Source organism: Indicator indicator, chromosome 20 (genome assembly GCF_027791375.1).
Source record: "Indicator indicator isolate 239-I01 chromosome 20, UM_Iind_1.1, whole genome shotgun sequence".
Lineage (NCBI taxonomy): Eukaryota > Metazoa > Chordata > Aves > Piciformes > Indicatoridae > Indicator > Indicator indicator.
Window position 1 is genome coordinate 193,421 of NC_072029.1, and position 64,483 is coordinate 257,903.

General features: G+C 41.7%; 1 protein-coding gene across 8 annotated transcripts; it reads left to right on the forward strand.

The window, feature by feature from the left end:
• Window positions 1-3,866: 3,866 nt before the first annotated feature.
• Window positions 3,867-60,298, forward strand: ZMYND11 (zinc finger MYND-type containing 11). 8 transcript variants are annotated; one of them, XM_054390214.1, is made up of 15 exons: window positions 3,867-3,982; window positions 21,993-22,152; window positions 34,279-34,323; window positions 37,054-37,215; window positions 45,932-46,009; window positions 46,401-46,493; window positions 47,966-48,053; window positions 48,748-48,803; window positions 49,512-49,589; window positions 50,147-50,265; window positions 51,096-51,303; window positions 52,750-52,818; window positions 54,200-54,472; window positions 55,403-55,588; window positions 59,940-60,298. In XM_054390214.1, the coding sequence occupies exons 1-15, from the start codon at window positions 3,867-3,869 to the stop codon at window positions 60,060-60,062; spliced, it is 1,854 nt and encodes a 617-aa protein (XP_054246189.1). In that variant the 3' UTR covers window positions 60,063-60,298. The 8 variants fall into 8 exon arrangements, with proteins under 8 accessions (XP_054246189.1, XP_054246190.1, XP_054246191.1 ...); XM_054390215.1 differs by lacking the exon at window positions 34,279-34,323; XM_054390216.1 differs by lacking the exons at window positions 34,279-34,323; window positions 52,750-52,818.
• The last annotated feature ends 4,185 nt before the right edge of the window (window positions 60,299-64,483 follow it).

Genomic DNA, 64,483 nt, shown 5'->3' on the forward strand with positions numbered 1-64,483 from the left:
CTAAAGTTAAACTTTCTTGGTTTTCCCCCCGAGCAAGACTTTTGCTGCTGCTCAGTCAAAACATTTGAACATGTGCCTTCCATATGTAAAATCAGGGTAGTTAACACTTACTTTCAATTGTTGTAGGAAGGGAAGACTAAAAACCAGTTTACCCTCCCACTAAACTGGTAATGAAAGATACTTTTTAACAGCAATTTAAATTGTAAACTATAAACTTGCAGAATTTTGGAGTACATCAAAGACTCTGAAGTCCAGGGACCTGAACTCTACATCAACGCACAGTATCACAGTGTATCAGAGGTTGGAAGGGACATCAAGAGATCATCAGGTCCAACCCCCCTGCCAGAGCAGGATCACTTAGGGTAGTCCGCACAGGAACGCATCCAGGTGGGTTTTGAAAGTTTCCTGAGAAGGAGACTCCACAACCCCTCTGGGGAGCCTGTTCCAATGCTCCATCACCCTCACTGTGAAGAAGTTTCTCCTCATGTTGAGGTGAAATCTTCTATGTTCTAGTTTGAACCCATTGTCCCATTGTTTTATCACTGTGAACCACCCAAAAGAGCCTCGCCCCCCCCCCACTTGACACCCACCCCGCGGATATTTATAGACATTGATCAGATCCCCTCTCAGTCTTCTCTTCTCAAGACTAAATAGCCCCAAGGATCTCAGTCTCTCTTCATAGGGGAGATGCTCAAGTCCCCTAATCATCCTCGTGGCTCTCTGTTGGATTCTCTCCAGCAAGTGTCTGTCTCTCTCAAACTGGGGAGCCCCACACTGGACACAGTACTCACAAATTTATAATCTGGATTTTGACAGGAAACTCCTCTTTAATACAAGAACAAAGCACTAAACATTTAGAAGCACTTGTACTGCTGAAACACACAGTTTTATGCTTACTATAAACAGTTACACATTAAGAAGTTGGAGAGCCCATAGTATAGTGTGCATATAAATATTAGCTAAGTCTGGGTCCCAGTTTCCAAACTGCCCAAACTCAGCCAGTCTAACAGCATGAAAGCCACAAAAACTAGGCCTGAGCCTAGCTTTGTCCTCCTCTTGAGCCTGAAGTTTTTTCACCATGTAGTGTGGAAGAGATGATAGCAAGCCCCAGGGATATGGGGCTGATAGACAGAATCTAGCAGCTGAGCGATGGCAAGGATCAGCTTCTTAAGCTGACTTTCCACTGCAGTTAGCTGCATACCAGTTCTCAGCCAAATGGGGTTAATAGCAGGGATGAGGTTTAACCTGTTTGACTTTGCTCCAAAACTGATGAGCGCCACAAGTAGCCTGGCTTGCAGTGAAGTACAAACAGAAGATTTCACAAGCTACTACTTGTCAGCTCTTAATTAGCAGCTCCCATCAGAGCTGCTGAACCCAACTGCAGCACTGTCTGCTTCAGTGCAAAGTCCAATTTATTAGTTAAATTTTCAGTAGCATCACATTTTGCTGGGACAATGGTGTTTAACAGCTAAAGTGTAGCAAAATTTTACTACCTTTCAGTTTATTCTGTAGGAAGAATTTCTGACTAGACTTAGTACCTGATAGCATCAGCTAAACTGAATGAAGCAGCAGGTCAGGAGGTTCCTGATCCCTAAATGTGCTGCAAGGTGATTTTTGTTTATTTTGACTTGCAATGGAAATTTCCATATCCACTGCTGTTGCCACAGACAGCTGTACAGCATTTGATCTGGCCAAGTGTGTGTCTAATAATTAGTAGCCTTGCTGTTTTGCCACTGCTGTACCATTGCCACCACAGGGCAATGCAGGATTTGCTGGGGTGCTTTGCCAGGGTAAGCCATTCTGCCTGCTCTCACAAGGTAAAGCCCACTTTGCTGAGCCTGTCTGTAAGAAACATGGTCACACTGAGCTGTTGAGGAAAGTTGTGTACAACGAAGTGTTGTACTTTTCAGAAAGTTGTACATGGGATATTGCAGAGGGATTTAAAATATAAAATAAAGCCTTACTCAGGTTGCTCTGAGGAACAGTTAGGGAGTTGGAAATTGGGAAGGTAAATGACGTGGGTTAGGCCCTGTGTGGGTGAGTGTGTGATGGACGTGCGTGAGCTGGGGTGTCAACCCCACAAAACTTCCTTCGTTAGCAAAACCCTTATGTTCTGTGTGTCCCATGGATGTCTACAAAACCTAAGGCACATCTTGCTGATACAGATGCTTAGATTTTTAGCCATCTTTGAGTTTTGTTTGCCAGCCTTTCTCCAAGGAGGTGCATCCTATGATAAATTTGCTAGTAGAACAGGACAGAAATTACATGAAACAAATAATTTGGTATGGACAGCGGATGCTGTAGCTAAACAAGCTGATGCTTTGTAATTCACAAGCAGGAAATGAATGTTTACCTCAGCTTTTAGTGTTTCTCTCCAGGATACTGAAACGAATGCTATAGTGAAAGAGGGGGATGAGAAGCATTTTAAAGTATTTACATGTAAATGTACATTTGTGGTTTCAAAGAGAGTCTCTGGAGTTCTAACTTCTTTAAAACACTGCAGGGTTGGATCAGCCTATTTTGGTATTTAGTCTCTAAGACACAGTTTGTTACACGTACTCACACACTGGACGTTTGTGCTGGTTCTCCCGAATCTGAAAGTTGACAAGCACCTGCAGGTCTTGACTTGACTTAACTTCATGGACTTGAAAATTACATTGCTGCAATTTGAGGGAGTACTCGAATCTGCTTAATTTTTCTGAATTTGGGGGGGACGGGACACTTTTAATGCTTAAATTCCTATAACATTGCACAGATAGTGTGTGAGGTGTCCCTGACCATGGCAGGGGGATTGGAACTAGATGATCCTTGTGTGATCCCTTCCAACCCTGACTGATTCTATGATTCTGTGGTGTAATGTTTTTACATTTTTTACATTATTTTGGGTTATTGAAGTTAATGTTCTGCTAGCTACAAATATCTGCACGCGTAACTCTCAGTTCATTTTGAGGATAGACCTCTAAAATAAACCATAGACCTTGGTAGCAATCATAAGTCATTTTATTTCACCGAAGAAGTGGTGGCACTGGAAGAAAGTTATTTAGTGATCAAAATGCATTGTTAAGCTTTTAAAAAGGGATTCTCTGCCTGTAGTAGGGCTGTAGGCAATTTATGGCTTGTCTGTACTCATTGCTGTGAGTTTTTGGAAAATTTGTAAATAAAGCCAGATGCTCATTATGTTCCCATTCAGGGTTGATTAGATGAGTAAATGCCATCAGAAGTACTTTGGTCCTGTTGGGTTTTAGTGTGTTACAGCAAATGGAATGGCACAAAAATTTTTTTAAAATATTTGTCACCCATGAATATACAACTTCTAATTTCAGCTCATAGAATGGACTGGTTTTTAAAATAACCCTAAATGATAACAATGTGAAAGTAATATTCTAAGAACTATGCTTTATATGAAACTGGGGGTCCAAATGGTTCTCAGTGTCAGAGTTCACTCTTACACTGTGTGATGTAGTCAAGCACCTCTCACAGTTGTAAGTATTTTGGGCAGTGCAGAAGCTTCAGGCTAGGAAAGATTCTGCTTTCTACCAAATTTTGGGGAACTGAGATGTGAGCTATGTGACTCTTTGTAACCTTTTTGATAAGCTCAGTCATTTCCTATTGATTTGATAGTTTTTACTGCTCATCTTTTGTCCTCTACAGATTATGTGATGTGAAAGGGGTTCTTCTAAACCGCATTGGTTTTCATGTTTGCATTACTGCTCTTCGTGCGTACAGAGACATGCTGTGGTATACTGTTTAGGTTGCTATACGTTAACCATAGTTATTGCAATGTGATCCTCATGGAATCCCTTTCAACATTAACATGCTGGTGTCTGTTTCCATTTCTGGGCTGCAGCTGACCACGTGCGCAGGTCATGGCACGCTTAACAAAGAGGCGGCAGGCAGACACGAAGGCTATCCAGCATCTTTGGGCAGCGATTGAAATCATCCGGAACCAGAAGCAAATTGCGAATATTGACCGTATTACAAAGTAAGTGATCCCTTCCAAACACAGGCTTGTCGAAGGGGGAAGGCTGGTGCTGTTAAAAGCCCTGGGATAAGGCATTACTGTCTCTGTTGAACAGTAAACATTGTGAGAGACCGTGAAATGCTTACAGGCATTTCTGTGTCGCTAATTATGTACTGATAAAAACCCCAGACTTGCAGAACTAAGCACCTGAGGATCCTAAAGTGAAGTTTAATCTATGCAATTGAGATTTTACTCACCTTGTATTTGTTTTGTATAATAATTTTTTAGGAAATGGACATTATTTATAGTACTTAGTTGAGTTTAGAATGTCAGAGTTGTACGCATCGGGTAGTTTGCTCAACTTACAAGAAATAGATGTAGCAGTTAAGGAGAAATGGGAAATAACAGCCCTAAATAATCTTAATTCTTAGGAAAATGTGATAGGCTGTTGGAGAAGTCTTTCCCAGAAGGCAAAGATAAAGTGTTAGGTTGCCCAAACAAATAATAAGCCATGTTTGCTGAGATGGCCCTAGGATGCTACTAAAAAAGACGTGTTATTATTGTTAATATTAAAATGTTCTTCAAAATGTATTAGGTAGTGTAAACGAATATATATTCTTTGTTCTATGGAGCTTGCAAGGTGTAAAACAGTCTACAATATTAAAATACCTTCTCAGATAACTTAGATTAGCCATAGTAACAAAAACTGAGGGAGGCTTTGTGTCCCTCTCTGATTTGTCTGCATTTCCAGCATGTACATCACTCCTGTCAAAGTAATCAATATGAATAATTTAAAAGAGCAAAACTAACCACTTGGCAGCTCTTCAGTTGCATAACCAATGTGAAATCATAATAAGGCCAGAGACCACTAAAAGAGAGAGTTACAAACGAAGTGAAAGTCAGTATAAAATAACTTTCACCCACAGAGCTTGGAAGGTCTCAGTGGAGACTGCAGGCAAAACTAGTTTCAGAAGTGGAAGTAACAGTTCAGGTTCACAAATCACAGTGAACCATAAACAGGATAAAGAAAAAGGATGATATCCTAAATGAATTAGTGTGTATCTGATTTTTATGGTGAAGAAAAATGCACCATTAAACCTCAAAGCACCTTCCCAGAGACAGAGGGTTCCCAGGCAGGCCTGAGGAGGAGATTATATTTTAGGGAATTTTGGTTTTGAGGTTGCACTCGGATTTCAGCCTGCTTTGAAGCATGTATGTTTGCATCCTGTCTCTAAGGAGACAAGTGGGTAAACTAATGCTATACACTTTTCATTTTACTTGCTCCAGGCGATATATTAGCTGAGTTTGTTAGCTGTTCATGCTGGTTTTATATGTGATGAAAGGAGACACACATGCCTAGCTGGCGATCCATCCCTGTTATGAGAGAGGCCTTTTTTAAGACAGTGTTGATAACATTTAGGTGGGTAAAGTTAGGTAAGACAGATCCTATTGTTACAAACAAGGTTGAGAAAATAAGTAATAAGATTTTAGAAAACGAGGTACTTGGTACTTTTTAAAAAACAGTCTAGATTGTATGACTCATCTCTAATCAGAAGAAAAATAAGTGACTAAACAGAGATGCAAGCAGCCTTAGTACTATGAGAAAAATGTGCAAGGTGTTAGCAGTGAGGAGTAGTCCAAAAAGTGCTAGGATCTTGTAAATGCTCCACATGCACATCAGTGACAAGAACAATGACCGGTTATGTAGTTTCTATTATGTAATATTTGCAAGGGTATAACTTTTCACAAGGAAAAGCTAAAAACCTTTGAGTTGCTTTACAGTACTAGTCACTGATGAAGAATCACAAATGACTAAATGAATATGCGTATTACGTAATATTAAAAGTAAAGTTCTGAATTTAGCAGGGCATCAGAATATCTCTTCCAATGAAAACTAAGCAGCTTATATTCTTCGAGGCTTGAAGATCATTTCGTCAAGTACAACTGGAGTTCAATCAGTGTCTGGGCACATAGGCAAAAGTATGAATAATAAGAAAGCTCAAAACCAAAGAGTGGTCAAAATTGAACATTATGAGCACATATACATAAGCTAAAAGGAAGATTCTCATACTTGAATTATTAACATTAATAGCTCTTGGGATTGACTAAAAGAGTGGCTTTACAAGTATTTGCAAGTAATAATGAAATTTATGGTACCATGTCTTATTTATGAATAAGGAAATAGAAAGCCAGCAAGATTATCTTTGTATAAATGCCCGTTTAAGATAAGTGACAGTCAACCTACCATGTCATATAAGGGGTGACAAACGTGTACTTTCAGACAACTGCAGAAGTTGGAAAGATGATTCACGATTCAGTTTGAGGGTTAATTTGCTGCCTGAGACAAATTGTCCTGTGTATTCTGTGGTCTGTTAGTCCAAACATATTCACAGCAGAACCTCTGTTGCTGTTTTTTTTCATCATTTGAAATATATTGTATGTAACCTGTGCACTTTGTCTGCAACTGTTAAAAAGTACCTGGAGTAAAGAAAGACTGCAGAAGATACCAGCAGTAGAAGGTATGCAAAAAGAATCTACGGACCTAGCCATGTGCTTTCTGTAGAGAGTTTAAGAGTAGGAGGATAGCGTAGGAGGAGCCAAGAGCACTAGAGGGTGCTTCTAGTATTGTCAGGGAAAGCCTGTAAGGAAGGAGGCCCTTTCATTAAAAGAAAACTAGATCAAGTATGCTTTACTTTTTAAAGTGTTGAGGGGGAAAAGAGAGAACAGGAAAATGCATGATTATGAAGTGATTGAAACCTGTCCTATACTGTGGAAGAAGGCGTTGAATATGCAAGTTGGAGCCTTTCAGACATTAATGAGCTTACTGAACTTTTGGCGATTGTTTTAGAATAATCACTGAATGCAGAAAGGTATTAAGAAACATCAAGAAATGTGTCTGCTTTTGAAGGAATTTAAAAAGTGCCTGTAAAAATGGCAAGAATGTGACACTTATTTGGAGTATTACAGATAGACTTAAATAAAAGCGTTGGTAAGCTAGAGACAATACTGCACAGACTTGGTGCCTCACATGAAAAAGTAAATCAACAAATTGTTACAGGAAAGGGATTCTGCAATTTGAGTAATTGTATCTGGGAGTACATTACACTTGGAAAGGTACTTTCCATTGGATGGAGATAAGCATTCTTCAGTAGCTGGAAAACTAAACGGAGGACTGGAAACCAGTACTAGAAAGAAGTAAGAATGTAGTGAATGTAAAGAAATAAGCACTGAATGTGCAAGCTGCCTTCCGAAGAAAGCTTTCAAATATGAGACCCTCCTTGTACAGAGGCCTCAGTGTGTTCAGAGTGTCTTTGTTGAACCGTAAAGCTCATTGAAGGCAGTGGTGTAATTTCTGTAAAAACTTTAGATTTCCTATTGTGTCTCAAGTCAGGAATTATAATAATTGAAAATCGAACTGCTAGAACAGGCTAGCATTTCTAAACTGCCAAATTCCTTAATAACAAAATTATATTTCTAGTAAATGTTTTTTCCAAGAAATATGAGTTATTTTTCTGTCCAGACTTGATGTTGGGATAATCTGACCTGAATATGTCAATTATTTAGATTGATATTGTTGATATTAGTTCTCTGCAAACACTACCAGAGAAATTTCTTCCCCTGTCTTGTGACTTCGCTGTCAAGAGCACAGCTTGACAAATGGTTCATTCCTAAAAGTGTGTTTAAAAGTTATAATTATGCTTTGACTTTCTGTTTTTTCCTCATTATCTTCCATCTGTTTTGGATTTGGGATAACCTCAAAAAGTGATTCTATGGAATAAAATGTCTTAAAACATACTGGAAAAAAGGCATGCATATTTAAATGAGTACAATAAATTATTGACATTCAGCTGCATGGCAGATTTGGAATCATATTTTTACAGATATATTTTTAAAGTTTTCTTTCTTTGGCTACTCCAGTCTTCCAGTTTCTCTTAGATTTTTCTTCATAATTCCCTTACAGGTAATTGGACTCCTAAGATTTAATTAACTATTAATAAATTTGGTTAAAGTTTAAAATGCATATTAGTAATTACTCTTTTCCCCATCAATCTCTTGTTGACACAGATAGTTTCTATAGTTTGTGTAACAATTCTGTTTAATCACTGTAATTAAACTGGTTAAAAGAACTACATAAAATGTCCAGATAATTTAAGCAGTGTTGTTTGTGGTTTGTTAGGGATAATTGTTCCTTCAACTTGGTATAGAGCCACTGTGCCACTACGTGGTATAGAACATTGCTGCCTGAATTGCTGGGTGTGCTTCTCAGTGCTAGCTGCCATAAGAGTACTGCAGTGCACTGTGGGACTGACAAAAGACTCCTCCAACCTTACCACCTTGTTTTAACTGCTTTATACTGACTGTATGGAAGGAAAAGCATGCTGTAGGTGCAGCTGTTATGTCTGCAGGACTTCAGTATAGAAGGCTGTTTTGTTGAGGACTAGAGCTTAAGGCGAGGCTAAACGTTTTGTGTACTTATGCACATCCAGCTCCTGGAGTCTGTTCTGGGGAAAAAAAAAAAGGTAGGTGTTCAGGTGTTGTAACGGATTTTGCTTCATCAGTTATCCTTATGAAATAATTCTTCTCTAAGACTGCTTTCATGTGGTATTGTTAATAAGGCAGCTTTCAGCTTTCTCTTTTTATCTCAGTATTCTCTCTTGGTTCAGTAGGGAAAGTCATCTCTGGGCTGAGCATGAGTATGATTCACTCAAACAGCACAAACACATGGTTATTAACAACAGCCATACACTGTGTTTGATGTTTGCTGATGAGTAAGCCCCCCACAGCCGCTCACTCCCTCCCTCCTGGTTGGGTGGGGGAGAGAATAAGAAGAATAAAAGTGAGAAAACCCATGGGCTGAGATAAAGACAGTTTAATGGGTGAAGCAAAAGCAAAACAAGGAATTTGTTCACTGCTTCCCATCAGCAGGCAGGTGGTCAGCCACCTTGGGGAAGCAGGGCTCTGCCATGTGTGGTGGTAACTTGGGAAGGTAAATGCCAGCACTCCTAACACCCACTCCTCCTTTGCCTTCCCCCAGCTTGATGTGACAAGCATGACCTCATATGAGATGAGATCCCTTTGGTCAGCTGGGGTCAGCTGGTCCTGCCTGAGTCTCTTACATGCTGGTGGGGCAGCGTGAGGAGCAGAAAAGGCCTTGACTCTTTGTAAGCATTGCTCAGCAGTAACTGAAACTCCTCTATGTTACCAGCACTGCTTCCAGCACAAATCCACAGCCCCACACTAGCTACTGTAAAGAACATGAGCTCTATCCCAGCTCAACCCAGCAAGCTCTCCTTACTGTTACTCTAAAAACTGACAAGTTCAATATTGAATTTTATTTTCTTAGATAATAGATTGAGAAAGAATCCCAGTATAAATATTGAGAAGGAAAGTTTTGGAGGTGTAACTGACTTGAAAATCACTATCTCAGTTTTTAATGTTAATGTACTTCATACTTCTGTTAATATTTGTGCTGAAGCTGTGTAAGTTTGCACAGAAAAATGCATAACGGGCTATCTGTATTGGTAATTACTAAAAGCAAACTGATTTACTTTCTGTGTCATGATCAATATTGATTTTTGCTTGAATCATAACATTTTTATATTATTTGTAAATGAAATGTCTAGATTATATTTGGTTTATTTGTGTAAATAAATGTAAAAGATATAAAAATAAGTGTGATATGGCCATTTAATAGGTTGCTATCTGGCCTGAAGTGCTCATCAAGGCTTTCTCTCTAATTCAGTGGAGAGAGGATGATCTCCAGAGCACTACTCATAGCACCCATTTTAGGCTGTGGTTTCATATTCCCATTCATACAAACAATATCATCACCAAAAGCAGCAGCCATGCCCTGACGGCTTTTCCAGTCCTTGTGCTGTTCCCTAGCTGGTTATTAGGTGAACATCTGTGTGACAGTGTGATGATTTTGAAAGTTAGCCAGGATAAACAAATGTGACCCCAAATAAAAAAACAAACCAAAACGAAAACCAACCAGTTTTTGTTACCTTTAACTCAGATAAAAACAAAAATCATGTTGGATAGAAAAATCTAAAAAAAAAAAATGCATCATGAAAACACTTGAAAGGATATTTTTCTAAAGCATGGTTTGAATTGAGATACACAGCACCAAGCAAGAATTGCGAGCTGTGTGACAGCTGTAGGGGAAAAGTTCCCCATCTGATCCCCTGCAAGTGCCAGCCACTCTTGTATCTGTTTTGCTCCCATGGTGATCACAGCTTTAGAATCTGCTTCCTCCACTCCCCTCAGATCAAAACAAACTTGCTTGAGTTTGAAGGTATGTTATGAAGCACATATATTAGACGTAGGCTTCAAATAGAAAGAAATGCTGAACACTGGCCAGATGTATTTGTTTGTTTGATTGTTTGTTGTTGTTTGTTGGGTTTGTTTAGGTGTTAATTGCTCAGATCCTGTCAGACTTTGGTGCTTCTGTAATGTCTCCTGTATATTGGGCAGACAAGCAACTTAGCGGTGCGTTAAGGCACTCCTGTGGTCCAGTTGTGTTTAGCAAAGGGAATGGCAAAATCGAGTTTCACTTAGTAGTGATTTACAGGAGCTTCTACAGTTTGTTTCTGTGAAGGAGAGATACTCTGGAGGGGAGGTGCCAGGTTTCCCTGAGCATCATTCCTTCATCATCGAAGTGGGGCTCAGCAGGGGTGTGCAGCAGGTGGCTGTGTGGCTCCTGGATGCTGAGGCCTGTGAGAACTGCTCAAATCCTCGTCTCTGATAAACTTTTGGGCTGTCCCTGTGGTGTCTAAGTGGTGGTCAAAGTTTTAGGATGGGAAATAAATTATATAAGCAAGAATAGGGTGGGATTTTATTGCCACTGGATTTGAAAAGACCTGACTGCTGTTCACCTGCAGACCCAGATAGGTCTGAAGTTATTGTTTCCTATTTTTCTGTTTGATATTTTGTGTACTAAATGCAGATGCACATGCATGCACATGAGCAATCTGCACATCTAATAATGATGATCATCTGTTGTTCTCCTGTGATGCTCTCCTTTTGCTCTTGGACACGTGTGCAGATCTCTTTGCTGTGTGCACGTGTGTGTGTACTGGATTCTCTTGGTAAATCAGTCCTGTTTCAGAAGGTCAGCACATTTACACCTACATTGATGGTGTGGTGATGCCGAGGTTTGTGTAAGGGTGATAATGAGCAACCGGCATGCTTCTCTTTCCAAGGGGTGCTGCAATAATTGAAAGTAGGCTCTCAGAAACTTATTACAAAACCTGATTTGCTAGATTTACTAGATTCTTCGATGATAATGTCAAGGAAGTTTACGCTGTCAGTTCAAAAATGGAGAAAATACTGAATCATAAATACTGCAATATTCAGCAGCAGCTCAGTTGGTTCTGTATCCTGCAGACAAGCAGTCTCATTTGGTGATATTTGGAATTTTACATGCAGATTATCAGGCCAACACACCTCATCCCCCCCTCCCCCCATCAGACAGACCTCATTTTGCATACTAGGCATTATGGCATAGTTATTGTATTTTGAAATGGTCGTTTCAGTCTGCTATCTTATTTGGGGTGGTTTGGTAATTTAGGGGATTTTACTTTGTCTCCGTGTCTTATTCTCACACATCTGAAAGTATATTTGCTTTATTTTTTGGGGCTGGCCTCATAATAGCAGCGATAGGGATTGTATTACACTTCCCAATCTGTTGATACAGAGAACTGGGTAAGAGCATAAAAGCCCAGTATTGCTCCAGCTCCCAATCTCCAAAGTAAGGCTAATCAGCTTTTGTTGAAAACAGCAGTCAGGGATTGCTTTGTGTCTCTTACTTGTTTTTTAACTTCTTGCTGCCAGCTCCTTCAGTGCCAGGAAAAGACTCATACTCCCTGGATTAGTGGTGTCACATCTGCACAAAGACATTGCAACACTGGTTTTTCCAATCCAATAGTGAGTCTGATGTAGTAGTTAGGACTCCAGGCAGAATACTTTCTGTCTCTAGGCTAGAGTTAAACTTATTTTTGGTTGCCAGCATCTTTTCACCTGCTGTGAGAGTTTTTCACATTTTGCTGTTAAAGAACGTTAACTATATTATCTGGTTCAAATCCTGTGCCTTAATGTCTTCTTAGTTTAACTGCCATCCTTCTGGCTGAAAAAGAAACATGCAGGATTTCATCCATACCCTGCCAGTGCTATTCTATAGTCTCCATGAATATCTAGCCACATACACTTCACAGGTTTCAATATAAGTAAAAATTTGGGGGAGGGACACATTTCTAACAGCAGTTCTACATTCTTTTGCTGTGTGTGGTTTCCTGTGAAAGCTGATAGCATTTTCTTTTAAAAGTGGAGAAGACAATCCTTGTGCATCTCCAAACTGCACAGTCTGAACAATTGTATTGGGTTTGGCCAAGCTGGAGTTAATTCTCCAGTGCTGTGTTTTGCAGCAGCAGTTGATAACATAGCAATGTTTTGGCTACTGTTGAATAAGTACCCAGGCTATGTCTTTTCAATGTTTCCCTGCCCCAAGAGTACATTGAGGGATGGGCAGGATCTTGGGAGGGGACATGGCTGAGCTGGCATACCTGGACTGGCCAAAGAAGTATTCCATGCCATATGACGTCAGCTCAGATATAAGAATGAAGTAAAAGAAGGAAGTGGCGGGGATTGGTCCATGGCGTCTATCCTCCCAAGCAACTACCAAGCTTAGAGAGCCCTGCTTCCCGAGACCGACCATCGTCCTGCTAATGGGAAGTAGAGACTAACATCTCTCTCTTGCTTCCGCGCGGTCTATTGCTTTTGACTATTATTGTTATTAAATTCGCTTCTATCTTATTATTAGCTTTGGTCAATTTTTTTTTTCTTCCTCCCCTCTCCCCCTGTCCATTTAAGAGGGGGAGTGATAGAGCGGCTTTGGTGGGCATCTGGCCTCCAGGCCAGGGCCAAACCACCACAGTCTATTTTGGTGCCGAAACCCGGGAAGAAGAAAAAGAAAATACATATATATATAATATAGCTGTAAACTCTGCAGTTTTTCTATAAGCCTGCTGAAGATACAAGCTTCTGTGCTGGTCACGTGGCTTCTTGATAATATTTGCTTTGTTTTGGAAACGTTTCGGTTGTTTGGGAACATGCCGAGGCAGATAATGGCTATGTGTTTGTTTCTTCTACTTGTAGGGCTACTGTTCTGTGGGAGCTATGCTGGAGAGGTTATCATTTCTTTCTCCCCGCCTGAAATGAATATAGAGAATTTTATTATGCAGGCCCCCAAGATTTTGATCCATCCTTACGTGAGCTCTCTAGTACTGCTAATCAACGTCACTGGCATGTTACGGGTTTTGTGGAGTTTGGTTCCATCATGGTATGACAGGAAACAGCCCTTGGGTGGGGATATATTGAAACGTGCCCTGAGGTGGTCGGTCCCTGGGTGGCAGGGAGTGTGGAAGGATTTGGGCAGATTCCTAGGACGGTTATCACCTCCCATAGCCTGGGACTTTACCCCAGAAGATCTGAGCAATCCCACTAAGCTGACTCGCCATCTGATACAAGGGTGCCTTGCCTATCCCAATGAGAACCAACAACTTCTTGCACTCTACTGGGGCCTGGCCTGTGCTTACCGAGCCACAGTTCAGTGCTCTAAGAAAACTGTGGCTGAGGCAAGTACTCAAACATTACCTGAGGATATCATGGTTGAGATGGGGACCCAAATGACAGCCAAAGAAGTTGCCCCAGTAGTGAAAAAGAAACAGTGGACAAGGAGATCAACAGGTCCCTCTCATCGATTGATAAGGGATGAGGAAGATTATGATGAAGAGGCTGGTCCATCAACTGGGAGATCAGAGGCAGTGAGCGAGATCAAACAAGAAGCAGAAACTACTCGGTCCTTAACCTCGGCAGAGCTGAGAGACTTGCGCAAGGATTACAGCCGCCAAACAAGGGGAGCGGATTGCTGCTTGGCTGCTCCGGTGCTGGGACAATGGGGCTGATAGTCAACTGCTAGAAGGGAAAGAGGCCCAACAACTGGGTCCCATTGCCAGAAACAGAGGTATTGAAAAAGGGATTGCAAAGGAGACAGGCATATGTAGCCTCTGGAGACGACTCTTGTTAAGTGTGAGGGCAAGGTACCCATGCAAGGAGGACCTTATGAGCTCTCCAGGGAAATGGAACACTGCAGATGAAGGCATCCAGTACCTAAGAGAATTAGCGGTGCTGGAAGTTATCCATGGTGACTTAGATGATCAAAGTGTCTCCACAGACCCAGAGGATGTCCCATGCACGCGGGCCATGTGGAGGAAAGTGATCCAAGGTGCTCCAGCATTGTACTCAAGCAGCCTAGCGTTGATGTACTATCTAGATGAGGACACATGGCCTGTGGAGGTAGTGTCAGCCTGGCTCCAGAATTTTGAAGATAACCTCTGCACCAACTCATTCCCACGAACCAGTGCCTCACCTATTAGGTGTACCCCAAGAAACCAGTCCCCTTCTGCCCCAGTTGGAGGGAAGGGGAGACCCAGGCGCACGCCACGTGGAGTACTCTGGTTCTTCCTGCGTGACCAGGGAGAGGACATGAGGAAGTGGGATGGTGAACCCACTTATAAACTGGAAACTCGTGTTCGTGAACTAAGAGGGAAGACGGCGGTTAAAAAGGGATCATCTAAGAAGGCAGCAAAGGTATCTGCTGTAGAAAGCCAGGAGAGCAATCAAACGATCTTCCAGGAGGAAAAGAACTGAGGTTACACCCCTTGATCCTGATGAGGGGACCTCTGGCCACGTACCACCTGGATCAGACATTGAATATTCTGATGAAGACCAAGAGTAGAGGGTCCCTGCCTTTGGCCAGGAGAAGGAAAGGGATGACAGAGTATATTGGACTGTGTGGATTCGATGGCCTGGCACATCAAAGCCACAGAAATATAAGGCATTGGTAGACACGGGGGCACAATGCACGCTGATGCCATCTAGGCACAAAGGTGCTGAATCCATTTGGATTTCTGGAGTGACGGGAGGCTGCCAGGAGCTGTCTGTATTAGAAGATGATGTGAGTCTAACAGGGAGCAAGTGGGAGAAACATCCCATTGTGACTGGCCCAGAGGCCCCTTGCATTCTTGGTATAGATTACCTCAAGAGGGGGTACTTCAAGGACCCAAAGGGTTATCGATGGGCTTTTGGTGTGGCCACAGTGAACACAGAGAAAATCAGACAGCTCTCTACCCTGCCTGGCCTTTCAGAGAAATCTTTTGGTTGTGGGATTGCTTCGGATTGAAGAACAACAGGTGCCAATTGCTACCAGAACAGTGCACCGGAGGCAGTATCGCACAAACCGAGATTCCCTGGCTCCCATTCATGAACTGATCCACCAGCTGGAGATCCAGGGAGTGATCAGTAAAACACATTCACCTTTCAACAGTCCCATTTGGCCAGTGCGGAAGTCTGATGGAGGGTGGAGATTAACGGTTGACTATCGTGGCCTGAATGAAGTGACGCCACCACTGAGTGCTGCTGTACCAGATATGCTAGAGCTCCAGTATGAGCTGGAGTCGAAGGCAGCCAAATGGTACGCTACCATCGATATCGCCAATGCCTTCTTCTCAATTCCATTGGCAGCAGAGTGCAGGCCCCAATTTGCCTTCACCTGGAGAGGTGTACAATACACCTGGAATCGATTGCCCCAGGGGTGGAAACATAGCTCCACCATTTGTCATGGACTGATCCACAGTGAACTGGAAAAAGGTGATGCCCCTGAACATCTACAATATATTGATGACATCATTGTATGGGGTGACGAGGCAAAAGAAGTGTTTGAAAAGGGAGAAAAAATTATTCAGATACTTCTGAAGGCTGGATTTGCTATAAAGAAGAGCAAGGTCAAAGGACCTGCACAAGAAATTCAGTTCCTGGGAATAAAATGGCAGGATGGACGCCGTCATGTACCTATGGACGTGGTCAACAAGATAGCAACCATGTCTCCACCATCCAACAAGAAAGAGACACAGTCTTTCCTAGGCCTTGTGGGGTTCTGGAAAATGCATGTCCCAGGATATAGTCAGCTTGTGAGCCCTCTCTATCGAGTAACTCGGAAGAAAAATCAATTTGAATGGGGCAGTGAGCAACAACAAGCCTTTGAACAGATCAAGCAAGAGATAGCTCGTGCAGTGGCACTTGGGCCCATCCGCACAGGACCATCGGTGCAAAATATCCTTTACACCGCGGCCGGGGAACATGGTCTTACTTGGAGCCTCTGGCAGAAGACAGCAGGTGAAACCCGAGGTCGGCCATTGGGATTTTGGAGTAGAGGATATCGAGGATCAGAAGCCCACTATACACCAACTGAGAAGGAGATTCTAGCAGCCTATGAAGGAGTTCGAGCTGCTTCAGAAGTAGTGGGTACAGAAGCACCTCTCCTCTTAGCACCCAGGTTACCTGTGCTGCACTGGATGTTCAGAGGGAACGTCCCTTCTACGCATCATGCGACTAGTGCTACATGGAGTAAGTGGGTAGCACTGATTACGCAGCGAGCTCGACTAGGGAAACCCAACCACCCAGGAATTCTGGAAGAGATTATGGACTGGCCAGAAGGCAGAGACTTCGGAGCATCACCTGAGAAGGTGGCTCGTGCCCAGGAGGCACCACCATACAACGAGTTACCTGAAGATGAAAGGCCTTACGCTCTGTTTACTGATGGATCCTGTCGTGTGGTAGGAAACCATCGAAAGTGGAAGGCTGCTGTATGGAGTCCTACACGACAAGTTGTTGAAGCTGCTGAAGGAGAAGGTGAATCGAGTCAGTATGCAGAAGTGAAAGCCATCCAACTGGCTCTAGAGATTGCCGAGAGAGAGAAATGGCCAATACTTTACACAGATTCTTGGATGGTGGCTAATGCCTTGTGGGGATGGTTACAACAGTGGAAGAAGACCAACTGGCAACGCAGGGGCAAGCCTATTTGGGCTGCTCCATTGTGGCAGGATATTGCCAATCGAATAGAGAACATGACTCTGAAGGTACGCCATGTTGATGCTCATGTACCTAGGAGCCGTGCTAATGAAGAACATCAAAACAATGAGCATGTAGACAAGGCTGCCAGAATCGATGTAGCCCAAGTGGATCTGGACTGGGAACGTAAAGGTGAACTGTTTGTAGCTCAATGGGCCCATGAAACGTCGGGACATCTAGGAAGAGATGCTACGTACAGATGGGCTCGAGACCGAGGGGTGGACTTGACCATGGAAGCCATCACGCAGGTCACACATGACTGTGAAACCTGTGCTGCCATCAAGAGAGCCACCAGAGTTAAGTCTCCCTGGAACAGAGGGCGGTGGCTGGGTTTTCGCTACGGTGAGGCCTGGCAGATTGACTATATCGGACCACTGCCACGAACACGCCAGGGCAAGCGTTACATCCTCACCATGGTAGAAGTAACTACAGGCTGGCTGGAAACATATCCTGTAAACCATGCCACTGCCCGGAACACCATCTTAGGCCTTGAAAGGCAAATCCTGTGGCGACATGGTACACCTGAGCGAATCGAATCTGACAATGGGACTCATTTCAGGAACAATGCCATCAGTTCCTGGGCCAGAAAACATGGCATTGAATGGGTGTATCACATTCCCTACCACCCACAAGCCTCTGGGAAGATTGAAAGATATAACGGACTGTTAAAGACTATGTTGAAGGCATTGGGTAATGGGGCATGGAGGCACTGGGAGGCAAATTTAGCAGAAGCTACTTGGCTGGTTAATTCCCGAGGATCTGTTAACCGTCCTGGCTCTGCCCAAACAGAACACTTGCACACTGTGGGGGGAGATAAAGTCCCTGTAGTGCACATGGGAAAGTGGCTGGGAAAGGCAGTGTGGGTTGCTCCTCCTATGGGGAAAGGCAAACTCATTTGTGGGATTGTCTTTGCTCAGGGGCCTGGATGTACTTGGTGGGTAATGAGAAAGGATGGGGAAACCCAGTGTGTGCCTCAAGGAGATATGACATTGGGGGAAAGGTAATTTGAGATGTGAGTAATGTGAGTTGTATGTTGCAGAAAGTCAGAAAGTGAGAAGGATTCAAACTGATGAAGGCCTGCAAAGAACAAGAGCGACCCAATGGCTGAGACCAAGCTGGTGTTGGTGTCCAAGAGTGGAATATCCTGCTTCTCCTATCCTGAACACTCCTAAGTAACATCTGGAGGAGCAGAAGAACTTTTTTTTATATATTTTTATATGGGTCTCTGTGTGAAATATTGAGATGGTTTAAGTATGTAGATTGAATCACGAGTACGAGTAAGAAAGGATTTAAGCATGAGAATCAAATGAGATGATGAAAGGTACTGAATTGTGTAGAACCTGAGCGTGACGCAAATGGTATGGAATAAGGGGTGGAGATTGTATTGGGTTTGGCCAAGCTGGAGTTAATTCTCCAGTGCTGTGTTTTGCAGCAGCAGTTGATAACATAGCAATGTTTTGGCTACTGTTGAATAAGTACCCAGGCTATGTCTTTTCAATGTTTCCCTGCCCCAAGAGTACATTGAGGGATGGGCAGGATCTTGGGAGGGGACATGGCTGAGCTGGCATACCTGGACTGGCCAAAGAAGTATTCCATGCCATATGACGTCAGCTCAGATATAAGAATGAAGTAAAAGAAGGAAGTGGCGGGGATTGGTCCATGGCGTCTATCCTCCCAAGCAACTACCAAGCTTAGAGAGCCCTGCTTCCCGAGACCGACCATCGTCCTGCTAATGGGAAGTAGAGACTAACATCTCTCTCTTGCTTCCGCGCGGTCTATTGCTTTTGACTATTATTGTTATTAAATTCGCTTCTATCTTATTATTAGCTTTGGTCAATTTTTTTTTTCTTCCTCCCCTCTCCCCCTGTCCATTTAAGAGGGGGAGTGATAGAGCGGCTTTGGTGGGCATCTGGCCTCCAGGCCAGGGCCAAACCACCACAGTGGCAAGAGGGAAACCACCACCCCTGGCAAGAGGGAAGAAAGAGGAAGAGAATGACTTTGCAGATGGCCTTATAGGGTGCAGGATTTATGGGTAGAAATACGTCGTTTCCTGTGTCCACCCCTGTGGGTGGGCACCCAGGACACCAGAGGTGTATCTCATGCGGCAGTGGCAGGGGGCACCCAGCCTAAACTGCCACATTCCACCCCTTATTTCATACCCATAATTCCTGCACCCAAAACATATCATCAAATCAGAAACAACTTTCTGATGACATGTCTGGCAAAGTCCAAGTCTCCATCTGGGCGTCTTTCCAAAGAGTCTCTCCCTCGGGCTCAGGTAACAGTTCAGTCCAGCTCTTCTCCCTCATCCTGTGGAACCTCCCAGTGACGCAGAGTTCATTCTTCTGCACGGTGAACTCTTCATGGATCCGATGGAGCATCCTGGCCACCTGGAAACAACCTCATAACTTCTCAATCAAACATTTCTCCATCCACTCAAGCGGCATGTTTCCACCCCCCGGGGCAATCGAGTCTGAGCAATCAGGCTCCTCAACTCGACTCTTTCCACCCCTTGCAGGCAACAGCACGCTGAGACTTTCCAAAGCTGCACGGACATTTCCCAAGCCCAGTGCTGACCGCTTCCAGCCGCGGCCCGAGGCTAATACGGATGCACACCACACACAGGCACACCGCTCCCCCTGAGCGTACGCGTGCCAAGGCATGGAGGCATCCGGCTACACAGCCCTCCCCTGGAGAGGGAGTGGCTGCACTGCAACCCACCGAGAAGAGAGGCGGAGCCAGGTGCTAGGCGCCATTTTCGGAGCGCGTCCGAAAATCAGGGGAGAGATAACAGCGAGAGCCGCCGTCACCTCTGCAGCCGCGGTACAGATCAAAACCGCCGCCACCCCTCGGGCCACAAGAGCGGCTTTTCCAGCCAAAGCTATACTCGCTCCCTGGGTCCTCGGAAGCAGCTTTTGAACTGGAGCCACCGCCCGCCTTCTTGAGTTGCGGGAGCCACCGCTCACCGCCCCGCTGCGGCTAGCCCCCACCGCCGCGGGACAAGCCGACCCTGGTCTGCTTCCGACTGTCCCTCCCCCTTCCTCGGCTCCGCGACGCTCTGCTCGCCGCTGGCGCCGCGGGGAACAAAAGGGAAAGGGACAGGCACCGCATTCTTAAGCTTTCCCCCAGTGCCTGCAGCTATAGAATCGCCGCTGCCGCTTCGGAACAGCAGGAGGGATTCTACGCCACGGCTACGCACCAGGGTGTCCCCCTTTGCAGATGGCCTTATAGGGTGCAGGATTTATGGGTAGAAATACGTCGTTTCCTGTGTCCACCCCTGTGGGTGGGCACCCAGGACACCAGAGGTGTATCTCATGCGGCAGTGGCAGGGGGCACCCAGCCTAAACTGCCACAACAATGACTAAAGTATTCTTCAAAAAGCCACTGGAGATTTATTACCCCTGATTCATGGCTGAAGAAGAGATTGTTTAGTTTAGTTGGTGGCAGTATGTTCACTATGGTTGAGAACACAGTTTGGATTTGAGAAATGGGAGATTTTGGTCCTTGTGCTCCTTTTCACCAGTGCACACCCTGCCACAGTTGAAATAGGCAGATTAAACCTCTTAGCTGATTACAGTTATTTGAAGGCTTTTTGGTTTGTACTATATATCTCTTCTGTTCAGAGATGTGAGGGAGAAATAATCACAAAGTATGCAGATTCCATTCAGGAATTTCAGTGGACTGTGTTTCCACAGCTGTGGATAATGCAATAAAAAGTAAATGGTTTCCTCAGCAGGCTGCACTGAAGATTATGGCACTGACTTAATAATACTTGATTTCTGTTCTCAGACTTACAGCAGCCTGGTGTGTAACTGTAGGGAGATCTTTGCCCAGTGTCTGATTTGTTCTGTCAATAAAATGGTGGTACCTATGCTCTGTCTTCTGAGACAAAGACTTGAAGAAACTGCAGAAAACATGAATACTCTGGCTCCAATGTGCAGGTTGTGAGTACAGATTAAAACAGAAATTTGCTGAAAAACCAGTCAAGTTAGCAGTTGTTGACAAAAGGTAGTTCTAGTAAGCAAGAGATAATTTGCACTTGGAAAAGCTGCTTTTGTTTGTATAAATCTGTGCGTATGTGCCCACACATGAAACACAGAGAGCCTCGGTATTTAAACAGGAGAGTTGGGTTTGCCACTTCAGGCAGCTTTAAAGCTTCAGCACTTTATGCCTCAGCAAACTAATGGTACTCACCTGCACTTTGAAAATGAAGTAAAAGATTTGAGACTAGAAACATGCACCCACAAAACAATTGGTTCTAAGTCAGTTCACAGTTTTGCTGGGTGCACGTGGTTACAGCTCTCTTCACTACTGCATGTTTTTGGAATACTGCTAAAAAGAATCTGAAGTGTAATGATCTTGAAACAGGTCATCTTTATTTGAGGAAGGATCAGTTTATGTTGTGTACTCCAAGTTAACATTTTGTATTGGTCGAGAAGCAAACTGTACTGGGCAAAGGCCACCATTACACAGCAGAATCTCATGGCTGTACAGTTCAGGCTGTGTATGTTCTGTTCTCACTAGTGCAGGTCAGCAGAGTGTGATTACTGTGATTATCTCGAGAAAGGGAGAAAACCTTTCTTACTGCTGGAACTCCAGCTCCTGGGTTTCCATGTGACATAAATGACACGTTATAAACGGGTTGTATTCACAGGTATCACAGACCTGTGGGTACATCTCCAGGCTCATTCTGTAGCATTCATGCTATAAGAAGTGTAACAGAAGTGGAAGCTTCAGTTAAAGATGTCTCTTAGGGGCATAAATGGATGTGGGAGCTTAGGAAAGACAAGCCCAAGCAGTGTGCATCTCAGTTTTGGGGTGTGATAAGGTTTTTTTCGTAGAAGATTACTGTTGTATTACATTTCATCTATGTGTAGATGATAACTTCAAGGGGAAGAAAAGATTATTTGGAGTAAAAGTGGAAATTGTATAATTCTGGAGGGTTTGAAAACAACCCACAATTTAGATTGTGTTTTATTTTAAGTAATTTGAATACAAGTATTTTTTGCTTGTGCCTTTTGTCCTTTAACACTAACACTTAAAGATTAATGTGCTTTGTTTGCAGGTACATGTCCCGAGTCCATGGTATGCATCCCAAAGAAACCACACGTCAGCTGAGCTTAGCAGTCAAGGATGGGCTCATTGTTGAAACCCTGACAGTGGGGTGTAAAGGGTCAAAAGCTGGTATTGAACAAGAAGGATATTGGTTGCCAGGAGATGAGATTGTGAGTATAAAGTCTATGAGAAAATAAATCTTGCTTTCTGGTATCTTAGCATGAAACTTGTTTTGATTTCTGTTTACAGTTATTTATAGCTGCTGTGCTGGTGCTCATGAGGGAAATAAAGCACTCTTAAACTTTTTTAACCTTTTTTGTTCTAATGAAGCTCTTTCTTGAATTCCAAGTTTTCTGCTGTATAGTGAATAATATTGGTATTACTTGAAATCCTCAGACATCCTCAAATCCCAAGGAGGTAATCTTTTTTAAAAAACACCATTTTTTATTTATCTTGCTGTAATCTGAATCTGTGGAAGGAAGAACTCTCTTTCAAAAATGCTGCAAGAAGTTGTGCATTTTTATATGAACACACATGAAAAGATGTCTTTTACAGACACCTGTGAACACAAAGGGCAGTTAGGAAGGATTTTCCTAGCAAATGCCTTAGAGGCATCCAGACATTGTTCACCTGGATGTATAAAATAAATATTTAAACCAAGTTAAACATTTTGAAAGTTCTGTGAAGTGAAGAAAACCATCTTTTCTCTGTCCCTCTGCAGCTGAGGTGGAGTGCCTTCACAAAGTTAAGTGAGAATAGTCCCATAGGCTGGGAAAAAGCGTGCACAAGGGCTTTGACTAGTTCAGAAGTGTGGTATCTTAGTTAAAAGACCATGTTTTCATGAAAAAAAACACACACAGAAGTTTGGCAAAGCTTTAGAATACTTGAACTAGTAATTGTTGCTTTGGAATATAAATTGGATGAAGTACTAGCCAAATGGGCAGCGTTGGCTCAGGCATAGATAATCATTTAAATTTTGAGGAAAAACTGTTAGGGAAAATAAGTTCTAAAACCCACCACAATACTCACTGCATTATTACAGGCATCAATAAGAACCCAGAAGTGAAACAACAGCTTGTTTTTTTGTTTTAAAGTGAGAGAAACAGAAAGCAGAAACAGGCAGTACCTGTAACAAAATGCAATTTGGTTAAAATATCCCAGTTACACCAATTTAAAGTATTGAAATATGTGTTTAATGTACATACGTCACTGTTGAGATTCTCATTCTAATTTCATTGGAAACCTTCTAGGGATCCTTCAAAGGGTATGTGGCTTTGTTTTTACTGTTATCCTTGGCAGTAAAGATCTCAAAATGACAGCTTAGCCCTTTAAGGTATTGCTTATGTCAGTTCTATCTGCTTTGAGATAATGTTCACTGAGTAGACTCAACATAAAGTTTGAGATCTGTAGTTATCTCAAGCATTCAGTGCGTTTGTTTCCTCTATTGCTAAGGGAAAAAAAGGGAAAAGAATGCAAATGGCTCACAATAGCCATTTCTTAAACAGCCATTCAAAAAAAATGTTCCTCTACTCAGTAGCAACATTTGTGTAGCAAAACTTGTCTGATACCCAGCATGTAAGTCCCCAGTGAGTCATCTGAGTGACGTAGTTGTTCATCTCAGAATGAAAGAGTTGTCTGCCTTGACTGAAGATGCTACTTAAGTCGCACTATGAATAACCCCTTGGTCAGAATTATTGACTGTTTTCAGCATGACTGCTAATGACTGCTGCACTGTGCAGTGTCCATGTGTCTATGGCCATCTCAGTTGTTCAGAACACCAGTGCATGTTTGACTTAACAGTTTTATGCCAAAGTAGGAATCAGCTTCTGATCCAGGCCATGTTTCAGCAGTATCCAGCTTCCAGCTTCTTGATCCTGATACTGAACTGAAACACTGCAGACAGAAGAAGCAAAACACGTCAACTTGGTATAAAGTCATTCTTTTTGTTCTTTCATTCCAAAAATTTTAATGAGTAGCAAAGGGTCATTGTCATCACTCAGCATCAGATCAAGCACTTCCCGTTCTCCAACAAGTGTTCATCAGACTTTAGCACTTGCAGACAGATCTGTGACCCATTTGTCAAAGTTGGTGTGACTGGTACTACAGGAACTTGGAAAGCTCATAATGTGAAGGAGGCTTGCGAGCTGATCCACCACTTACTGACATCAGTACAAGAATGCCCTTGGATTTTTTATGGGGTTTTTTTGGCACTACAGTGGAAGTCAGTAAGGACCAGCTATTCTAAGGAGTTAGCAAAGGGATACATTGCAGTTCTCCCTCCCCTGTTTTTCATTTGAGCATTTACTGCATATTTCTTCACATTTTTTTTTAAGTTTTGAATCAAAGTGTTCACATTTTCAATCCATGTTCAAGCACAGAAATGACTGGCCTGGACCACAGAACTGCTGAGTATCTGTATCTGTTACTCACCTAGGTGCCTGACTGGAGGTTGCCACAAGACCTGAAGGTACTGGGTTAAATGCTGACTGTGGGCTGATTGCTAAATGCTATCAGGAACTGGACATAGTGTGGAAGCACAAAGAAATAATTAGATAATCCATGGTGCTTACCTGTGTGTTTCCAAGTTTTCTCTCTCTCCAACACGTTGACATAATGATGGATCTCTGCAGTAAGGACATGATCTCTGATAGGGTAACTCTGAGCCACCAGAGAATATGTTAAAAAGTGGTGCTACTTTGCTATCATTATTCTGTTGGCATCTTGAAGCTATGGCAACAAAATGAAGCACAGCGTCGTATATTTAGAGATACCATAGAAAAGAACAAGCTGAGGTGCAAAGATGGAACAGTCTCAAAGGCATCAAATGGGACAACTCATGTCAGAAGGGGAATATTCTGAAAAACTTGTGAGAAGAATGATCAGATTGAAAATAGTATAAAATTTTTCTCTCAAGTGTATGTGGGAGAAATATTATCATGTAAGTTGCAAAATTCAAAATGTGGAGTCCACGGCCAAATGTGCTGCTGTATTCCAACTGACACTGAAGGGTTGATGCCTATACAAGAAATTTGCTGCAAATCCTGCTCTGGGGCTTGTGCTTGTATTCATCTTGTTTGCTCATTTGCCATCAGTACAGGTGATGTGCACATCTTGAAAATGTGTTCTCATCCTACAGGTTTTCTCATCTTGGAGATTATCAGTGAATTTGACACCAAATAAATGAGAGAAGAAATTATTTTCCATTGTTATCCATGATTTTAGTTAGGAATTTTGCATTTTCGCTGTTTGTTGGTGCCATTGTTATGTAACTCCTCAAGATCTCTGCAGATTTTCTTCTTTGCAAGGGAAATATCAGTCCTGAATTATGGTAATGGAAGCTTACTTTTTCTTTCTAAATCTTTATTTATTTTTGTCACAGAACTTGTGGAATTTGAAACTGCTATTTATTATTAGCATAAAATAAATTATGTCCGTGCTCTTCAAGTTTAGAAAAAAGATTGCAGATCAGTGTTCTTAACTGTTTTTAATGTAGATCCTGAAGACAAGAATCATGAATCTCCTTACTTGTTCACTTCTGTTTTCAGTTATGCCATGATTGTTATGTACTTTTATATGTCTAAAATAGTGCTTAGTCTATTCCCAACAGAAGAAATCAAATTAAAGCACCAATGTCATATAGCTTTGTGGAGGGAGAGGTACAGTTCTTAGAGTTAGTCTTACTCATTTTCATATTGTGTGATATTTCTGCAGACAGTGTTCATGGAGCTATTTTGAGCATGCTAATTCTTCCCACGATTAAAGTCATAAAACTGCACTGACCCAAAGAGAGGCATTCAGTTTACATGTGTTCATAAAGCCAGACAATATTGTGATCTTCTAAAGTAAACCTATGTTACTAACACATCACTGTTGTTTGCATCTGCATACAACGTATCTGGTAGCAGTGCTGTGCTTGAAGTTGGTTCACAGTGGCTACATTCTCTAATTGGATGTGCAGAGTATGGATTCACACTTAGTTAAGGCACTTGGAGCTATTTCTTTGCTGACAAAACATGTACGAGGTGATTACATTTTCAAGAAGTTACTCTTTTTCAGAGTTCTATTTTCTGATTGTGTAATTGATTGCTGGTAGAGAGAGTCAGCAATTTTTCTGGCTAAGTGAAGTCTGGCTTTGGGGTTCACAGTAATTTTCCTGTGCATTTTGTCCTCTCCACTTCTAAATTATTGCCTCTTCAATTCTTGTGTTACAGACTTTTGTAAAGTGTAGTGGAGAGTGTGTGGTTTGCAGGAGCAGTTTGCTTGCTCTCCCATGCCTTTCCCTGACGCACTCACGTATTCATAACTTGCTAGCTCATTAGCGCTTGTTCAGAGTTACTCCAGATACTTTCAGGTCTTGAGGCTGTCTAAATAATCCATCTCTTTACTCTGTCTCCTTTCCCATCATTTTAACCTTTGTTGTAACCTACTGTGAGTTTTGAAGGTGATTTCATTAACCCTAATGACCCTAAGCACACACCCAGTGATTGTTGTGATTTGATGTATTGCAAGCTCAATTTTGCTAGGATCAATCTATGAGAAAGGAATATTTTGGCTCTTATATTTGTGTTAATGTAAATTGCTTTAGATTGAACAAAGGCTGTACTCCTTACTTGTCCAGATTAATTGCTTTTGTAATTATATTGATTTTTCCATACTAGGTCAGTATTGGCAGCCAGAAGCTGGTCTTGAATTGGCTATGTCATCTTGAATCTCCATAAATACAAATATAATTGCAAACAGCTTAAGAACAGTCACCATGACGGCTGGAATTTTTTTCTGTACATGAACTACATTGTAAAACCAACCAACAACCAACCAAACCTCAAACCAAAATCAACCTGTGTAGCTCCCAGTTATTGCTAACAAGACAGGGAGGGACTTCTAGCTAAGTTGAGGAATGCTTTCAAAGTGCATCCCATTAATTTCAGCTAGGAGCAGAAGGATAATGTGAAACAGAATAGTGACAGCCAGTGCCTTCATCATGAAAGCTCTTAGAACTGTCTGCATTGCCTTTAATCTGAAGTCCTGTGTGAATTCAGTGATCCAAAGCCAAACATACCCCAAACCATAGGAGTTGCTATTTCTTGCATATTTTAAGAAATTGAGGATTTTCCAGGCTGGAATGTTACAGATAGATTCCTAATTACCCTGGAAGCACTAGTGTTCTTTACAGTTGGTGATTCACTGAAGCAAATAGTGAATGATCCTGTGGGAGAGAAAAGTTCAGATTGGCTTCCATCTCTTACTCCACACATCAGAGAAAGCATGTGAGGAGGCTTTGAGTATCAGGCCAAATAACAGTCTGGTCATGCAAAGGCACTCCAGGGGAATGAGCTTCTGGAACTCTTGGAATCTTTCTTTTCCATCTGTCTTTTCATCCTCTAAGGTCCCATCGCTCAGGGTTTACTTCGCTAAGAGGCTGCCATCCTACCAATCCCCACAGCGTGCTAAAAGCAGAGATTTTTCTTGCACAAAGTGCCCAAATGTAAAATTCTACATGTTAATGAACCAAAAACTAATGTCCACTGGTGTAATATCCTGCTGTGAATTTGTGAAAGTTCAGAAATATTTTCAAATTGCCATATCAAAGTGTACAATATTTTGTCCTTGTGAAGCAAGTTAGAATTCTGACCTCCCACCTTGTGGATGCTAAATTCTTGCTGTGTTAAAGCCAAGACCCTCCCTTCTTTGTGCATTAAGGCTGTTAGCATGCAGCTCATGAGCGTGGCCTCACTGCTGTTCCAGAGGCTCTTCCTGTCTCCAGGTTAAGGATGGATCCAAGATGGGTTAAGGATCACCAAAAATTCTTTGCATTCCTTTTCTAATCTTGTTTTCCTCTTTGTATCTGGTTGGGAGTATTTCTTCCCTCTCCATTGCTCATCATTATTTTCAATCCTCTAAAAATAGAGCTCACACTGTTTTTGGAGGATTTTGCTATTAGCAAAGACACTGTAGTGTCTTTGTCACCACATAGCTAAGAGATGATGCTTCTTTTAAATGTCATCAGTATCTTCACTTGCCTTTCTCAGCTTTGTCAACTTGTCTTTCACAAGTTCATTCAGCGTAGTGCTGTATTCTTCTTTGAGGCTTTCACTCACTGTTGTGGAATTGAGATATTGATGGTGTTCATAGATTTCACAAAATGTTTTTTCTGATTGGAGGGATGATGGTTTGCCTACGGGTTTGAAGTGAGCTAGCCAAAGTAATTTGTACAAGGCTTCCATCATGGGACTTAGCTGATGCTAATGGACTAGATGACATAGCTCAGCCCATCTTGAGTTTGTTCTGAAAGTGTGGATCTTGGTTTTTTCCACTTCTGTGCCAGCCCTGACCTAGTAATGTTTGGTTTATTAACCTCGTATTCAAAATGCTCTGCATCTCTGGCAACTGTTTTGAATCTTTTGTAGTTGTGTCATGCTGGTCACTGAATGAAACTTCACTGAAGCTGATAGGCTTATTAATATTCATGCTTCATTCACAATAAATGCAGCCCTCGTGCCTTTCTATCACTGACAGCTGAAACTGTTCCAACCACACCTACAGCACAGGGAACATGGACAAGAAGCTGGAGATTTTATTAAAGTGAAGTGTGTAGGAGACTCTGCTGTTGGTTCAGATTAAATGTTTCTGAGTATGCAGAAATGTCAGCCTGGGAAAACGCCAAAAACTTCCATGGACAAAATAAGGCCAGAAAAGCAACGTGAACATATTTTAAGAAAGAAAAGGGGAGAGAGACCCTTTTTGTGCCCAGATCCTAGTGGAAGGAAACTCAAGCAAAGAGATGGTTTCTTTCTGGTCAGGATTCGAGCGCCTTCTAGGGGAATAAAACTTTCCCATATAGAAAGTGGAAATAAAAGGCGTTGCACCTAATAGATACCTCAGCCCATCACTGATACATCTCTCTAATGAAAACAGCCTACAAACTTCCTCTTGGCTTAACCTGAGTGAAAAATGGTGACCTTACTAGCAGAAGCAAGTCCAGTTTCAGAAGAGATAAGTTGAAAGTTTGTATTAACCTTGAACTCATGCAGAATGTGAAGAAAGAAAGGATTTTTTTTTCCATTTGAAACTATTTTCTATTTCTAATGTCCTGGAGGAGAATATTTGTATTGTCTCACCTCAGATAATGTCAGCTATTGCTACCCAGACACAATCTTCTGGAGAAGGAAACTGATATTTATTTATTACTTTAGGAACACAGCTCATAAGCTGAGAAGATGAACATGGCAAAGGGTTTAGCAGTCATTTTGGCTACTGGCGTGCTACTACACTTCTTGAAAAAGCTTTCCTTGAATTGTCCAGAACAAGAACTACAAGGTAGGAGAGGGCATAAAAATCTGCCTGTCTAGGCAGGAATCCAGAGAAGACTTTGGTGTTTTCTGCCAGAAAGAGAAGACTTCTAAGACAAACCGCAATCAAATAATTGCATAAACTTAGGCTTGCAGATTAAACTTGATGAAAGAAAGCCAAAAGTGTTCTGAGAGGCTGTAGAATTCACTGCAGAACCTGAGTTTTCTTGCATTGTCATATCAGAAGAGGAAGCAGGTATTGCTGAAAAAAATGGAAATGGATAATCATTAGCCTATAAATATGTCTGTGGTTAATATGCACAGTGGAGAAAGGTATATTGGTCTGTCTTCTGACTAATGGTTTTATATTAGTTCCTTTTAGAATAGAATGAGAGAAATTTCTGAAAATACTTACCTAAGTAAATACATACATACATAAATACATGCATTTGAAATTAGGCAATGAATGAACTTATCATTGCTTTGGATTTCTTTGCAGTAAAATGTGAGTAGTGAATACTTACAAAGTGTCCTACAAAGGCAGTTTATGGAAATTCATTTTAAGGAGTAAGCCCAGGACATCAAAGGAAGGGTCTATAAAGACAACTGCTTTGCAGTGCACAGATGATCCTGTCTGAACAAGCACACAGCGGTGTAGCTGCTGTGGTAGTTTTCTGAAAAACGAAGGAGAAGAAAAAGTGAAGCAGTTTTCATAAAGGGATTCTAGCTGCTGATGTCTTTTTGGCTTTGAAGGAGAGATGGTGCTTGTTTATTTGCTGAGTACTTTCGATGAGCAAAAGCAGCAGGGAGACAAAATAAATGCAAACCAGGAGGCAATGTATCTAGTACATGCAAGGGAACTACAGGGGAGAAAATGAGCTTATTTTGATGCTGTTTAATGCATTATTCTAATATTAAATGTGCAACGTGGTATGGTTTAAGAAATTTTATCATTATAAAGTCATCAACCTGATCAGATACAGGTCCTTTACAGTAATAATAAAAGGGAAATACTTTATGAAAGAGCTAGCTCACCATTTACCTACCCCAAGGATGGAGTAAGTTCTCTGAGCCATAGAGGAATTAATCCTGCCTTCCTCCATTTGGAGCCTCACCTATCACTGTGATGAAAGATAAAAGCAGATACAGTGGGCTACTGAAAGCAAGTTCACAGGAGGATTCATGCTTGCTGAGGAACAGATGGAGCCAAGGGGGATGTGGCATGAAAAGAAGGCTGACCCAAAGGGCAGGAGGAGAGCTGCCCTCACAGCAGGCTAGGACCTCTAGTGAAAAACATATGCAGTATCCCCACTGCATTTGAAAAAATCCTGGGAATGGTGTTCCATGCCACATGATGTTTGTTCGACCCAGGTAGTACTTGATGAATGCTGGTGTCTGAGTGATGGATGCAGATTGCAAAGCCTAAAGCAAAATGAAAGATGAGGAAAAAAGTAATGTGTACTTGTGGGAGGCATTTCTTTCAGTGAGTCTGTCTACTAGATACAGCCCAGTAGCCAGCTGAGTTGGGTTCCAGTGAAGAGTTACTGAAGACCAATGGAGAAACTATAGCAGAATCTGAGATTTTAAATCTGCTCTTTTAGCTGAAAGTGGGAAAATTGGAAGAACTTTGATGTTAAAGCTGAGGGAGATGGGGAGAAGATAAAGAAGTGTTCCTTATGGCTGTTCCCAAATCCTAAAATACCAGGATCTAGAACATTCACCTCAGAAATTACATTTTTAAATTGAGCTTGGCCTGTCTCATTAGATGTCAAAAAAAAAAAAAAGGCAGACTGAGAAATGGTAGGAATTCATCCACTGAGATACTTCACAGTTTTCTAATGGGTTATGAAACAGCCAGGTATGTCGGTGTGAGCTGAAATTCCCCCCCCACCAACAATAACCAACAATAACCAGGCTAGCTCAGTCTGGAAGCAAATGAAAAGCTGTATTTACAAGCAAAGTCTAAAATCTACAATGAAATGCAATGAATATGTACAAAGATACAAAATTCACAACATTCACAAATATATACAATCAACAGAAAAAGCACAACCGATCTCCCTTTGCTTCCCCCCAAGGGGACCCTCTCAAAGGGGCCTCTCTCTCTCCCAGGAGCTTCCCCCCAGACCCCCCTGGACAGAGAAGCAGAGTTAGTTAGAGCAGAAAGTTGTTAACTTAGCTGCCAAGGTCAGTGTGTTATCTTCGGCCAGAAGAGAAGAAGAAGAAAACAGCAGCCAGACAGCCCAGCAACTGCCCCCACTGCCGAACGCAGAATGTGCCGAATGCCTACTTTGTTTTGGGTAACAGTTCTTAAACATTTCTATCTATCCAATGGAAGTGTTTAGAACAATCGTTATTTTGCTTTCTTACACCCAATAGTGACTTATTTACATTCTTCCACTTTCTCTGTTCTGAACTTTGCAAGGAAAAATTAAAAAGACAGTTTCAAACCATCACACCAGGAGAAGATAAAACTAAAGTTTTGGGTTGATGATTTGAAAACATCTTGAAACAGCTGTGGATTGCAAACACTACTGAAATGGTTTGTATTTTGTAAACAGCTGACATGGACCTTGTTACCATTCTAGATTCCAGCACTGCTGCAGACCAAAACTGTTATTACGATGCTGCCTATCTGCTAATACTCTTCTTCTAGACTAAATGTGGAAACCTGTTGTGAGTTCTCTGTCTGCTAGCCAGCTGGAGCTCTAGGAACTGTTAAAGGTTAGACACTGCAGGGCTGCCCAGGAATGCTGCACACAGGTGGGTCCCAATGAGAATCCAGGGATCTGGAAAGAGCTGTGTGTGCATGGGTGTAGAGGAGAGAGATGCCTCCACGTGGGTGTAAGCAGCAAAGAAACTCTGGAGAAGCACTTGAAACAGAACACCTGGGGGAAAAAAAGCTCAGAGTGCTGTGGCTTGGTGCCACAGAGGAAGTGCTGGGAACCCTGAGCTCTGTGGAAGAGGCTTCCTTCCATTTGTGTCACATTGGATTTAGAGTGACAGAACTGTGTGTATGCTGCTCGTAGACAAACACCAGTGCCCCAAGGAGATAACTGAGCTACAACTCATCTTGCCATCTCTGTGACCCTTTTGTTCTTTTAGCTTACTGGTTGGGTCCAAAGGATACCCATATTTTGAATGGTTTGGGAAATCTAGTTCAACAGTGTGAAACCAGCACATCCCCACAATGGGGAGTTTCATGAGTAGAGTTTTGCCTTTTTCCCCCTCCCTTTTCCTCTCTCCACCTCCTGATAGTACAGTGACTTAATACCCAGTATCTGGGCTACCATTAAGGGACTTGGAGAAAACAGATTAACAGGTAAGCAGTGAGCTATGTTAATGGAATATGCATTATAAAAAGGCAAAGTGGTCCTTTTAGAAAAAGTCTAAGAAAGGAGGTTATATTGTTTTCATGTGCTATACCTATGTGGAATTTAGAAGAGAAGAAAAATTAATTTAATTGTTTTTACCTTTTTGTTATTGTTGTTGTTTAACAAGAATTATGGGCTTTCTAAGGTGTAGAAGTGACCCAATAGTTGCAATTGTGACTTCTAAGTTATTGATAATTTTACTGTCAGTATGTGCTTCACATCTCCTACTTAATGGTATTCTAATTGCACAGCAGGATGTCACATTCTCCAACATACAGATTCCTTATTTCAATTACAGCTAAGTAAATCTCCATTACTAATGAGTAAGCATTTCTTTTCCATGTATATTTGCATTATAATGGACATTTTCTTTATGCACTAAAATTATTCTTTCCTTGACAACAACTATGTATTTTATTCTACAGCAGAGGACATGACATGATGATTCATTCCTTTCTATTGGGTTTATCTGTGTTTAAATTGTCAGATGCACTGGATAGCCTGACATTGTCTATCCTGTGTTGTTTTTCTGTACTTCCAGAGTAAATTTGTGTATTTACTTTAAGACAACCTACTTAAGACAAGTCATAAAAAAGTAAGCTTTCACGTTAGTCATAAATTAAGCTGTATTTTGAAGTTGCTGCATTGTTTCATTCGTGTTGCTAAGAAATCTCAACTATTCATGTCATTGCAAAGTGACCTTTATGATACAATGTTTCACTGATTTGAATACAAAGAAAAGTGACCACGAGTGACCCACATCACTGCAAGGTCCCACTCTGCTTAACAGATCATAGCTCCTCAGCTATTAAATAAAATCCCACAAATAGATAATTGCGGCCCTGCTGAAGCATGTATCTACAAATGCAATAGGCAGTGGAATAAAATGAAGGGGGAAAGCCTCCTGTTACATCTGAGCTATGCAGCTTTGCTGCCAAATCTGCTCCCTCTTGGGAGTTGTGGCCAGCCACTGGGTGCCACTGAACTGCTGAACTTGGGCAGCCTGGTGCTGGGTTCCCTTTGTCTGTCAGCATGGTGATCTAAGAGGCTTTCCCGGCCCTGTGACAGGATATTGGCAAATTGAGTCCCTGTGGCAGAGATCTTTCCTGCATTCCACATGCTCCCAGGAAAATGTGTCACCTTTTATACACAAAAAGGGCCTGTGAGTTTTATTGATAAAATGCTAGCTTAATCTTTGGTAACATGCAGCAAAGACGGTGTGGCTTTGATTTCAGTGGGGTCCCTCCCTGTGCATGAAGTGATGTTACAGGGATCTTTTATGTTCCCTGGGAAGGTTTATGTTTCAAAGAGAGTACATTAATTAGCAATCATTAATATTCTTCACGATTTCTAAATTGGCCTGGTGGTGGGTGTATATGTGGGGAAGATGATGGATGTTGGGTTATTTCAATGATACAAGTACATGGGATATTTTAAAGAAAGAAAGAAAATGTGGTGCAAGCATTGGGTTGCATTCTAAAAGCACAGGAGGAAATGGATGCAACCAGATGTTAGAAGTAACAGATTGATTTCCTGGTCATTGTGCATGAATTCTTTTTAGCCTTGTGTATATCCTGATAATCGCATGGCTAACAGTATAGATACAAAGTTTGTTTTGTTTTTATTTTGAAAGGCCTACGGTATGCAGCCTTTTTCCCAGACAGCAGCAAAAAACAAGGTGAACAATTTTTGCACTATGTGGTTTTGAATTCTGTTATATTTTCTATTACGTTTCTGTCTTCCATTAGGATAGCTTAGTTTACTATATTAACCACCACCATCATCCATATCACTTCCTAGTTTGAGTTTAGTCCGCATTATGTATGTTTGTAGTTGGATGGTTTCCTCTCTCCCGGGGGCTGGCGGTGCTTCCTCGCACGTTACGCTTGGAGGTGGTGTTGCCGCGGGTGCTGTTTAACCAGGCATCTCCGGAGTGCTTGCTGCCACCTGGCGGTGTGCTTGGTAAATGCAGACTTAACCGTGTTTGCAGCCGGTGGTTTTGACCTGCCCTACCCCGAGCACCGGCGGTCCGAGTTGGAGCTATTTAAATGATCTCCTGCACATTCTACTCCTATTCAGACTTAATGTAAACCAAGAGACTAAACTACATTTCGCTGCTGTTGGAGCAAAATGAATGCCTCTGACCTTGCTGTTGAAGTCAGTAGTTGTTCACAAGGACTTGTACCATTGTATTTTATTAACTAATCAAATATATTACAGAAATTAATGTTTTTTATATACTTATGCACTAAATATACTGCATTCAACGAAAAAGCTTTTCTGTGGAAAAAGCGGAGTGCTTTTATTTAGAAATACTGATGTTTGCAAAACTTTACAGTGTGAATACAGAAGGAAACTGCTTCTGGTGTTTTATTTAACGTCATGGTTTCTGGCTTGAGCATATGATTTTTGTTGCCAGCAAGTATATTTCCGTTTCATATGCTTATGAAATTCTAGGTCTCGTTGCCAGCGTATTTCCCAACAATGGAATATCTGGGATATACTAATAAGTAGCTGCTATGAATTAAAATGAAGACTCCTGGGGTCCTGATTCTGTGGCTAAATTCTTCAGTAGTCATGACCCACTGGGGTCTTCTCATTTTGATTTTTGTCTGGATGGGTCTTTGATCAAAACTGATTTTTTTCTTGCTTAGTTGGCCCTTTACTACCATATGATTTTTTATATTTTGTTTCATAAAGAAGATAAATATTATACTTAACATGAAAGAAATATAAAGCAATACTTTATGATTTTTCTCAGAGTACAGGCAAATCAAGTACATCAACAATGCAGTATCTTTAGTTGTTTCTAAAATATTGTAAAAAAGTACACCCCAAAGTGCACTGCCACTTGGCTTTGTGTAAGGGGAAGGATCTGGTGAAACAAGCGTGTGTTCTTTATATCCAGTTTGGTGGTATTATTAAATATGCCATTCTGAGACACGCAGAATTGTCAAATAAAATTAAATCAGGGGTGATGACAGATGAGTCAAGTTACACTGTTACTCTGAACTATGAAAGAGTTTAGAAATTACTGTTTAAGGGTTGTTTGGGTTTTCTTTCACTTAAAGGTGCTGCCCCTGCAGCCCAGCATTCATGGTATATAAGCTTCAGTGTAGGCAGTCTGGGCTGGGGCTGTTCCTAAATCTCTTCTATTCGTAGGGCTCTGGTCAGATGAATTATGTGCACAGCACAGCTGCTCCTCAGCAGCAGGGACTGGAAGCATCACTTCTGTGTAGCACTTGCTAACACTGCTCCATCGGAGGAGACCTCTCACACAAGGACTCAGCTGAGCCTAGTTCCAAGGCACGGGAAAGTAGGAAGTGGACAAATGCCAGTCTGGCAGTTGGTGGGAACTGCTCACTCCAATTTTACAACATGACATTAAAAATAGCTGAGTCAGATTTTTATCAAGATAATTTAATGAAGAATAGGAGTAATTTCATCTGATATGAAAAGGCACTGGGAGTTTCATCTGAGATATTACAGCTATTTTATCTTCTAAGCGTAGGGAAAAGTGTGTCATTTCAGATAGCAAACATAAACAGTTAGTGGTGGCCACTGGCATTTCTGTCTGGTTTTAGTGCTATAGATTCCCAGAGCAAAATTCTGCCTCCAAATTATATGCATGCTGCTTTCATTTACTTCAGCACAGCTTGTGCGCATTGTTTCAAAGATCAGAATTCGGCTGCTGGGCCTGAAATGTCAAGGAAGAATGTATTAAAGACATCTGTGCATCAGCAGAACCATATCCTGTGGCTTCTGTAGAGCATTTCAGGAGTAAGTCCAGTGCTGTTGGGCCCTGCAAGTGAAATATCTTCTAGTTTTTAATTGCACTGAGATTGCTTAGCAGAAACATTTCTTGCAGTAATAGGTTTATGATTTCATTGCTTTTTTGTAACTCAACACTTTGATACTGAAAAGTTATCAGTTTTAGGAGAGTAAAGAGAGGAAGGGACCACTCTTCATGAAATTACAGTTGGAAAAACCCTGTAAGGATCAACAAAAGGGGAACTGGCCCAAGGAAATCAGTATGGTCCATTGAGGTGCACAAGCTTCTGTTTGTAGACTAATGCAGAGAGGTCAACAAGTGTTTTACACAAAGGTGGAAAACAAACCCACTTTTCCTTGTGGATAGAGCTTGTATTTGAAATTGTTACTAATCACATCAGAGACTTGAAAACACTAAAACTTGGCATTCGTTTTCTGTTTGAGTTAGTGTGTATTGAATTGATTAAGATCTTTAAGCATGTAGATTTTCCCCTGTTTTTTAAACATTATACACTTCTTAAAATGTTTATAATGTCTAATTGCTGCTGGATTTCAAGACATATCAATTTTGTTTAGTGTTTTTTTTTTTTCAGATTTTGACAGAATGTCATACCAAAATGTTTTGTATTTTTTGTAGGACTGGGAAACAGAAAATCATGACTGGTATTGTTTTGAATGCCATTTACCTGGAGAGGTGTTGATATGTGACCTGTGTTTTCGTGTGTATCATTCCAAGTGTTTGTCTGATGAGTTCAGGCTTAGAGACAGCAGTAGTCACTGGCAGTGCCCAGTTTGCAGGGTGAGTACCTATGAGATTTCATGTGCTGATTAGAGGGTTGATGTTCATCCATAGATTCATTAAGCTGACCAGATGATCTGGCCAGGTTAATGGACCAAGAACTGTATATTGAAATGCTGATACATAGCTGGAGCATCTATACAGAGATACCAGCATGTAGCAGATGACCCTTTTTGAAGGCTCCAGCAAGGTCTACCTGTGCACCTGAACACACAGACAATCCTGTGTGTGAATGTGTGTCCGTGTGCATGCCCTGTGTCAATGGAGAGTGTGGAAATCACCAGTAAACAAAGTGCTGTATCAGATGCTACTGCTTTTCCTTAACGTTTTAATGATTCATAATGTAACATTTTTGTATTTTGATGACTGCATTTTTAATATTTTATTGGGATAATTTTTTACATTCTAAAACCACAATCATGTCACTGATGAGGGCAATATTAAAAAAAAAAAAAAAGGCAGCAGTGAAATCCTGCTTCTCATTTAGTTCTATGAATTCTATTGGTGTAAAAAAAAAGTCTAGATGTCACCAAATTCATGCATCCATACCTATATTGCTTTTGTTTGAAGTTGCTGTTCTTATGAGTATGGTAGGGAGCCAGCAGAGTGTCTTTATCTGCTTTCCAGGAAGGAGCACATATGTTGTCTGTGTGCCATCTGAAGAGTGAGTGTTCTAGTCAGGATAGTGCTTCTTGGTGCCTGGCCTTGAATCAGCCAGGTACTCCTAATTGTTGTCATCTCCACGTCACCTCCCCCAATGAACCATGTTTCTAGACTTCCTTAAATGGAGAGAACAATGCATATGAATGTCTAAGATAAAATTACTGCTGTAGAAAGATATAAAGCTGCCAGCTGCATTCTGCCTTGGATTGCTGGAGGGAGAGAAAATTCCCTTGCTAGAAGCCTAGATCTAACTTTAGAGAAGCAGATTGACCCTGTGCTGCAAGGAATACAATGGTTCCTGCACTCCCTAGTGCAGAGAAGCAGTTTTTGAAAACACATGGATTATTTTGTTTCAAAATGGCACTTTCTGAGTGCTGTTACCTTAGAACCAGTCATGAAAAAATGGTAGCCTGTTAACTCAGACTGGGAGTTCTCAGTGTTTAGGGAGATAGCAAGAAAATCAAGCCTGCCTCATGGAAGTGAAGAGGGATGGAACAGAAGCGGTGACAGGGAAAAACCAGTTAAGAATAAGGACATGTGCCGAATCTCTCCAAATGAAATTGGTAGCATTAAATTTTGCTACTCAATGTTCCCCCCGTTAAAAGCAAAGAATGAACTTAGATGTGAATTGCTTTCTGACTTTTAAATAAATTGCATTAGTAATTGTTGGTTCTCAGTAATAGGTATTGATAGTTGTTATAAATAGTTAAAATGAAGTAAACTGGATCCAATCCCACTCTAATTTATCAATAATTTTAGATGACACCTGGTTTAAAAGCCACCTTGCATATGAATTATCTTCTGACATCTGTCTTGTAACACATATCATCAGAGTGGAAATGCTGAATCGTTGCATGAAATGTGCACAGATGCATAGGGTGCTTTAAGAACAGTTTGGCTTTCATCCTGGAGCCTTGAAATCCTTTATGGCAGTAACAGTAAACAAATGCCTTGAAAAATATCCTGTGAAACTCAAACCATTTGCACTGTGTCTTTTTAATTCTGCATGTTGATTCCCTTTATGTTGTACAAGGACTAGGGAAAGATTTTGGGGACTTTAAATACTTCCTGCCCCAGAGATCTTTGGCTTACTTGATGCTGCAGATGATGATCAAACTGGGTTTGTGAATATTGCCATTTTGAATACCATGACATTCTTTTCCCCCTCTGTGCTGTCAGCTTCTATTTTCCTTGAAATTAATCCATATTACTTCAAGCCCAAATTCTGCAAACTTGGACTAAGAAGCCTTGCACAGTCCCTGTAAACAAGAAAGGTTTAGTCTGTCACAGGTGTTAGCATCCTTGTGTCAGTCTTCATTATTTTTCTGCAACTTTCTCCCCACCTTCCTAGGATATGACTGATCTGATTTTATTTTAAAAGCAAGAGAGGCTTATAATCAAAACACTGTGGTAATTTGGAGAGGCCTGGCTGATGTCCAGAGGACATAAGAGGGTTTAACTCTTACGTAAGGGCAATGGTATTTGCTTTGCATTCTCAGCAGTAAATATGTATGCCCAAGAAAAGTAAGAGCTGGGGCAAAGAGCTGCACCTATTTTCATACTTTATTCTTGTAACTGGACGTAGCACTTCTCATCTGGGGATTTCAGAGCTCTTTAAAAAGGTGAAGTAAAAGTATGTTTGAAATTTAGTATCTTGACAGAAATAATCTAAGAACACTTCATTCTTATGTAAAGATTGCTTCTGTAAAGTTGCCAAGGTCAGCAAACCTTTGGGTTATTTGTTTCACAATTGCTGGTTGTACTAGTTCAGTCAACCTGTGCAACTTTGTCTTGCACACTTGACTACTCAGAAACATTTCATAAAGGGCATTGCCAAGGATTTGTTCATAACTTTAAAATATTTTACTTCCCATAACACTTACAACAGCTCTGTTTCGCTCTTAGTGGTTTTTCTCCACTGCATCCATAAGCAAGAATGTCCAGTTCCTGGCTTTTATTTGAACTTGACAATACCAACCTGAGTTCTCAGCAGGAATCAAGAGTCAAACAAAGTTCAATTCAAACCACATTGCAGTGACTGAATTTTTTCCCTGACTGCTGACTAATCATTGTCTTAAGATAAATAAATTGATATTACCAGCAAAATTCCTGGTAGAGAGGACACAAGAGGAAGTCTTAATGTTGAGTGAACTTAGAGTTGCGTTCCCCACTACTGGAATGGTCCATGAGAGACATGGTTAGTCAACTTGATCTTGAAGATTGCAGGAGACTTGTTCAATTATTGCTGCTCTTTGGTTAGATAAAGGGAGGAAACTAATTTTCTCCAGCTGTTAATTTAGCATGTAAAGACTACAGAAAGTGCTGCTAAAATACTGGCGCAAGTGGATGTTTCAGTATTTTGGGGGCTTACATATATGGGAGTAAATTGAACTGTAGAGCTTAGGATCTTCAATGCTGTGCTGAGAAGTATTCTCTAAGTAGGCTATTTCTGAGTTCTAGTACTGTACTTAGAATTTCATACAGCACATAATACAACATCATGCGGTTTGCAAGCAGCTTTAGACAGAATCTGACAAGTGAGAATGGCAAACAGTAAAAAGCCAGAAGCACAGAAAAATGAGGGTTACTTGAGTTACTTCACTTTAGTGCTTAGGTCAGAGGGGTTTAGTACTAGCCGTCAGTCAGAATGGTTAGTGTAAAATACAAGGAGAGAAGACAGAATCTGACTGTACTGCCTTGCTTCATGGATTGCTATGGTAGGAGTTTGATAGGTAACTGTGGGATGAAACATCCTATGAACAGGACTTGGCATAATCAAGCACGTAATAGGCATGGATTGGTGAGTGAAGGGAGGTCCTAGTAAAGGAGCAATGCCAGCACCACATGGCTCAGTGGACAGAGCCCTCACATAGGGAGATTGTGGTGCTCCTGTGTACACTGCAGCCACTTTTTAGGATATCAGGTAGTGATAGGACTAGGGGGGGATGGAATAAAGCTGGAAATGGGGAGATTCAGACTGGATGTGAGGAGGAAGTTCTTCAGCATGAGAGTGGTGAGACCCTGGAATGGGTTGTCCAAGGAGGTGGTTGAGGCCCCATCCCTGGAGGTGTTTAAGGCCAGGCTGGATGAGGCTCTGGCCAGCCTTATGTAGTGTGAGGTGTCCCTGCCCATGGCAGGGGGGTTGGAACTAGATAATCCTTGTGGTCCCTTCCAACCCTGACTGATTCTATGATATACCCTTGAGCAAACAGGGATCCAGCAGAAGTGGGCATAGGACATATTTAATAAAGTATAAAGGAATTTGTTCACAGCGATGAGGAAACTGGAAAGCCTCCACTTAGAGCCTCTTACCAACTTCTCTGTGTGAATGCAAGCATATTTAATTCATAGGATGCTTCATATTCAGAAAGTGCTTAATGCAACATGCAGGTGCAAACTGATCTGTGGATTTGACTGTAACATTTACAAAAGCAGATAACACTTTGGAAAGCCTTGAGAGGCAGATCTTATGCTGTATTCTGCTCATGCAGATGCTTCTGGCTGTGCTGCTTAGGACATATGGTGCACTGTTTGCTCTAAGACCCATCCCGTGTGCCTGCATACCTTTCTTAATGGTACAGGAAATGTGGGGACCTGAGGGTTGGAAGTTTGAGAGGGTGACAGAGCAGTAAAACTTTCCATATGTAGCACCAAATTCCTCTGGAAATTTAAACCCTAAAAACGTCTAAGGGACAGTGGGTGGAGGAAGGAGTTACTAAACAGCACTGATGAAGCATGTTAGATTCATGCCCATAGGTCTCCTCTGTAGATATACTCCTGGAAACCTAGACTTTTGGAAAATGAAAGTGGTGCCTTAGAAACATGCATCTGTCACTGAGCAGCCTTTGCCTAATCCATCACTGAACTGAAATGAAGCTCTCTGATGTGTGTAAGCAGATGACAGTTGAGAGAGGAAGGGAAAATATATTAGTTAATGGGAGATTAGAAGGCAACCTCTGTCCATGGAGAAAATAGAATATAAATGCTTATAGCTAGACAGAATGCTGGCACTGTCACCTTGCATTTCTTAGAGTTTCCCACCTTTTTCATTTAAATAAAAGATTGTAGCAGCTGCAGCATAGTGACCATTGCCACCCTGGGAGCCGAGCCTTGCATGCTAGCTTGGGTTGCAAAGGATAATCACTTCCATGGCTATCAGCACCACTGCAGGTGGAGTGTTTCTAGCTGCTGCTAAACTTGGGATTTGTAAAGTCTCGCAGTGAATTCCTGTGCTGTGAGCATGCCACACCTGCACAGTGCAATATATTGGTAGCCTCTATAACAGCTAAGTGCTATTACTAATCTGGAGGATTGAATATGAACAGCAGTGTAAATCCAGCCTCCAGGTAGCAGCTCCTAAGAAATAGATGTGCTGCAGAAAATAAAACATACATAAGGTATTTCCTGCATCCACAAAGCAAGGAGTTAAATTGAGGCCTTGACCTTCTACTTACCAGATTCCATTAATCTTCAGTGTCAGGATTGGTATTGAGAAGGAAGGTTATTACTTCACTCCTGTGTAAATCCAGACACCTGACCAAGTCTTTCAGTTTGCCTTGATTCAAAAAAGAGTTGCAAATTTCTTTTAAAGATGGCCCTGAGGTGGGTTAAGCACAGTAGGCAGCTAAACACCACACAACTGCTCTCTCATTTCTACCCAACTCTCAGTGGGACAGAGGAAAAGGAAGAGTTAAAGCAAGGACAGTTTTGAGTTGAGATCAAAAGATGTTTAACGAGTGAAAAGATGGAAGAAGAGAGAAGAGAAAACAAGTGATACAAAGGCAATCATTCTCCACCCTCCATAGATAGACTGACGCCAATTCCTGAGCCAAAGATGCTTAACCCCCTTAAGCCACCATGGTTTATTCTTCTCATGGAATACCTCTTTGTTTACTTCAGGTCATCTGCCTGATTGTGTTTCTGCCCAACCTCTTGTTTATCCCCCAATCTATTCACTGGTGGGGCAGAGTGAAACAGCAAAAGCTTGACCCTCTGCAAATACTATTCAGCAAGTGCTAAAACGTCAGTGTGTTATCAGCACTGTTTTGGTCACAAATCTAAGCCACAACACCATATGAGCTGCTATGAGGGCAGTTAATGTCATCCTAGCCAGACCTAATCTAATTCTATATTAAGATAATATGTCCCACAAATAGGATGCCTACAAGTAAAAGGATTCTGATAGTCTTTTGGGGCTGGGCTGAATCTTAGCAGTCTCCTTGAAAGAAATTTATATTCAAATAAGGATTTCAGTAGCGTGTCATGGTAGGTCTGACTGTGGGAAGAGATACACAGTGAATCTTGCCACTTTTACAGGTTCACAAACCACCATCATTGATTTCATTTCCCAAAAGTAGTAAATGAAAAGACCTAATTCTCATTTGTACATGCTTCTCTATCACTCTGGCTGTAAGGGGACCTGAAAGCAGTTACATTTTCTTGTGTCACTATGAATAGATTTCATGCAGATCCTATCCCCCATCTCATATTATCTGTTTTCTTGCTTTAAATGACTCTGGGCTTACTCTCTAAGACCACTACAAGTCTTCAGAACAAAAAGTGTGTGGGGGGGTGTTATTGAAAAATTACACATTTTCCATTATAGCTTCCAAAGACTGTGAGTAGTACCTCCTAAAGGCTAAGCTTTGCTGAAAATAAAAGCAGTTGGATTATAACTTGTTTTCTACAAAGAGTGAGCAGCCTTGCCATAGAAAGACATTTTGTTGGCCCATAGGCTTCAATTCCCTAAGGAACTTGGAGATCAAATTTTTCCTAAATCAGTGTAGGGAATTGAAGCAAAAGTGGAGAAATTCAAGCTTTCCTGAACTGGCAAGTTAATTACATAATTTTCATTGGTGCTTAAGATGATATTAATTGCTGCCATCAGTAATGACATAAAACCAGCTCTCTATCTTTTCTTGTGATCTGAAGGATAAGACTTAGCCATCTATCTCAACACAGTCTCTTCCAAACTGTCTTGCCCAGCAGGGCATGAAAAATGGTTCACATGAATTCTGAAATACTTTCAAAGGATGATAAATTGAGAACCATGTCAGAAAAAGAAGTGCAACAGGACTAGTCAGTGCGAGTTTTACTGTGTTCTAGTAAGCTTCAGGCTTTTAAAATGCTGTGTCTAAGCACACAACACTCCAGGGCCTAAAATGACAGCAGTGCTTCATGATGCAGATAATTTAATGCATGTTTGAGTTTGCATTTGTGGTAGCAATGTTGGTTTATGCAAAACTGAATACAGGGATTGAATTCCAGAAGAACGCACATTGTCACAGCAGGAAAAGTAAACTGTGAACATACAGAAGGTGATTCAGATAGACAGGGCAGGGTAAGGTTCTGTCTCATTCCAGAGTTTGGAAAAAGGCTTAGAGATCCATTAATATTAATAATGCTTAAATGCACAGTAAGTGTTAGGAAGTCCTGTGTTGGCCCTTGCCAGAGTAGTGAGTTTTACCCAACAGCAGTAGTGCCCTGTCAGGAAAAAGCTGTAGTGTTGTTCTGCTGCCTGTGGTGTATATAGGCTTCTGGCTGAGCTGATACTGCAGTACAGATTGCCATGGCTCTGTTCATGCTGCTAAACAATCAAATAAATAGCTTCACTGGTAGAGCTGTGTACAGTTTTGATTTAAGAAAGGGGTAGTAAGTACAGTCCTGAACTGAGTAGGCTGCACATGTGCTGAAGCACAGGAGCCAACCTGCGGTTTTCAGTGTCTGCAGTGTGTTGCAGGAGGAATATGAGGAGAGGAGACACAATCAAATCCAATTAATTGATTTTTTTTTTGCACTCTTGTGTATAGTGCACTCTTTCCCAGTAAATATGTAGAAGCTCTAGTGTGAGGTGTCCCTACCCATGGCAGCAGGGTTGGAACTAGATGATCCTTGTGGTCCCTTCCAACCCTGACTGATTCTATGATTCTGTGATTCTAAGATCTGTACTCAATGTGTCTACTCCCTCTGTATTTTCAGAGCCATATATAAGTACATCAGTGAACAATAGCATGCTTCTAGTGATTAATAATTCATAAGCCTCATACCTCTTTTAGCTATCTGTTAGGACATGGATTCTGTATTTTCTTGTGTTTGCTAAGCAACAGACCATCAAAATTAGAGGATGCATGTGTAACTAAGTCAGTTTGGTCCACACAGTTTGTATACAGGTGGTGATAGGATGCACAAGAAGGGGAGAACTCAGCTTGGCTCTCAGTGCATTTGGACATGTGAGAAGAAGTAAACGTTTTTGCAAGAGATTTGAGCAGTTAGAAATCACTTCCCATGCAAGGTTGCTTAATAGTAAGGCCATGCAGAACTGTGCACAGCTGCTATGATCTAGAATTGGAAGGGCTGGTTTGTGAGAGCACACTAAGCATTTGCAGAAACCCACCTGCTCTGTGTTCAGGGATTCCTGGTAGCCTGGATTGAAGGATGGAGACAAGTCTCTAAGAAAGGGAAAAACTCTAGATTCTGAAGTGCTAAAAAAAATAAAAGCAGTTTGTGTTCCAGAATCTGGGTTAGGTTTTGTGAGAGAAGCAGCACAAAAATCAACAACTGCTGTGTTTCTTGAGCAGTAAAAAGTGCTCTGAGTTTTTACTAGTTAGAGCCTATTGAGTACCTCTTAGACAGTGTGATTTTGCCTGGTAAGCGCAGATTTTGTAGATGGTACAGGATATTACTTTAAAAATAATTTCATGTTTTACTGAAAATATTGATTTCTTACTAATAAAAAGACAATTCCATAAGTTTTAATCTGCCCCCTAAAATGCCTTGCTCCATTGCTTTATTCTAATTAGACACTTTTTTACATGAGGTGTTTTGACAAAGTATTGTGGATACAAGTAGAAATAAAAGTTGTGGTACTTCTAAGTTTTCAGCCTAGACATAATGCAACATAGGTAGTTGTTGTGTCGTGTCAGTGGTGCCAATTTCCCTAAATAACTGTGTGATGCAGAGTTACCTTTTCAAATAATATTATGATGCACAGAAAATGTTTATTGAATGAATTTTGAAGTCATGTTTAAAACAATGCCATGTTTTTCCTTGACAGAGCATTAAGAAGAAGAACACCAGCAAACAGGAGATGAGCACCTACCTGCGCTTCATCGTCTCTCGTATGAAAGAGCGGGTGAGTGAGACAGGGAAGGCATTGAATGGCTGAGCTGCAGTGCAGAGGCTGCACTGTGCTTCCCCACAGGGGGCTGTGCAGGGAGGGGGCTATGAGAGGGTGTCATTTCATTTCCTGTCTCATGAGTGGTATGAGGATTTCCACATGCACTGAGAAGGTCTTGTTGTTCGGATTAGTATCATTCTGGCAGAAGTAGCTCATGCCCTGGGCCTGTGACTGCTCTGAAATGGACACTTTGCACGTTTGAGACATGTAAGCTGTTCCTTGTGGGTTCACAGTTTGTATTCTTCACCTGAAATATTCTAAACTATTGCAGTTTTGAAAATACATTTGTTGCAGGTTTAAGCAGATTCTAAGTGCAATAGCTGATGCTGTCTCCTGGTCCTTTCAGGCTATAGATCTAAACAAGAAAGGGAAGGACAACAAACACCCAATGTATAGAAGGCTGGTGCACTCGGCTGTTGATGTTCCTACTATACAGGAGGTAGAGTGACATGATTTCTAACTTCCACACTGTTTATGGTGGCTTTTAACAGTGAAGATAAACTTTGGGGACTAAAGTACTAATCCTGTTTAATTCTCCTTCTGCTCAGTATCTCAGTGTTGTGTCCAGCAGTGGATCTGGAGCTGAACATTTCCCCCTTTTCCTTATAAATAGGCAACAGAGTAAAACCATTTTCAGTGGTGCCTAGTTTCCAGACATGGAGTACCCTAAACTCCTTTTGCATTAAGGTTTTACTGGGAGCTGTAGGTAGCTGAAATCTTTAGATAAAGTACCTTTTATCTAAGTCAGCTGAATATGGATTTGAGTGCCTGTGTTTGCGTGTCCAGGACAGTGATTTTGATCCTATTCCAATTTTAGTCATTATACCCTTGTGTAGGTGTCAACTTTGTAAACATATAAATGGTTCATAAAGAACCAATAATTTTGTTGGTCACAGAAAACCAAGACATCTGTTTTGTATTAATTGTTCCCAAAAATAAAGTACTAATGTTGTCCTTTTTTTCTCAATCAAAGGTCTGACCATGACTCATGTAAATCAAGTGCATATGACCAAAATGAACAATATATTCATCTTTATTCCTTGCTGCAACTGGATTACTGTGCAGTGCTGTATCTTGTTCTTTACATCCATAGATGTGAAAAGCCTTTGTGTTATCATTGTTACTGAAACATGTGGATAAACAAGAGTTTCACTCACAGTTCTGGAGACCAACACTACTGGCTGGCTTGAAGTATAGCAACATGAATTGAGCCTGAAGACAGTCAGGCTTTCCTTTCACTGTGTCAGCATAACCTGCTTCCACAGGTCTTTTGGCCTTGATAACATCCTAGAAACTGATGGTGTTTTGTTTGATGATTAGAATTCTCATAGGGATTTTTGGCAGAGCACAGCTGAAAATGTCCTTATCAGACAAAAGACCATACCAGGACAATTAAGTGCACAGCTCCATGCAGTCTTTGTTAGGAGTTTGGAAGGCTAAGGCAATCAGCCTTCCTCAGAAAACACTGGCTGTCAAGTGAAGATCCTGGAAGTATAAAGGCAGTCAGCAGTGATTTGAAACTAGCCGGTGTATTAACGTACAAAATCTTCATCTCAGGAAATATATTCTAATATAAAGAAGTGTTCTGGGCTGTGGCCTCTGTTGAAGCTACTCCAGATTTACTATATTAGAACCAAGAGAAATGTTTTTAAGCTCAGTCAAATACTAAAGCGCATATTTTTCAAATATTAATGCACATATTTCAGTTCTGAACATTGCATAAAGGGACCCATGCAGCTGATGTTCAGGTACTAACTAAACATGAAAGAGCTGTGAATATTCCTTCTTTCTGCAGGAAAGGCAGCACCTGATCTCTGTTGCATAGTGCAGATTTCTGCAAAAGCTTCTCTGCATACACCAGCTACAACCCTGTGGCAGGTTTATCACAGTCATATGTTTTCTTTTGTGTAGAAAGTAAATGAAGGAAAGTATAGGAGTTATGAGGAGTTCAAAGCAGATGCTCAGCTGCTTCTACACAACACAGTGATTTTCTATGGAGGTAAAGTACTATGTTTACTGCTTGCTTTATTTGATTTATTTTAGAAGTTCTGGATTGTATTTGGTATTAGATAATCTAAGTGTGGATAAGGCCATGTGACAGCCTTTGAAAATCAAAGCAAGCTGCAAGGGAGAGTTCTCCTCTGCAGATACCAACCACATTAGGGAAACTGGGACAAGAGTGAGACCAATCTATTTGCAGTATCAGAAGATCCACACTGTCAAAGGTAGGGAGAGATGTGAATGTGCTGATAGAGAATGCAGAGGTGTAAAGGGAAACATATAAATAGTCTGTGCAGCATTACTCTGTACAGAAATATTTATGTGATTGCGCCTGTGTTCCTGTCAGATGGTGAGAGAGCAGAGAGCCTTGTTTTAGGACAATGACAGTGTGTCATTAAGACACCAGCAGAGAATGAAGTTGGATCCATCTTAAGAGCAGCACTGTCTCTCTGCTGCTGTTTGCCCCTCAGGTGTATGCTCGAATCATTGGGTTTGAAAGCTCCCAGAAGTGTTTCTGCATATAAATTTGCAAGCGTAAACAAATAGAGAACTGCTTGTTAGCAAATTTAGATGGAAGGGTTATCCAAGTGACTATATTGTTTTGTATTCTCAAGCAAGACAATTACAGCATGAAAGTCATTGCAGTGCCAGCTGCAAGTCTCTGTGCTCACACCATGTGTTTTGTTTCCTAGCGGACAGTGAACAAGCTGACATAGCCAGGATGCTTTACAAAGACACATGCCATGAAGTAAGTAGAACCAAGTACCAAGATGTAGACTAGATCCTTGATTTTCCTGTCAGAATCTAGGAAAACTATTCTTCATATTGCAAATAAAAAGGATGTGAAATTTGTTATAAATTTTCCCTTAACAGCTGATTCAGAATTCCTTTTGTTTTTTTGGGGTTTGTTTTTTTTTTTTTTTTGCCACTGGGCTATAACTTGGAAAATACCAATATTCAAATTTAAGTTGTGAAAATAATCTAGTAATACATAATTTGGCTAAAAATAATTGTACGTGCTAATATAAATTCTACCTCACATGAAATTCATACCAAATTCTGTGCTAGGTATCGAAACACTTCTTACCAGTCAGGGGAGAATGGACAATAAAGCTAAGGAGCTGTTATGCTTTTGCCATTTGTACAGCTGAATTACTTCTTTCAGAATATACTTTAAATATTTGGTGAATTTAAAGAACTACTCTTTGCATTTTAGCTGTGATAAATCATTAGGAATTTAATTTGTCTCCTCCCTCTGCCTTATTTCTCTAAAACATGAGTAATATCTGTCAGTTTGCCTCAGTTTCCCACCTCTAGTTTGCACAGGCAGAAGTAACTCCCCTAAATTAGCAAGCAGGGCCAAAATAATTTACTACTTAGGACAGAGATTCAGTGCTGAAGTCACAGAAATAAAGTGGATTTTTTACTTATGTAACTTTTTTTTTTTGTTTTTCAGCTGGATGAACTTCAGCTTTGCAAGAACTGTTTCTATTTGTCCAATGCACGACCCGACAACTGGTTCTGCTATCCCTGTGTATGTTGCTGACACAGATGTTGAGTTGTTTGTTTGTCTGTAGAAGCCTGCAGTGCTGGTGTCATTAATGCATTGAATGTGCCATTTCAGTAAGCTTGTTTCAAAAGCAGTTTTTAGACTCTGTGAGCCTAGATATTTTACATAAGTGAAATGTTGATTGAAGTTCAAAGCTGCACCAGTCTAGGTTATAAAACTTGGTCATCAGCCAGTTACAACAGTCTCACAAGAACATAAGGAGCTTACAGAAATTAAACTTTATTCCTAGATGAAGCTATAAAGACAAGTTTAACGCTGGGCTGGGTAAGGTCTGTTCCAGCGACTGTTACACCCTCTTCAGGCTTTGTATTTTTTTTATTTTTAACCAAGTAATACATGTAATGGGGAAATGTGTACTGTAAAATAAATAAAAGTAAAATAGCAATAGATGTAAACAGGAACCAGATTCTTAAGCTACTGGCACAGTATAATGATTCTATGATTCTATTACAGCAAAATATTTGTGGGAGATAGCAACAGAATACTTCATATCCAATAATAAATAGAACATTTTTTTCCAGATACCTAATCATGAGTTGGTTTGGGCCAAAATGAAAGGCTTTGGGTTTTGGCCAGCTAAAGTAATGCAGAAAGAGGACAATCAAGTTGATGTTCGCTTTTTTGGCCATCACCACCAAAGGTAACTTATTAATTCCATGTGCTGCTTTTTACAAATAACACAAGAATTTATCTCATCTAATATGCTGTAGATCCTGGCTCAGCTAGTTGCCAGCATTAGAAAGGCTGAGTACTTTGCCATAATTGTTTCAGAAAATTAAAAGCCCAGTCTAACACATTCATAGTTGTCAAATAGCTCAGAGATTCCCTTTCCACAGTTGCCACACAGATGTTTCTTAATGCCATGTTAATTAAAGAAGTCAAGTGAACTTCAACTGTTTCTTCCAATCAGTAGCAGCCTGCTAATCCTGCCCAAGGTGAAAGCTGGACAGAGATGTGCTCTTACCACCAGCCGTGTTGACTTTGTGCAGTTTTCTTTCCTAAGCAGGCACGTTGCAATTTTGGGTTTTGTAGCATAATATACAAGACAAATATTTCTATTTCACTGCTAGGACATTGACAGGGCTCCTACTGGGAGCCACTTTGCAATCTCAGAGAATAACTCTTTTACTTCCATCTCCAGGTTTTTTAGTGATTTGGGAGGATCGTAGTAGTATTGCTACCAGTGGGTGTACTGATTTATTTGGCTGATTGAGTTATATGCCTGTAATGTGAGGAGAAGAGACATTTGCAACTAATTCCTGGTTGTTGGGAAGGTGGTGTATTTTGGTGCATCCCAAAAGGGCCTAGGCAATTCCGTAACTGTTTCATGAAACTGTCTATTTCAATTGGGACAGTATATACTCATTTGCTGTGTGAACTGCCAAGATGTTCTAATAGTCATAAAGTGGATAAAGGCCAAGATCCTTCATCTGCTTTCGTTTCTGAATCTGTGTGTGCCGTATTCCACAGGGCCTGGATCCCCTCTGAAAACATTCAGGACATCACAGTTAACATCCATCGGCTGCACGTGAAGCGCAGCATGGGGTGGAAGAAGGCCTGCGATGAGCTGGAGCTGCACCAGCGCTTTCTTCGTGAGGGGAGGTTCTGGAAGTCAAAGAACGAGGATAAAGGGGAAGAGGAGGCAGAGTCCAGCATCTCTTCCACCAGCAACGAGCAGGTGAGTACCACTACAATGTCAGCAGCCAGGGCAAACTGTTAAACAGTACAGAGATGACATCTTTTTTATTAATCTACTGTTAAATTACCCTTGTGCTCTGTCTGCACTTCTGTGGTGACAGGAGGAGGATTCAAAGGCTTACTTCTCCTATGTTTTGTAGCTCAGGAATAGCAAGAATATAGTTTTCCTTTTTCCTCACTTTCTTGGATGACCTCTGGGAAGTTTGAAAGTGTCTGTCACCTACCACACCTTGATGAGACAGACCAAGATTTCTAAACTTAAATAGGAATGTTCAGGTTAAATGTCGTGCATGTCAGACAGGCTGCAGCACTGCCTCCTGGACTCCCATCGAGGAATAGCCTTTTCACAGCTGAGGCATCTTCACTCTGCACTGATCCCTGAGTAACACCATCCATGACATTTTCAGCAAGTCCAACTAAGTTAGGTGCAGATGTTGCACTTGAGGATCATGTGACCAGCAACTGATTAAAGTAATTAATATTTCTGCAAAACAAGAAAAAACTATATTGCTTTAACAAAAGTGAAAAGTCCAAGGGGCCAAGATACAAAACTTTTCATTCTCATATGGAAATTCCCTTCTCACAACTGAACCTTGCCTGTCATTCCTTGTCCAAGAGGCTGTTACATATTCACTCTTACTGACTTAACAGGGAAATTTTTTTAGCTTGCAGTGTACTTCTTTGTGTTTTTGGCAGCCTTTTTCCTGGCAACATCTTCTTTCCTCATTTACAAACACTATCCAGTCTCTAAGTCTGCTTTTTTTTTAACCTCCTCCTTTGCCCTTTTGTCAAGCAGTCTATCATCCGGTTGTGGCTGAAACCTTTAAGCTTACAAAACTGTATGTTGCTGTAAGCTATAGCAACATGCTTTTAGTTTTTTGGTAGCCTGATTTGCTTAGCTAGCTCCTTTATTTCATGTTATGTATGCAGTGATATGCCAGCTTATGATGAAACAGAAAGACAGTCATGGCTAATACTTATGAAAGGTAACAGTGGCGTTTTCCCAGTTTTTCAAAGAGGTCAGTTGTAGGGTTTAAAGTCTCCATATTTTCTATCCAGCCCAACTGTTCATCCTTCCCTTACACCCATTTCACTGGTCTCCCAGATATAGGAGCATAAGAGCAGCCACCAGACTCAGTGCTCTGCAGTAGTCTGCAGTGTTCTGTCACTACCAATAGCTAGTACTGGATCCTTCAAAGGCAGAATTCTCAGCAAGTGCAGCAGTGGGATCTGCAGGGAGGATCTGTTATTACAGAGGCACTGTGGCAAGTTCATTCTGTGCACTTTCATTTAAGAGCAGTTTGTGCTAAATTAAGCAATTTCAGATATTCACAACCAAAAGGTCCATCAGTCGTGTTAACAGTGAGTGTTGCTCCTGTGAGCTGCTGTTTGGAATGACTCAGCATTCTTTGCTTCCTGTCCACAGCTGAAGGTTACTCAGGAACCAAGAGCAAAGAAAGGGCGACGTAACCAGAGCATGGAACTGAAGAAAGAAGTAAGTGACCTCACTTGCCATGTTTGTAGAAACTGCAAGCTACAGAAACTCTGACACTGCGAGAGACACTCCCTAATTTTCTGTCCAGCCCCTAGTATTCTGTGACTGTGATTATGCACAGTTCTGCTGAGAGGATTCAGGACTCCATTACAGAGGAAGGTTTGTGTATTTTAGCACCAGATTTATGTGGGATAGCCCTGGTGCCTGAAATACAGACACTGCCACTCCTAATATCAGGGCCCCTGCTGCCCCATCTGGTCTGACACTGTAGGAGGAACCTTCATTGATGGAGGCAGTTGCAGTTATGCTCCCTGAGACACCAACTACATTTGAATGCAAGATACACAGACTGCAGTTTAGGATGTCTCATCATTTTCTTGTGTTTTCTCACAAGCAAATGCTATAATTTGCTTCATATATTTATGTCTTAATGTTTGCCTTCTTAGCTCTGCTCTTAGGTCAGTGATCTAGAGGTCAGTCATGGGGGCCTATTAGAGAGTAATTGGTTGCAAAAGCAAATACACAGTCAGCCTTTTGACTGATGTAAGCAGTGCCCTATAAGTGTTACAAGGAATGTCTGCTTTGTCTGTACCCTGTTAAATGAGCTTTAAAAAAATCTAAGTTTAAAAAAACAACAAATAATGTTCATCTGTGTCTTCAGGTACTCAAATATCCCTTCAAGAGTTCCAAAGAGCAGGAGCAATCGATGCCATGGTGTAATAACACAAGCAGCTAGGTTCACTGCAGAGCTGTGATTTCTTTCTTGATAATTATGTAATTACAGAAAGTTTTTGTCACCATTCGGGTCTAGTTCTATGTTATTGGAAGCCAATGCTTAGATGCTCATTAGTCTTTCATCTTCAAAGCACGTTTGAAGTCCTAATCAATCTTTGCAGCAGTTCTATCAAATCAGTGGAATATTGCAGACTGCAGTGGAGCCTGTTGGGGCACAGTAAGCTCAGAGTTTGCCAAGGGAGTTCAGACACCTTTGCCATGCAGCTACAGTGTCTTCAGGAAGAATCGCAAGGGGAAAATCTACAGCAAACCTTTAGCAATCCCAAGGGATCAGCAGTGGTTTGGCACAGCCTTTGATGTTGATTTTGGGAAGCAAGGCTGGTGAGTGTGGCATACTGATGCCATACATGTGGTTCCTTCTGGAGGGCTCTTAGCTGCTGACTGCAGAAAAGCCTGGCCAGAGAGCCTACCACTGTCTTGCTGGTTCTCTTCAGGGGTCTCATGTCCCATTAACACTAAAGGTCTTCAGCAAACACCCTTCACATTCACATGCATTAGTCAGGTAACATTTTGTCTCCAGGGATCACTGCAAGTTAACTTCTTCTGTTTTGATATCTGGATTTGCAAGCTTGTTCTTTCTCTGTAGGAGCCAGAACCTGAAACCGAAGCAGTAAGTTCAAGCCAGGAAATTCCCACAATGCCTCAGCCCATTGAGAAGGTTTCAGTCTCAACTCAGACCAAGAAGTTAAGTGCCTCTTCTCCAAAAATGCTGCATCGGAGCACCCAGACCAGTAATGACGGAGTGTGTCAGAACATGTGCCATGACAAATACACCAAAATCTTTAATGACTTCAAGGACAGGATGAAAGCTGATCACAAAAGAGAAACAGAGAGAGTAGTGCGGGAGGCAGTGGAAAAGGTAACACTTACTGACCACCACCTGCACCCTGCTTTGAGAGTGTGGATTTTTTCCAGAGAGACCACCTAGACATAGTCTTCGGCATTGATTTTTAGACCATTTCTATACCAACAGAAAACTCCTGCTTTTTTTTGATTCTTGACCAGTGGAATCAGTTTGTGATGCACAAATGAATCTCATTGTTCATTCATGAGTACCCATGTCCAGAGCCTTTGTCTCCATGGTCAATAGTGTTGTAAACAGTGGCATTGTTTGAATGCTATTCATAAATAATTCTCATGCTGTCAATCTTCTGATCTGAACATTAAAGAGATTCGATGAAATTTGTTAGAATTTTCTTATCTAATGATAACCTATCTGAAATTCAGTATTTTGAGCCTGAGCTGGTCACCTTTGGCTGAAAGAGCAGGACAGTTTAGAGGATGATTTGTCTTAAGCTCCTTCCCTAAGACAAGATGAAATTTCCTTCTGAATGAAGGAACCTGGGGAGTTTAAGTGTTAATCCTGTAGGATTAAGACACCAAACTTCTAGATCACTGAGCAAGGACCCCACTGGTAGTGAATACTAAAAGATGCCTTTTCTTGAACTCAGGCATGTTCTATTCTGCATTTTCCTTTGTGCCCTTATACATAATTGCAGACTTGGACAAGATGAAGTCTTTGTCTAAGAAAAATCCATAAATTTGTAAACAGATCATCAACACAATGTGCATGGAACCTGTTTAGCTGTTGTAGATGCCTAACAGAACAGAAACCAGGAACGCTTTAATTGTGAACATTCCTTACGGGAAGGAGATAGCTCTTCGTGTTCCAAATAGGAGAAATCTCTAACTATGTGACCTCCACCCACATCAGTAATAGAGGTTTAAAGAAGATGCTTTTGCTGCTATAGCTGTCCACTGACTCGTGTTGCTGACTTTCTTATGGCAGCTGCGTGCAGAGATGGAAGAAGAGAAAAGGCAGGCTGTAAGTAAAGCTGTGGCCAATGCACAAGGAGAGATGGACAGAAAATGTAAGCAGGTAAAGGAGAAGTGCAAAGAAGAATTTTTAGAAGAAATTAAGAAGCTAGCAGGCCAGCACAAGCAACTGATTTCCCAGACCAAGAAGAAGCAGTGGGTAAGTCTAGAGTGTATTACAAAAGCATGTTTAAATATGTAATGCACACTGCAAGCCAGTTGAAGGTGATTCCTTCCTTGCTTTTAACTGCAGCACTGCTTTTTCACTGGTCTCACAAGTTTGAGGTTCTCTCCTTCATATTACTGCTTTCAGATTTTCTGAACATCCAAATTTAAACTTCAAGTTGTGATTACTTTCCACTGTAGTTACTGTTAACAGCATCATCTTCTTCTGTAAGATGTTACTATCAAAATATTTGTCACTAAATACAGCTTTACCCCATGCAAGGCAGGTGGTTCAGTGTATTCATGCTGCTTTGATCTCAAGGCTCCAGAAGGTACAATATCCTATGTGGATTCTCCTGCTAATAATGCTGGTAGTGATGTTGATTTGGTCTCTTCTTCTCCTAGCTTTTTCTGCAGCCCTTATGTATTTAAGACATGATTTCCTGAAATACATTTCTCTCCTTTGTTCAGTCTTTAAGCCCAAATCTGCAGCATTGCCTAGAAAAAACATGTTTGTATGTCCTTTAGAGAAGTGAAACAAGACCTCTAACTTACCATGATACGGCATGCTGCAACCTTTTCTCTGGTTTTGTGTGGTTTGTGTCTTGTGCTTTCTTTTCAAGCCAGAACTGTATCCTCCCACATACAGCACCTAACACTCAAGTGCTCTGATGCTGTGCTGCCAGCCTGGAACAGAGTTTGGTTGGAAACTGTTGTGCTGAGGAGCAGTGAGCCTGGCACATGTACAAATTTTGCCATTTCTTTCATAATTTTCATAGAACAGGGAAAAGAAGGCCGCTGGAATAGTCATCTGCTATATGGGGGGGGGGGGGGAAGGATGTTGCCAGGTTTTCTCCTTGCCTCCTCTTGAGCTTTGCACATGGCAGCTGCAGCTGAGCACGGGGACCTTGCCACAAGGCAGCACGGTGTAAGCACAGAGCCATGGCCGGTCACAGCCAGCCCTTGCAGCCCCCAGCTGCCATTTGCTGCCCACCTAAAGGGCTGTGTTCATCTTTGTTAGTCATGGTTAGGCAGATGAAGAGATGGTCCCTGCAGAGAGAGCTCTGCTCTCTAGAAGAGTGAGATAAATCCTGAGGTGGGACAACTGGCTGCTTACCATCACGGTTTCAAGCTTGGTGTTTTACGAGGAGAATCACTTCAGTGCCAGAGCTCTTGCAGAGTCTCCATTTCTGTTCCTAGTAGAGACTTTACAGTGGGTGTTAGGATAATACAGTGCTCAGGTCTCTGCCAGTTAGAAAATTCCTCCCTGTCTACCTGTCTCTGCAGACCAGAGAAGGTGTTTAGGCCTCTGTCTTGGTCAGGTCACTGTGTTTTATGAGTCACCAGCTGCTGGTGTCTGCAGGTGCTTTAGACTGTGGCACTTGAGAGGGTAATTGAATTGCTTTTGCCTACTATGGAACTATGTCATGTTAGCTCTCTTCTATCTGAAATTAGGAGTGTGCATGTGAAGTGTTGCCACCATTCAACTGAGAGGCAGTAACTCAGTAATAGTTAACTTGATTGTGAGTCTGGACTCTCAGCTGTAGCTGCTTTTTGGTGGTTTTGAATGCAGAATTTATGAAGGAGACTCCCCAGACTTAGCAGCTCCAATGTGGCTTTTTTTTTTAGCCTCATCAGAGAGCGCTGTGGCACCACATCTTCTGCTTATGTGTAGAGAACCTATTCCTGAGCAAGGCAGATAAAGCTGGAAGAATATTTGACAGCCTTGCCAGTTTCTCTGGCCCCAGAGCTAGCTGCCAATCACCACTTTAAAGGAAGGCATCATACAGGCAGCTGGTTTGCATGTGGTAGGAGAGGGAGGGTAAGGATAACCACCTTAGCATTCCAGCTGATGGATCTGCCTGCCAGGGCACAGCCTCAGGCGGCTGGAGTTGGTCCAATTGCACAGGGTCCAACTGCACAGCTCACCAGGGACTTTCCCTGGTGGTACTAATGGCAGTCCCTGGGGTGCAGTCCTGGTCCCGCTGTTACAATGATACCTCCTTACCACAATCTCATGTAATTAAGACACAGCTAAATGGGTTTGGGTGGCCTTGTCTTTTAGTTAGAAACTGAGACCTCTGTTTTTGCATAATGCAGATGCTTTGGTTTGGGAACACAGCTGCTATTATTCACATTATGTTTATCTTTTTCTCATACCTAAAAATAAAACCAGTCAGGATTTTGTGCTGGTGGCGTTCAGGCACAGGAGAGGATGCACTCCCTGCCCTCAGGAGCCTAACACGGTTAAGGAATGACATTTTATGTTGCTCTAACTGGTCACAGTCTCCCTTAGCTTAACCCAATTTCATGTTATACCTCCAGAACATTTGGATTTAGTACAGATACCTTAAGTAAACAGCAAATGAAAGGTAGAAGTGTAAAGGCAGGGGCAATGATTATGTAGCTTGATGGCTTTGAGGCTAAAGTGCCAGTCTTGACAATGTTTCTTTTCCAGTTTCTCCCTCAGTTCTGTTGGTGCATAGTTCATTTGTGTATGTAACGTATAACTCCCATCTCTATCAATTACGTTTACATGCATATTTATTCTAATTTGCAACAGGTTTTTTTTAAATGAATAGTCATTGTCTTTGGTGTTTACTGTGGTTAACAAAAACCTCAAGCGGCTGACAGTGCTTAGAAAGAGGAAAAGAAAAGAGGAGGCCTGAGGCCAGCTGGCATTTCACCTTCTCTGCCACATGTGCTGGTACCAGCTTAGATGACACAATTTTCCTTCTGGAAGCAGAAATTTTCATCCCACACGGCCAGCATATGTAAAGGGAAGTGCAGGACCCACTGATAGCTTGTCCTTCCCTGTCTTAGCTGGTTTTAGTCTCTCCAAGCAAGCAGATGTGAAGCTGGTCTCTGGGCTGTGACAGGGATGATCCTAATGGCTCCCACAGGCTACTGGGCAGCCAGCAACAGGAAAGAACAGGAAAACAGCCCTCCAGAGGACGCTTGTTTGCAGGCATTTCTACAAATAAGTTGGAAAAGCTAAATGGAGAGGTTCCCTTCTCCTGCAGCCAGGGCAGTCCCTTTATTGCTGATGTAAATAGTTACTGGTTTAGCCAAGGTAAATGTTGGCTTTCTCGGATCTGTCTTTTAGCAGTGTGTAGGATTGTTCAGTTCTTGTTTTGGTTTGGTTTGGTTTGGTTTGGTTTTAATTCTCTGTTTTAGTAGCAATGCTGTAGCTAGCCAGGACATTAAAATAAGTTGCATGTCATTCTGTTGTTTGGTAGCAGCCTGCACAAAATATGTGATAACACAGAGGGATTCCATTCCCACCATGCAGTGAGCATTGCAGACTAGATTCATACAGATCCTGTATTTGAGCAAAGCAAAAATCAGAAAGTCTGGGATCAGTAGGGCCTGGCTCACAAGGGGCCTGAGTGTACGTGGTTCCTTCAGCAGTAGTGCCATCCTCCTCCACAGGATTTGGTCAGAACAATAGTCAGTGCTTTAGCAACATTCCCTTAATGGGTATAAAGCCACCCAGAGTCAGGGCACATTGCCCATCTGGGTGCTCTTCCTGTTGACCACCCATAATGTTGACCAACATGTTGATTCCCTTTCCTGAGTTCCTCAGATGCCAGGGAGTTCTTTTCCAAGCAGCTGGTTCAGCAGCTGCCACAAAGGAAGGGGGTGTGGTGTGCTCCAGGGTAGTCTTGAAGGAAGAGGCACTTGTTTGCTCCTCTGGGTGGCACTGATGTGAGGGAATGCACAAGGCTGCAGCACTATCTGGCATTCAGCAAGCCCCGGTGAGGGCAGCCTGCTTGAAGACCTACCCTGCATGGGCTGTAACGAACCACCGGGTAAGAAATTATTCTTTTCTCCAGTTATGTTATTGTTGCAACTTTTGAGATTTTCCTAGCCTAAAAGGATCTTCCCCAGCAAGCCCTGGACAGGTCAGGTTTGTATAGAAACCTCAGAAACACCAACTCTCAAGCTTGTAAAGAACTTGTTCACACCAGCAGTGCCTGTGGATTCATCACAGGTTTTAATCACAGAGCATGGTGCTAGTGTACAAATGTGGGGTGAAAGATAATTCCTGCACTGTGTGGCTGAAAAATGGCCAGTCCACTGCACTGAGAGAGGAGCTAAGATAAGAGGTGATTTTTTTTTGTAGAAGCAATAATCCAGACTCTGGAAAATCTGAAAGCGGTGTGCAGATTTACTAAAGGATGCTCAGCAGTATGGAAAGTGCCCTCCTGCCACTGGGTTCTCCAAGCATAAATAGAAGTATCGCTCTGCATATGCTGCTGCATCACGAGCAGGAGAGAACCCTTATGCCTTGGTAAGGAGAGGGCCTGCGAGGGTGGTAATCTGGTCTCACTTGTTCTCCCCAGTGCTACAACTGTGAAGAGGAGGCCATGTACCACTGCTGCTGGAACACCTCCTACTGCTCCATCAAGTGTCAGCAGGAGCACTGGCACGCGGAACACAAACGTACCTGCCGCAGGAAAAGATGAGAGAGTGATTCCTGCCCTGGCAGAGCACCCTGATGATTGCTATTCTCAGACACAGCGGTTTTTGTTTCCAAGAAGCCAAAATTGTTTAGAATTTGCTTCCCATTTTGCACCAGCCTTTAAACACTTTTGGTAAAAGAAATTTTACATGGTGATTTTCATCTTCTGTTTAATGCTCCTCTGAAATTGTGTCAGCAAAATGAATCTAACATCAGTGGGAGTAGTTTGAGTAATTTTAAACTAGAGGATTTGTTGCATTTTCAGCAAATTTAAAAACATTTTTAGGTTTTACAGAGATTTTAATCTTTAAAAACAGCAGATCTAAAAAAAAAAAAAAAAAAATCCTGCAAGTTGAACAAAAGGAACATTTGAGATCTAGATGTGAACATAAGAAGTCCAGGACTGTTGCAGAAAAGTGAAGCATACTACCTTGACGTAACCTTTATTTCCTAACCTTGTTGAGCTGGTTTTGTTCAGCTTAATTTTACTGTTTAAAGGCATTATCTATTGGTTATACCAGTGGGTACCTGATTGAATTTAGGGAACAGGGTTGACACAGCAGGTGCTAGTCCTGCCTATTTTTTCTTAAATATTTCCCAACTGTGTTTTATTTTCATTGTTTCTTTTCAATATATAACTTTTATAACAAAATATTAGCTTTGATCTTGTAGTTTAAAATCACAGGGAATTGGGGTAATCTTTTACTGAGCTGGATCTTAGAGTAAAATGAATATTTAAATTTTGAAGTTTGCACATTTCATCTTTGTCCTAACATGAGTGCTTGTAACCAGAATAAGAAAAGCCAAAAAACAAACCAGAACCCAACTACCTTTGCTCATGCACCCAATTATGAGGCATACAGATTTTTTCCTGCACCCCTCCTTCAGCCTCCCCGAGCCAATGTGGTTTGACTGCCTGTGGTCTGGTGTCACCTGGTCGTGGTAACCGATAGTGAGAGGAGAAGCAGCACTTGAGTTCCACAGAAGCCGTTTTGTTTGTAGCAATGGGTCATTGCCTACTAACAGCTCCATCACTGTACTCAGAATGAAGACTCCTGCATGTTACTTTCCTTGTATTAAAGATGCTGTGATTTGTACAGTCTGTATTTTGCGGAATGTCTGGATTAAGAAGCATTACCAATAGGAATGGATCGATAGTTGACAAACCATTTTCCTCTCCTTTTTTTTACCTGTAGCTAGAAGCATTTCATCCATGTTCAGAGACAAGTTTTTAACTAGGTGTAAAGCTTACTTAGCTTTTCTTTCACCGTGTCTCCGCATTCTAGTTTATTTCAGATTGGTCTTAGACCGAGTCATTGCCCATTTATATCCAGCTATTTTTTGAGAAGTTAGAGGAATAATTTGTAAATATTTATTTAGATCTTTGATATTTATTGAAAGCAATTACATGATGGAACGATGGAAGCTGAAGAATCAGGAGGAAAGCCTTTTAAAAAGTTTTCTCTAGGATTTGTCAGGGTCATTGTAAAGATGAAAATCTAACTAAGACTTCTGTGAACTACCACTGAAATCCTGATCTTTCTTACTTACAGTGGTGATGTAAGTTAATTGACTAGATACTGCCAAATAACGTCCATTACGTTTACATAAATTAGGTGGTAAAGTGATTGGAAACAAAAATAGTAGGTAGATGGTAACCTTTATTACCACAGCTACATTATTGCCTGATCAATGTGTGATTAACTCTTGTCGCCTCTGTGTTGTGACTGTAAAACACTTCACAACGAAAAATCAATCTTCTTCAATTACAAGTTCCAAGACTTCGATCCACCCCTATGAAAGCAAGTTATTGTGGAGATATTTTTGGTGTAAAATCATTCCAGAATATGTAATATTTAACTGATAGCTGCATGAACGTAAGATTCGTGTTACTTTGGCTTTTTTGTCTCTGTTGACACGGTTGCACATTTCCAAGTTACTACAGCGTGAAAACTGTGTGTTTTAAAGGGAAAAAAAACACAAAAAAACAACAAAAAGGAAAAAAAAAGATTGTGGCCTGGTTTTGTATAAGTTTTAGGTAAAATTACAACTGATTGTTTTAGGAATCATGATTTAAAATTAATTTTTCTGCAAATCATAAAGCTATATTAAAGTGTTGAGCTTAGCCACTATGCACATTGTAATTATTCATTGTGGCTGTCCAGTTTATGATGCATTCTGGCATTTTGTAAGCTGCTCTGACTAGCAATATATAGAGTCATTTAATGTGTTAACATTGGTTAATAAATGTATTTAAAAAAAAACCTCACTGAAAGTGTCTATGGTGATTTTGGCCACCTCTCCTCACATCCTCGAGTGGGCATGCAGGAGACTGCACTTTTGGCTTGTCCTCACCTAGAATGACCCAGGCTGAGGGTAGCAGAGCTGTGCCTGACCTCACAGCGACTTTGCTCCTAACTCAAGGCGAGCTGACAGGTCCATGTCTTCTCAGCACTGGAAGTGAATCTTTTCCACCTGTTCAGGGCCAGCAGCCTCCAAGGGTTGCATCCACCATGTTCTGGTTTTAAACGCCAGGTCCTGTGCTGCTGGCAGCTGGGGTGGAGCTCACCGGCCCCCTTCTCTTTGTGTTTCCTCTCACCAGTGACCCCACTCTGCCTCCTTCCTAACCCAGTCATCAACCCTGAGCCTGTGCCTCTTAATTTAATCTGGAGGGACTGAGAAGACTCTGAAGCTGGCTCCAGTCTGAATGGTGGCAGCATTTCTCTTACAGCCCCTAGCAGCAGTCTCCCTCACCTAGCCACAAAGTCAGGACTTGCTGCCAGCCTTAGGGTCCATTGCTTGAGGGGCCCTAAGGCCCATGCCAGTGCTGTAACCCACAGGACATGTCCCACAGCCATCTGCAAGGGCCATGTGGGGAGTAACCATATGTGGGGTGGGTTGTCCTGGAGCTCCATTGTGACTTCAGGACTGCAGGAGGGACACCGCAGGGATTCATTTCTCTGTTTAGAAGAGTTTCACGGTGGGAATTCAGACTTGGCAAGATCTGCTAGTCCTGCAGGAAAAGTTGTAAAAAGTCTGTTTTAAATATTTAAAGATGCCTCAAAAGTCTCTTCTGTGATCACACTATCCAAACTCCTCTGTTCTTACATGAGTCAGAGCATTTTATCCAAGAGTGTAAACGTGATTTGTTCATCTTGATGGAAATGGATTAAATACAAATTAAGAGCACAGGTACTGCAGGTGACTCATTTCTGCTGAGACAAGCCAGCACAGCAGGATCAGGCAGAAGCCTTCTCCTTCCATGGTCAGGGGCAGCTCCCCCACAACCCACTGCATTTGCTGCTGCAGGTGGCAGCAGGGGAGCTGGTATCAGAACCAAGGGGGTTAAATGCTTTGGAAGTGCCATGGCAGCTTTGGGGCGGGAGGGGGGGGGGGGGGGGGGTCCAAAGCTTGGGTCCTCTGTGACATGCTGTGCCCCACCACATGTCCCAGGCTGGGCTCTGTCACCACCAGCACTCCTGCAGAGCAGATCAGGATATTCTTGCACTGCCCCAGATCTGCAAATTTCCTTCCCCCAGAAATCCTTGGCAGAGCATCTATCTCTCTGAGCTGCTCACAGGGCTCTAGCTTAGTCCTTTCTGACCATCAGGAATTATTTGGCTTTCTATTGTTGGCTTTTCCTGATTTTTATCATTGTTATTGTTATTTAATAATTTTACCTCTATTATTTTAATAAGGAGGAGCAGTGGTTTCTGCCTTCTGCTTCCTTTAGGTGGAGTGAGCTGCTCAGGTCAGGGCTTGTTTGCCTTTCCAGATCTTACATGACCCAAATGTGTGAGGTATGTTTGGGAGGCAGACCAGTTCATCTGCTTGTGAGAACAGTATTTCTGCCCTTAAGCAGTGGGAGATATTTACAGCTAAGGTAAAAGGAAAAAACCCAAACCAAACAAAACCACAAACCAGAACAAAACAACTACCAAAAACAAACGAAACCAACAACAACAAAACACAAACCAAAACCAAACAAACCCAAAGCCAACAAACACCACCGCCCCAACTACTGTGGACCTTCCAAAACCCTGAATAAGCTCCCTCATGGTTTATCTTAATAAAACTTACTTGCAGTTGTCAAAAGGCTCACAAGTATGTTAGACTCTGTGATGCTCTTTCAAAAAAAATATATGCTGGGGTGCTAAAGGTTCAAAATTATAGAAAAAAGGTTCAGAATTATAGAAAAAAAAAAGAGGCTGAAATTGAACACAGTCTGCTTTGCAGGTAATTTTTTACACAGAGGGGGACTAACAATTGAAGAGAAAACAGAAGAAAAGCTGAGAGTGTGGGAACAGGCCGTGCTAAAAAACAGGCTTGTGTTTGTTCACAGAGCCACCAGCCAGTTTCTGTTAACTCCCTGAAAGTGAAAACTAAGCTGGCGTAAAGCTTCAGTCAAAACAGGATTTGCCCCAG

Coding starts and splice junctions, on each gene's coding strand:
- ZMYND11 (XM_054390214.1), top strand. CDS start 3,867: ATGGCACGCTTAACAAAGAGGCGGCAGGCAGACACGAAGGCTATCCAG. Junction 49,590..50,146: donor ACTGGTTCTGCTATCCCTGT/GTATGTTGCTGA, acceptor ATTTTTTTCCAG/ATACCTAATCATGAGTTGGT. Junction 52,819..54,199: donor GCATGGAACTGAAGAAAGAA/GTAAGTGACCTC, acceptor CTTTCTCTGTAG/GAGCCAGAACCTGAAACCGA.